Source organism: Elephantulus edwardii, unplaced genomic scaffold, assembly GCF_000299155.1.
Source record: "Elephantulus edwardii isolate Elephantulus edwardi_28Jun2011 unplaced genomic scaffold, EleEdw1.0 scaffold00061, whole genome shotgun sequence".
Lineage (NCBI taxonomy): Eukaryota > Metazoa > Chordata > Mammalia > Macroscelidea > Macroscelididae > Elephantulus > Elephantulus edwardii.
Genome location: NW_006399811.1, coordinates 9,720,449 through 9,791,337, shown reverse-complemented (window position 1 = coordinate 9,791,337; position 70,889 = coordinate 9,720,449). Strand labels below are relative to the sequence as shown.

Sequence of the window (70,889 nt, the reverse complement as noted above, 5' to 3'; positions counted from 1 at the left end):
GGCAGTGTAGTAGGATTTGAAATCAGGGAGTGAGATACCTCCTACCGTTCTTCTAACAATGGGCTTTTGTGTGTCAGGAAGTGTGAGGATGGCATAGGATAGAACAGGGTTCAGATCTTTTGTTCATAAGGTCATTGAGTCATACTTGACTGGACAGCACCTAACAACAACTTTTTTTTTCCTTGTTGTGTACCGTCGAGTTGGATCCAACTGGCAGAGGAGAAGATTGCCCCTCCTTCTCCAGCAGAGCATCTGGTAGATTTGGAACATCTGGTAGATTTGAACCCACATGCCTTTGGGATTGCAGCACAGGTTCTTGCCACTAGGCCACCAGAGCTCCCAACAACAACTTCTGGAACCTGTAAAAATTACCTTAGATAGCATCCTAAAGTGATTACATGAATGGTTTTGACACAGAAAGAGTACCCTGAATTATCCAAGACTGTCCTAGATGGAACCACAGACATCCTTATGAGAAAAAGAGGGCTTTGTAACTCAGGCACACAGAGGAAAATGCCAGGAGAACACAGACCCACGGAGCAGGGATGCAACCACAAGCCAGGCCATGCTGAGCATTAAAAACAGAAAGAACAGATTTCTCTCCTAGAGTTTCCAGAAGGAGTGTGGCCTTGAGGACTCCTTGATTTCAGACTCCATCCAGCACTGTGATAGAACAAATTGCTGTTGTGTTAAGCCCTCAAAGATGTGGTACTTAGACACTTCAGCCACAGAAAGTCAGGTTAAGGGGACTTCTCTGTGAGGGACCTCAAGGAAGAACTGCCTTAGTCAAGCCCTTCCCAATTTCACACCTACAAAATCAGGAACAAAGCAAAATGGTGGCTTTAACTTGCTAAGTATGTGTTGGATAATTTTTTTAAGCATCAACCATACCATTCATTACCACTGACTCTCCCTTGGGTTTCAGAGGCTGTGATTTACACTTGAGAAGACTCCCCATTTCTCTACCGAGGAGCTGTGGGTGCAGAGAGGTGCTGCCCCAGATGTACAGCCTTTGGGTTAACAGCACAATTCCCTAAGCATTACACCAATAGAGTCATTAAAATACTCCTAAAAGAAAATCATGAAGCCAGAATAGAGACCAAGACTGACTAGAGAGTAGAGAGGCAGGAGCGCCCTCCCAGGCTCCTCATATCTCACTTCACCCTCCTACTGACTCCTGTCCCACCATCCCAGACAGGAAGTAGCACCCCATCTGTTGCTGCTGCCCCCTTTGCCTCTGGGTGACTTAGCATCCCCCCGGCCCACAGTACTCCCACACAAATACCTCCATCATTTTAGTCACAGAAACAGGACATTGGTGAAGCGAGAAGTATTGCACAAGCCACAGGCAGGACACAGAATGGAATTCTTCCAGAGAGAAATAGAATTACTCTTCGCTCTCTCCCTCAGGCCTGGAGGTGACAGCTTCCTTTAGGCTGGTAATCCACCATGAAGGCCGAATTTCACACTTGCTGCTCTGGAATAGGCCTGCAGGGAATTGCTCCCAGAGAGTGAAAATTGGAACTCTTCAGGGTAATTTGTCCATTTTACCACACACGTTTCAGGACTGACACTGAGGGTCTGAGCTGCCGCTGGCCATGACTGGAAGTGGCCTCAGACAGACCCAGTGCTAAGCCCGGGCCCATGTTTGGGCAGTGGACTAGCAAGCCTGTTGTGCCATCGTGTGCCACCTCAGCACCCTGCCCCTTCCTGACCAGGGGTGTGGAGAATTTCCTGCCAGGCCTACTTACACGGTTGTTGAATCTACATAGACCAACGGAAGGGACAGTTTTAGACATTACAAATGTTTTCTCCTAGCCTATTATCACACTGTTAACTTGACACCTTATTTGGAATAGAAATTCCATATTGTGATATTATTAAGAAACCCATATACTTCACCTTATGGTTTGTATCAGTGTTTTGTTTGTTTGTTTTGGGGTTTTTTTTTATGGTTTGTATCTTTTAGGTCTTATTGAAGAAATGCTTTCCCACATCTTTGTTACCAAGATAGTCTCTTATTTCTTTTTTTCCCTTTTAACCTGACAGTCTTATCTTTCCATGTTTAGGTTGTGAACGCATATGAGATTCTCATTGACAATAAAGCAGGGGTCTGTGAGTCAATTTGTCACAATCAATTGTCCCCATCAGTTTATGACTGCTGAATATCTCCTCCATAGATTCTTGGTTCTGCTTGTGCTCTTTTCCTTGTGATCCAGTAATCCACTGGTTGGTTCTTAGAGTAAAATCACAGGCTTTTGTGGAGGTGGTTGGTTTTGTTTCGGTGACGTTTTGTGGATGTATTGTTAGATGTCGTGGAGTTAGCTCTGACTCACAGCGACCCTACACACGAGAGAATGAATCCCTGCCCTGTTTCATGCCATCTCCACATTCTCTGCCCTGGTTCCATCCATTGTTGTCGTGTCCATTTGGCTCCTTGAGAGAGTTTTCTTCTCCTTTGCTGATCCTTCCCCAAACACTGGCTTCTCTAGATAACACATCCAAAGTACATGAGACAGAGTCTCACTATTCTTGTCTGTAAGCAGCACCCTGGCTGCACCTCTTCTAAGACAGATTTGTTTGTTCTTTGGGCAGTCTGTAAGATATCCAGTACTCTTCACCAACACCACAGTGCAAAGATCTAAGTTCTTCTTTGAACTCCCTTATGCATTGCCCAACTTTCACATGCATGTGAAGCAATTGAAAATTGTTGTTAGGTGCCATTGGGCTAGCTGTGATTCATAGCAACCCTGTAAAGAATAGATCTGAAGCTTGTCCTATTCTGAGCAATCCCCTCCATCTCTGATATGTTCCAGCCCATTGTTACAGTCGATCACTGTGTCAGCCCATCCTGTTGAGGGTCTTCCTCATTTTCTCTGACCCTCCACCTTTCCCAGTATGATGTCTTTCCCAAGGATTGACCCCTCCTTATAACATGTGCAAAGTGGGAAATGAAGTTTCACTGTCGTCTCAGGAGCACTCTGTTTGCACTTCTAAGGCAGATTGCTTGTTCTTTCAGCAATCCATGGGATAGTCAGTGCTCTTTGCCATCCTCACAGTTGAAAGGCATCTAGTCTTCTTTGTTGTTGTTATGTGCTGTTGAGCCACTTGCAACTCATAGAGACCCTATGTACAACAGCTCTGAACCCTACACTATCCTGAGCCAACCTCACAGTCTCTGACATGCTATTCCCACTGTGCCAGTCACTGTGTCAATTCATCTCATCCAGGGTCTTCCTCTCCCACACTGTCCCTCCACCCTCCAAAGCATGATGTCCACCTCCAAGGACTTGTCTCTCCTTGCAACATACCTAAAGTATGTCAGACAGAGCTTCAGAATCCTTGCCTCTAAGGAGAAGCCTGGTTTCATCTTCTGTAGGATGACTTGTTTGTTCTCCTAGCAGTCCATGGTATATTCAATACTCTTCTCCAGCATCACAGCTCAAAGGCATCAATTCTCCTTTTATCATCCCTAGTCATTGTACAGCTCTCTGATACATAGCAAGTGATTGAGAAGACCATGGCCTGGATCAGGCGCACTTTAGTCTCCCGACTGACACTGCTGCTCTTCAGTACTCTGGAGAGGTCCCTGACAGCACACTTTCCTAGTGCAATTCTTCTTTGGATTTCCTGGCTGCTGGTATCAAGAGTATTGATTATGGAGCCAAGCAAACTGAAACTGTTAACAATCTCAATCTCTTCACCATGTATAATGATGCTGCAAATTGCCAGATTTGCCAAATTGGTGAGAATTTTCTTGATGTTGCGCGCTTCAATCCAAATTTAAGACTGCAGTCTTTGACCTTCTGCAGCAAATATCTTAGGCTCTCCTCAGATTCAGCAAGCAATGTTGTGTCATCAGCATAGTGTAGGTTTATTGATAAGGTTTCCTCCAATCCTGATGCCACATTCCTCCTCATAGAGCCCGGCCTCCCAGATGATTTGTTCAACATATAGATTGAAACGGTATGGAGATAGGATGCGTCCCTGGCATACATCAATTCTTCTTTGGTTTTTCTTATTCATTGCACAACTTTCAGATGGATATAAAGCAATTGAAAATATCATGACTTGGATCTGCCACACCTTAGCCTTCAAACCAAAATTCTTGCTCTTTTGTATTTTGGAGAGGTCTTTGACAGAAAATGTTCCTAATCCAGTTGCAATTCTAAAGGCTCACAGTTCAAATATATCAGCTGTTCTGCTGGAGAAAGACGGGCAGCCTCCTCCCATATCATTTACTGCCTCTGAAAATGTGCTGGAGGGTCAGCACTGGTTTGGTTCCAACTCAGTGGCACACAACAAAAATAACAACAGCAAACTAGCATGGGCGTTACACTACCAAGGGAGTTGATTGTGGATCCAAGTAAAATAAAGTCACTGTAAATTTCTTACTGGGCAAGTTCCTTCCTTTGCTTACCCCCCTAAAAAGGACTTGGCAATAAATATACCTTTAATCATTCATATAAAATTTAGAAAAAGTCCATTTAAAAACACCATCTGGACTTCCCCTCTCCTAATTTTTCATTGTTATTCAATTGAATTTTATATTGATTTGAGAAGAAATTTCATCTGGATTTAATGAGATCTCTATGGGCTTCCTAAGAACTTCCATTTTATTTTCACTAGCATTTATCCTTATTGTGAGATCCTTGTTCACTTCTTTACCTGATGATAGTCAGTCTCCTGTTACCAGTTCACCAGAAAGCAGTAATTGAAGTAGCCACTCTTACTTACCCCATAGAGACAATGCCTGGGTGTTATTGACCCTACTCTGCTGACAAAAAAAAGTGAAGGTTCAGAAAATTTGAATAATTTCCCAAAGTCACATGAGTAGTCAGCCACAAGGCCCTAGTTCATAAACAAGAAAGCCTGTTGGGCTTAGACGGTTGATCATGGTGCTAAGGTAAGGGATTTGGCCTTTATCTCTGTAGATAAAGGGAAATTCAGAAAGATTAAGAGCAAGGGCCACACAACAGCAAAGAGAAGACTTCGGAGGATCCAACAGGCAGTGAGCAGAGGGGTGTCTGGAAGACAGGGCAGAGCTGTAGTGATAGGGGAATGATGAAACAGTGATCAGAGAACACACATTGTTCCACAGAATGGGAAAGAGGAGGCTTCTTCTAGTCCTGAGGAGAGAGAAGGGGACTCTGACAGAACGTGGTGTCGTCACTTAAAAATACTTGGTCTTTAGCTTCAAGAGGGTTACTCAGATTAGGGGATCAGGAGAGCATCCCAGAGGGGTTTTCTAGAAACGTTTGAAACAAGGGAACGACTCAAATGCTTATGGGGCCAGACCGGCAGCTGAGTGAATGAGCGAGGTCCATTCTTACACATACATGTGCTCAGACTGAATACATAGGAGCATTCTCTCACACAGATAGTGATCTCTTCTGTGCTATGAGTTGGGTTGTTTGTTTGGGTTTTTTCCTAGAAAGATGACCCATGTGGTTAGAGAAAAGAAGAATAAGTGTAGGAAAATAATTTCCTCTTCTAAACCAACAGTGTGACATACATGATCACTGATGCTTGCCTCCATATTGGGAAGGTAAAGAAAAAGAAGGGGAAAAAAGAAAAGAGGTAGAGACTATGGCCCAGTGAGTGGGGGGCCCTGGCTGGTGTCATCATGTGGAAATGGGACCCCAGATGGACAGGTTTTCTGACTGGAGTACACGTAGGCTGTTCTGAGTTTTAGGTCAGTATCTTGGATCTTTTCCATAGGTATTGAGGCTTAGCAGTGAAATAACTGATTCAAAGGGTATAAACGTTTTTTAAGATTGTCAAATTACTTTTGGGGCCACTATGCCTGTTTACATCACTATATTCTTGACATCGAATTGTCTTGTTAAAAATATAAAATACGATAATGTATTAATTAATTTTCACTTCCTTGATTACTGAAGCGGAATACTGTTTCATGTATTTACTGGTCTTTTATTTCTTCTTTTATAAATTATCGGCTCATATTCTTTGCCTATTAAGATTATTTTTCTCTGTGCAAGAAACAAACTAAAGAAAAAGGAAGAAATACAAATAAGGAAAACAAACTCCTGTCATTCCACCACTGACAATTACTATAGCTAACATTTTGTATCTGCCACAGATTTTCACTCATGAATTTAATACACATCAAAACAAATATAATTTCTTTTTCAAAAATAGAATCATACTATACAGAACAGTTCTTACAATGTGATGTTTTTATTTAACAATATGATGTGAAAATATTTTCCGATTATAAAAACTATAGGGTCAAATAATTTTTAGTGACTGCACTGCATTCTCATGTATGGTGAACCAAAATCTAATCAATCTCCTATTTTTGGACCCCAGTTTAATTTTATTTTTATTTTATACATATTCATGTGGTAAATTTTTAGTATACTTCCCCAGGAGAAGTTTCAAAAATAGAATTGTCAGATCAAAGGTTATATATTTTCTTAAGACTTTTAAAACCTGACCAGTCCAAAGGCTGCAGTCCAAAGGCTGATGCAGTCCAAAGGCTGCATCCGTCAGTACTCCCACTAACAGTGCCTGAAGGCACCCTGCTGGTGAAACCATTATGTGCTCAGCAGCTAATGGAAAGACTGGGGTTCAGTCCCACAGAGTGACTCTGCACAAGAAAGACAGGGCAATCTGAAATCCAGAAGACTATGGAGCAGTTCAACTGTGTCACATGAGTCAGAATCAACTCAACAGTGCTTAACGAGATGCAGCATTACATAGTCCAGTAGACTGTGGATCCAAAGATGGCCGCAGCAATATCCTCTCAGACAGTGTCCAGAATTTTGCTCTACCTCCATCAAAGATGGAGACTGTGACTCTGCCTCTTGACTCCAGACAGGCTGGGCTTTCATATCTGTTTCAAACACCACATTTTGCCAATGTCAGATGGATCCAGAGGAATGTCTGTGTTTCATTGACTATGCAAAGGCATTTGACTGTGTAGATCACAACAAACTGTGGCTAACCTTGAGGAAAATGGAAATCTAAAGAAACTTGATTGTGCTTATGTGAAACCTGTATTTGGACCAGGAAGCAGTCCTCAGAACAGAGCAGGGAAACTGCATGGTTTAAAATCAGGAAAGGAGTGCGTCAGGGATGCATCCTGTCTCCATCTTTGCAATCTATATGCAAAACAGATCATTTGGCAAGCAGGGCTCTATGAAGAAGAATGTGGCATCAGGGTTGGAGGAAGATACATTAACAACCTATGTTATGCAGATGACAAAGCCCTGCTTGCTGAAACTGAAAAGGACCTGAAGCACTTGCTGCAGAAGGTCAAGAACTGCAACCTTCAATATGGATTGAAGCTCAGCATCAAGACAAATCCAGACCATGGCCTTCACAATTACTTGTTATGTGTCAATGACTAAGGACGACAGAAGAAGAATCTAAGTCTTCAAATTGTGGTGCTGGAGAAAAGTCTTAAACATACCAAAGACTGCCAAGAAAATAAATAGGTCTTGTCTTGGAGAGGGTGAAACCAAGTCTTTCCTTGGAGGCTGGGATTTTGAAGCTTTGTCTCACATGCTTTGGGCACATGGCCAGAAGGGACTGGTCCTTGGAGAAGGACATCATGCTCAGAAGGGTGGAGGGGCAGCATAGGAGAGGAAGACCCCGGATGAGATGGACTGATACAGTAACTGGGGCGATGGGAGTTGGTGTGTCAGAGCTAAGTGAGACTGGCTCAGGACAGAGCATAAGGTCGCTATGAGTCACAGATGACTTAATGGTACATAACAACAACAATAACAACAATAATAATATCAAGCTATCTTCAACTCACTGTTGACTCTCCCTCAAGTTTCCAAGGCTGTAAATTCGATGAGGTGAATGGCTTTCTTTCTCCCATGGAGCAGCAGGTGGATGTGAACAAATGGAGACCCGAATTCTTTGAATTAGCGGTACAGCTTGCTATGGACTATGCCACCAGAGCACCCTTCTCAAACATCTGTTGTTGGTAGGTGCTGTTTAGTTGACCACAACTCATAGTGACCCTACAAACAATGAATCTGAACCCTGTCCTGTCTTGTGCCATCCTTATCATCTTTGATACACTTGAGCCTATTGTTATAGTCACTGTGTTAACCCATCTAGCTGAGGGTCTTTTTCTCTTTCGCTGACCCTCCACCTTCCCAAATCCTTTTCCAAGGACTGGCCCCTCCCAAAAACATACCTGAGGGAGCTTTGGTGGCCTAGTGGCAAGAAGCTGTACTGCAATACTGAAGGTGTGTGGTTTGAACCCACCAGATACTCCACTGGAGAAGGAGGAACAACTTCCTCCTGTGCCAGGTGGATCTGATTCAAAGGTACATAACAGGAAAATAAATAGATACTTTTTAAAAAACAAAAACAAAAACCAAAACATGCCCAAAGTATGCGAAACAAAGTTTCTCTTTGTCTCTGAGGTGCACTCTGGTTGCACTTTCTCCAAGACATATTTGTTTATTCTTTTGGCAAGTATCAATTCCACTTCTGTCACCCTTATTTATTGTCCAACTTTCAGATACACAACAAGTAATTGAAAAGACCATGGCTTGACTCAGATGCACCTTAGTCTTTAAAAGGACATCGTTGCTCTTCAGCACTTTGGAGAAGTCCTTAACAGCAAATTTTATTAATGCAACACATCTTTTGATTTTGTGACTAAAGGTATACTAAAGGTATTGATTTTAAGTAAGAGTGCAGCAAAAGTAAGGATATATGAATTCTAAGGTTTAGAGCCTAAAATGGCAGGCACTTCCATCTTTTTCTTTCTGGATGCTTTGCTTTTGGAGATGAGCCAAGATGAGGAAGTCCAAGTCGTCCATAGAGTAAACAGGCAGGAAAGAACCTCAACTTAGTTCTTGTCTATTAGCCCCAGTTTCTAGTTGACAATCTGTTAGGTAAACTGCACCCAGATACACTCTGTGGAATAACCCATCTTCCTCTGAGTTCTGCTCAAAGAGGGCTTCATGAGCAAAACAAAGTATTTTTGTTGTTTCAAACATCTACATTTTGAGATTAGTTGTACATCAGTAGACAACTGGTATACCTCATCCCTCCTTACCAGTTAACAGCAGATATGATTATTCTTTATTTTTTAAAAAAATCTTTGATTGATTGTATGATAGGTAGAAAGGTGGTATCTCCTATTTGGTTTTAATACCATTGCTCATTTTTAACAGCGTTTAGAGGTATACATCTGAAAGCTGGACGATGAACAGGGATGACAGAAGAAGAGCTGATGCCTTTGAGCTGTGGTGTTGGAGAAGAGCGTTGAATATCTTGTGGACGGCCAAAAGAACCAACAAATATGTCTTGGAGGGGGTTGGAGCACTCTTTGGTAACTGCTGCATTGGGCTCTAGTGTGTCCGGAAGTGTGAAGATGGCACAGGATAGGACGGGGTTCTGACCCGCTATTCACAGGGTCGACAGGAGTCATACTTGACTTGGCCACACCTAACAACAACAGCAGCAGCAGCAGCAGCAGCATAACTTTAACATTCCTTAGCTCTATTTATTTTCCTTGGATTTGTTTTTGCTTTTAAGAGAAACATGTTTTATGGGAAAGATCCAGTGTGAAAAACAATGTATAAGAACTTTGTAAATAAACCAGTATAAAAAAATTTTTTGGGGCACAGCTAGAGTGCTCTTTGGAAACAAAGATGATGACGAGGCTTCACCTCACATACTTCGTGCATGTTGCTAGGAAAGGTTATTCCTTGGAGAGAGACATGATGCTCTGAAATGTGGACCATCGACAAAGGAGAGGAAGACCCTCAACCAGGTGAATTGCCACAGTGACTGCTATAATGGACTCTAGTTTGTCAGGAGGTGTGAGGAAGGCACAAGATAGGGCGGGTTTCAGATCTGTTGTTCAGGGTTGCTAGGGGATGCATTTGACTCAACAACACCTAACAACTACTAACTCCAGAATACTTCTCTGTGCCTTCTAATTTCCTGTAAATTTATCTTCACCTTTATAGATAGTCCCTGTACTAAACTGTTGGCAAATTTTAGGCTTCCAATTGATAGATGACATAATTTTCAATCATGAAGAATATGCTTATATTATTGTCCCAGTAGTTGATGGCATTCTTTAGGCAGACACAGGCTATGAGGTACTGGTGACTCCATGTTTGCAAGATACACCAGAAACTTTATTTTTGTTTTGGAATTAGGGGAGAAAAGCAAACAATTGTTCTTGTGAGTAATTTAGACATCATTTTACAACTAAATTAAGATTTTCAATAAAAATTATCATCAAAGATTTTTTTAAAAAAATTGTTTTAAAAGAAATATGTATTTAATGCTAGAACTGAAAAACAACAAAACCAACTAACCCAAAACTTAAGTCAGGTCCAGGACTGGGATGAAACAACTGAAGTATAATTGATAAGACCTTGGCTGCAGAAGGGTGAGGCTTTCAAACCCATCCATCAGTCACCTCTCAGAAGAGATGGTAATCTACTCCTGTAAATATTACAGCCAAGACAATCCCACGGTGCTATTCTACTCAGTCATGTGGGGTTGCTGTGAATTGAAATTGACTTGACAGCACCTAACAACAACCTAATACCGGACAAAATAGGCAGAGCTGACCTGCATTAGCCCAACTAAAATGTGCCTTTGTGCCTGAGGTACTTCGTTTGGTTTACCTTAGTCCCAGCCCCGAGTTAAGTGCTCCCCAATCGCACATCCTAAGGCGTCCTGCTGGTGTAGTTGGTTAGATGTTGCCAGGATAACAAAAGGTCAATGGTTTGGATCTTCCAGCTGCTCTTCAGGAGAGATGGCAGTTTCCTCCTGTCAAGACGTTACGGCCTCGCAGCCAACACCAGGTCCATGAGCCAGAATCGACTCGATGACAGTGAGTGTTTGCCAAATTTATGGCATCGATTTCCCCAGCTTGACTTTGTTATTTTTAACTTTTTTTTTTTTAGTACTGGTTTCTTACAAAATTCTAATATATTGTTTTTCACACCAGATCTTTCCCATTTCCTTCACCTCCCATCAAATTGTGTGACCCCATGATTTATGCCCCCTACAACTCCATCCCCCCCCCCCCCCCCCCCCGGATCCTCATACACATTCTACAATAATGGTTTTATACAGTATTTGTCCTTATGGGACTGAGTTAGTTCACTCAGCATAATACTCTCCAGTCCCTCCCAAGTTAGGTAGTCAATTACAAAATAATTTCTCCTGTGTGCTGCATAGTATTCCACTGTGTAACTGTACCATATTATCTCAATCTATTCTATTGTGGTAGAACATTCGGGCTGTTTTCATGTTCTTGCAATGGTGAATAAAACTACTATGAACATTGGTGTCTGTGCCTCAGTTCTCATTTTCTCATTCCAAGCTGGGAATAGTTGGGTCATATGGAATTTCTATGTTCAGCTTTTTGAGAAAATACCAAACTGCCTTCCAGAGTGATTGTACCGTTTTACAATCCCATCAACAATGCATAAAATTACCGATCTCTTCACATCCTCTCCAACATTTATTACTTTCTGTCCTGTTAAATTTTGTCACTGTTACTGGAGTGAGGTGGTATCTCATTGTGGTTTTGATTTGCATCTCTTTTATTACCAGTGATTTGGAGCATTTCTGAATGTGTTTGTTGGCCATTCAAGTATCTTCCTCTGTGAAAATTCTTTCCATGTCTTTTACCCATTGATGCTGTCAAGTAGATCAAATTCTCAACTATGAGGTATTCAGTTCTCTTTTCCTCTTCCTTATTTTACATCGGTTTTGTTAACCTATTGAAATTTATTTCAGTATATGATGTAAAGGTAGCTGAATTTTCCTCCAAATAATCAGTGTTCTCAGCTTCATTTGCTGAACAATCCCCTACCTCCCTAGAGCACAGCTCTGAGCCTTGGAACCACTGAGATGGTCAGAAACCAGGTGGGGAAATTGTGGAGCTGATTCAAGCTAGATGAGGTTTTTAATTCCAGCGATAGTTACTGCTTTTCTATTGTGGGCAAAGGTTTTCAGACAGGTGAGGCAAACCTTGCCACTGCGGTGGGATGGGTAAAGGTTAACAGGCTATGTGTGAAGCCCACCTTCCCTAAGAGCCTCAGCCCAGGGAAAAACTTTTTGTTCTGTCAGTGCAGTGAGAGGTAAAGGCTCTCACTTAGAATCCAGGTCTTCTTCACGGCCCTGTCCTCAGTCATTTTAGCTACAAAATCTTTTTTCTATGTAGTTTTTAATGGATAGTTTAATGAAAGTTTATAAACTTGGATTTCCATTCATTCATCGTTGCACATTTCCCTCCCCGTCCTCCCTCTCACCCAGTTTGCTTTTTTCTTTGGAAAAAAAAGTTCATTGTTATACAGTACCCTCACCCCCAGACCACTTTCCTGTATAGTTCTTATTCCTTAGTAACACACAAAAAAACAGGTGTCCTCTACTCTCTGGATACTGCCTGCAGCTGACATGACACTATCCGAGGGGAAGAGGGATGGATGCATGTCGCCACTGTCATGTCAACGCCACCCAATAAAGTCTCACAGGGACAAATGCTGTAATTGTTCTAGATGAATAAGAACCTATGAGAGGGAAGGCATAGAAACTGTGACTCCACAAAGAGGGTGTGGCACCCAGGTTTCAAGTCCTGGATTTTTATTATGAGATCCCTTCGGCAAATTTATTTTAGTTAGGAGTAATGTGAATGGAATATTTCTTTTTTTTAATTTTTGTTATTTTTGTGTGAGTGTACCGTCAAATCAGATCTGACTGGTACAGGAGATTGTCCCTCCTTCCCCGGCAGAGCATCTGGTGGATTCGAACCGTGCGCCTCTGGGATTGTAGTTGCTGCTCCATACCACTAGGCCACCAGAGCTCCCCTTGAATGGAATATTTCTTAATTTTAAGACTCTTCATCTCTGAAATTGATATTCAGTTGATAATAATACCCAATTGTTGCTGATGGTGTCAATGGGAGTTAAATGGGAGTACAGATCAGTAAGTGGGAAATTATGTAAAAGGAGAAACATTTTCTATGATGGAAACATTTTCTAAGGAGCCATGGTAGATTGGGGATGAGAAAGGCATTCTTTTCACTCAACACCCCAGTTAAACTTAGGAATTCTACGGGCACCACTGGCACCCGCTGAGGAGGTGCAGGGGTTATCATCTGAGGCACACCTCAGCGGCATTCTTCAGAGAGCCCAGAGTTCCCCTAGTTTGTGTGTAGTAAGGTGACTTACACAATTAGCAACCAGTGTGCGACACAGCAGGAAAATCCAATGAGGTAGGTGGTTTATCTCTACTGACACAGGAAGGCATCAGCCTGGACTCACACCTAACCAGTGGCCGTATTCTTAGAGGCTGAACTTGACCTCTCCCACCAAGAGGCCAGATGTAGGGGCTCCCTAATGCCCTTCTCAGTCTTTGCTGAAAGACTAAGTCTATTTTGGACTCTGAGAGCCCAGTCCTCCCAACACATGTCCTGAGGATGAGGTGCACAGGGCAGGGTGGGGGAATCCCCACCTGGGTGCTGTTCTGGGGAGAAGCTAGGCCAGACGTGAGGCGGTCCATCTTTCTTGGATCTCCTCAGGCCAGAGGTGACTTCTGAAGGATGAGGCCCCGCCACACCAGCCAGGCCACTTCTCCTGCCTCAGCATCCCACTCTCACTTCCAGTTTTTCATCCCGAGTCTGAGAGGCATGGTGACAATGCTTAATGTCCCCAGTCCTTCAAGACACTTAGCACAATCTAGAATGTCTCCCCTTTGTCTGCCTTTCCCCCACCTCAAACGTAAACCCCACAAAGCAGGGAGCATGGCTCTCTTCTGTTTTACTTTCACTTCTAGCACACTACAGCGCTGAGAAAACCCTTACACTGTTAAGTCTTTGCTTAGAATTTTGCATACCAAAACCCAAACTCATTTTTATCCAGTTAATTCGGAGTCTAAATCTCAACGATGAGCACCACCTTTCTCCATCAGAGCAACTGGTAGATCTGAACTGCTGACCTTTCAATTAGCAGCTCGATGTTCTAATTTACTGTACCACAGGGTTCCTTAGAATTTTGTGTATTCCCCATTTTTCTTCGTTGGGTCTCACACGTGCTCTCATCTCTCTCTGGAATACCTTTGCCTCATCGTCCTCATTAACCCATACTCATCTTTCAGACCTAGCTCGGGATCTCTTGGTAGCACCCCAGACAAAGGCCAGTGACTCTGTTCAGGCCCTGAACCAGAAGCCTCTGTTTTTTCAGGGCTCCTCTGAGGATGTGCTCCTGCCACAGATCCTCCCCAGGGTGCAGAGAAAGGACCTGTAACAGCAGAACAGCACTTGGAGCCAGCAAAGGGCTCCCAGGCTGGCAGCCTGGGTGGGGGAGGGGAGCAGCTGGTGGGAGGCCGGTTTATCAATGCTGCTGCCCAGAGCCCTAGGGAAATCAAGGTGAAAGGCAGCAGGCCTGCTGAGGAGGCGCCGCCCATCCCGTTTATCAATCAGTGGGGCTGGGACAGGGCAAAAGGGGGCAGCTGGGAGGAGACTCACACCCAGAGGCGGTGCCCAAGTGGACCCCAAATCTACTCACCTCTTTTCACAGGCCCCAGGGGATGACTAAGGAAAGGGGCTGCCCATTGCAGCTGTTTCAGCATGGTCTTGGCTCTAGAAAATAGGGTCACTAGAGCTCTAGTGCTTGCTAACAGAAATGCTTTGCACTTAACCATGGTGCAGGCAGGGCAGTGGGGAGGAGGGTTCTCAGCGGACTTGGCCTGTGGATGCTCCTGGACACATTTTTTTTCACCCTCATCCCAATCAGGGTTGCCTCTAAAATGCCCAGTTGGGGTGGGTGGTGCTGTCACCCAGTCCTTCAGAGAAGGGGAAGTGGGCAGAGCAGGCCCAGGAGGATAAGGGACAACTGGAAAAGGGACACAGGGAGAGAAGCTGGGACAGAGAGGGCTGCAGAGAGCTGGGTAGGAACACACCCAGAAAAGCCATGTGGCTAAAGAGGTCAAATGGGGCAGAAACAAGCAGGGGAGGGTGTGTGTTTTCTGACCTGAGCACCCCCTATCCGCACCCCAGCTGCCCCAGCAGAGTGCCCCACCTGTTCCACCCAGTGCCAAGGCCATCTGAGCACAGTGAAGATGTCAGAGAGAAAACCCCAAATCGGATTGTGGCTCCAGCTCCTCCTTAATGAGGTTCATTATCAGCTGCTCTGATCCTCCCAAAGCCCAGGCTGGCAGGCAGATTAAGAGCAGCTCACTAATCCGCCTGACTCCTCCTGCTGGGCAGCCCAGGCCCCTCTCAGACAAGCCCTTTCCTTCCTTGACTAGCCCAGTGGAGGTGCCAGGCCCTAGAAGTGGGAACAGAGGTAGGTGTTTCCTGGAAGAGTGAAATAAAGAACGTGGGGGTCATTGCTGAGTCTTACTGGGGTGCAGCTGAGGACAGAAGGGGCCTGTGGTCCAAAGCTCTGTGGTAGTGGGCAAGGGCCGCATTCAGGAGAAAGTTGGGCACTTTCCACAGAGAGGCTCCCATGTGGGCCAGGAGCTGTGTGCTGGGAAAACCAAGCCTGGCTCTGCACGTTCTGAGCAGCTGGACCCGAGGTCTCCAAGCAACAAGTGAGGGAAGACACTGATGTTTGCCTTAATAAAAATAATTTATTCCCGCGCCCCAGCAGTGGGGGAGAGTGGGGAAAAAATGTGTTTACAGCATTACCCTCCCCTCAGACCTTTCACAACACCGCACACTGGGAGGTGGAACTTAGAGGACACCTCCTCCTCCTTACCCCGGTGCAGCTACCATCAGTGTCAAAGATTAGCATCTACTTTGGAAAACAAAATAATATTAATAAAAAAAGACTCGGCTCAGAGAAGGGTAGAGCCCAACGGGGAGAAGCCAAGCACTGTTGAAGCAGCCATCTTTCCTCACAGCTTTGCTCTACCTCCCGGTTAAGCCAGAGCCAAGGCACTATCAAGCCCCACATCCTCCTCTATGTCTCAGGCTGCCACCTCATCAGGTCCTGCCAAGCAAGCCACTCCTCACAGTCCAGCCACCAACACCCACCAGCTGAAGGTTCCAGACCTCACACAAAGCCAAATCTCATGCTGCAAGTCTGAGGGGCGGAGGACAGGGAGGCTACAGAGGGCCCAAAGTGGATCTTCCTCTTTGCTGCAGAGACCTCTTTGCTCAAAGAGAGCCCTGGATGCCCACCCAGCCCAAAAAAGACCCTCCCCTGGATGGGAAACTATGACCTCACACATCCCAGTTTAGGGCCAAATTCAAGTGGGAGACAATGAGGCTTCAACAAGAACTGAGTAGAACTGCAAATGAGCTGAAGAAACAGAAACTGGGTGTTGAGGCCAGGGACTGAACCATTCAAACACACTGCCTTCCTTTTTGCTACTGGATAGACCTGGACTCTCCTTGTGTCTCTGGAACACTTTCCAAGAAGGTACAAGGAGGGTCACTAGAACAGCTGGCTTCCAGGGAGTCACCGTTCTCTAGGCTAAGCAGGGAGGTGTGGGAGGCCGGGGGAAGGAGGTGGTGACTGGAATTGACCCGTGGAGGGCAGCTCCCTGCCTGCCTCCCCCAAGCTGTAGGGTTCATGCTGTGGGGTAGCTGGCACGGCCCTTCAGAGCCCTCATCCGGGCCCGGAAGTATGTGTACACGGCCAGCAGGCCCATGAAGGACAAGGAGTAGAGCGCCACACAGAGGCTGACATCCAGGTGAGAGAAGCCCCCTTCTAGCACCTGTAGCCACTGGCGTCGGCCCCGCCCAGCTCCAGGCTCAGCCTCCCCCTCAGAGATGCTGGCCAGCTGCTTGGAACTGCGGCCCACTCTCCTCAACTCCCAAGTGCCCCTGATGGGGTCCTTATCAGCCCGCAACCTGGGCAGCAGCACTGCCCCTGTGTCTCGCTTGGTCAGGCGCCAGCGCCCATGGGGCTGCTCCTCCTTGTCTTCAGGCAGCTCCTCTGCACGGCCAGGTGCAGCGCTCATCACATCCAGGCCAGGGTCCTCAGCTGGAACATCTGGAATGGTGTTTCTGGGGGACTCTGTCCCTGGGCCCATCGTGGCTGCAGCCTCTTCAGGGCTCAGAGTGGCATTTCCAGCGGCCAGCTCCAGCACTTCAGGCACCTGCTCCCTAATCACTCGGAGGCCCGGCCCAGCCCGAGGAAGGCCCAGGACCACATTTTGTGGGGAGAAGTGGGCCTTGAGGAAGCTCAGGGTGGCACCCAGGTCCCACACTGGCTCCCCCCGGAGCTCATTGTGACAGGCAGGGCAGAGTTCACGTGTTGGCCACGGCACCTTGGGGAACTGGGGGTCCTCACTGGGGGAACCTGGGGAGAGAAGCACACACAGCTGAGTATGACACGAGTTCCACCTGCAAGTGTAGACCTTGCTCCTCTCCTCACAGTGCCAGCTTCCTCTTCTGCACAGAGGGCTTCCTATGCCTTTCAAGGACAGCAGCTGAAGGGCCAGCATAGGGTAGCAGAGGGGGTGGGGTGCATGTGCCAGGAAACTCCTTCCCCCTCTCATCCCAGCCTCCACAGTGTCCCGGGGAAAGAACAGCTCCATCCCAGCCACCCTGGTATCTATCACCCAGACTCCTTCTCCCTCCATGATTTCACTGCCAGTGTGTCCCCCTGGGTCAGACACAGGAATGGGCTGGCAGACTGGATGGTCTGCTTTGCAGGTTGGTCTGCTGCTGGGGTTTATTTTCATTCTTTGAGGAGCAGGTTATCTTTCAAAATTCTCACGAACATTTCAAGTTTACCCCATGAATATAGATTATTTTTGTAATTCAAGGAAAATGCTTTTTTTGTAATAAGAGTTGTCACTATTGGTGATTCTGTAAGAGCCCTGTGCAGCAGCCCCTGTGATAAGGGGGAGGTGGCATCATTTCCCCCTCCAGAAGTGGGTTTCTGAGGTATACATGGAGCCTAGGGTCTGGACAGAGAAAGAGGGCACTGGGGAGGGTCAGAGAGTGACTGCCAGGCTGATAGGGGCTCAAGTCGGGGCCAGTTCTTTAGGAAGAAGTCTGTCTCTGCTCTAACCTTAGTGCCTAGAGATGCTAAGGAACCCATATCTCGTGCAGAAAGCCTGGCTGGAAGTTTTAGCACGAAACCAGAAGCTGCTAACTATAATGAAGCTGTAGCAGCAAATCATATCAAAGTCAGAATGGCTGTTTTAGGAAGGGGTAACACGGAGACTCCAGGGGTTGGGTCCCAGTGAGGACTAACAGTACCCAGCTGGTGCAAAGTTAAGCACTCACTATGGATCTGCTAAACTCTGGTGGTCTACTGTGTACGGAGCTGTGCTGCCAACCAAAAGGCAGGTAGATCAAATCTACCAGTTGTTCCAAGGGAAAGATGGGCAAAGATGCTTTACTGCCTCTGAAAACTTACTAGAGGGTCAGCTGGATTAGTTCTGACTCGATAGCACACAAAACAACAACAAATATGATCAGTTAGAGTGGAAAAGACCACGTAAGAGATCTGGCTTCCTTTTAGTCCCTCGGGGAGAGATCCCAGCTCTCAGCCCCTCCAGTGGCAGGTGGGTTACTCAGCACTTGTGCAGCTGAGCCCATGGGAAGCTAGGAGCCCAGGGAGGTCACAGGGCTGCAGGGTTAAATGAAGCATTTTGTGGTGAGGGGTGGGGCGAGGGCGGAGCCAGAGGAGAAGGCAGGCACGTGTCTTCTTTTCAAAGTCTACCCCTGAGGTCCCGGGAGACAGGGACCAAGTGCAGGCACTGCGCACCCACCACCTGCTCTGTTCAGCTCCTTTAACCTCGGCTCCGCCTCCAGGCCTTATCAAAACCCCCTCCCCAAGCCTGCTGCACCCCTCGGTCTAGCCCACCCCTGTCCACAGATGGCGCCCCACCAGCCTCTGATTACCCCCTGGAGTCTAATGCTTTTACCTATTGACACATTAGCCCCCTGAGTGGGGAAAACACTGCAAAGAAGAGAATCTCAGAGAAGATGGGTGGCCCAGTGGTAAGAAGCTGTGCTGCCAGACCAAAGGCTCATGGTTTGAATACATCATCAGCTCCCTGGGAGAAAGATGGGCAATCAACTCCCCAGTTATTTACAGCCTCTGAAAACCTGCTGGCGGCTCAGCTATGAGTTGGTTCTGATTCACAGCACATAACAACAACAAAAGAGAATTAGCCCCTAATGTTTCCAGGAACGGCCTAGTCAGTTTCCTCCCAGGCAGGGAATAGAAAAGTCCAGCTTTATTCCCCCATTCTCAGACTGAGGAATGGAGCAAGAGCCAGGAATGCCAGGGACCCCAAAGGACCAGAAAGGGAGCCTGGAGCAGCAATGGTGTCAGAAAACCAAGGTCCTTCAAGTCTCAGCACCTCAGTTTCCTTCTGTAGAAAAGGGGCCTAACGGTACCGCTAAGCATCAGCATGCAAAGGGCTCTGTGAGCTGTGAGGCACTGTGAAGCATCGGGTGGTCCCTCGGGGACGATCCACAGGACTCCACAGTTCCCCTGCACTGACTCTGTCAGAGATGGAGGTGGCCCTGTCCTTACCTGCTAGGCGAGCATTGACCTTGTTGTGGCCCTTCCAGAGCCAGAGTACAGCACCATCCAGGCTATCCACCCGGTTCATGGAGGCAGCGGCCATCTGCTCAAAGTGACGTGAACAGTCTTGACAGCCAAAGTACCACCGAACGTAGCCCCGGATAGCTTGGAGGACTTCTTGGGGATTGGCTACAGAGAGAAGAGAAGAGACAAGAAGCTCACCGAGGGAGCCCCTCCTGCTGCTGTTACCTGCTGGTCCCACTATTCTCTCCACAGGCCACCTTGTCCCCAGTGCCACCATGGTTAGCCCTTCACAGGTCACCTCACAGCCCATACATAGAGGGGCCCCAGTGTCTCCCTGCTCCCTTCCTCATCTCTCAGGGATCACGTTAGAGTGGACCCCATCTCCTCTCAAACCCCTAAATCCAAGTTTTCCTTTTCTGTCATTTATTCATTCAAATTCTTATCACTTATGTGTATCCAGGATAAAGTCCAAACTCTTCCACAGGGCACACAGGTTCATGATGATGTGTGTGAAGAGGCATGCAGGTCAGAGTGTCCACCCCTCCAGCCCCCTGCACCTGTTGGTATTGGCCTCCTTGCTCTCACCCTCCTTGAGCCCTCTGGCACCATCAGAAGTCTGTCCTGACCCAGCTCTGCACACACCCCAGCTTGTGTTCACCTCCTCTTTCACCCACCTTTGCCCTTCAACTTGACTGGCTCAGCAAAGACTCTGACTACTCTCACTACACTTTTATTCTAACAGAAACCGGGCTCCTTCCTGAAGATCCTACTACTCCTGCATACATAGCACTTTTTAAACCTGCTGTCTCCCCTCACCAATGCACCTCCGGGCTGGGGGCAGAGTAAGTGCACACCCCCACATCTGTCAATTCAGAGTCTCTCAAAGGCATCAGCCCGTTAAAAGCCAATCTCCTGGTCTTTCACTCTCTCTTCTACCATAAACCCCAGCATCATGGCAACTCAGGCATCCACACTCATTCATACCTTGCCTCACCATCTCTTGGCCCCCTTAGCTCCAAACACCTTTTCCTACATCCAGTTCAGCTGTCCCCTGTGACTACATCCACCTCAACATCCACCTCCTGACCCTGAGCTAAATCACATCCTCCCCTTCTACCCTCCGCCAGGAGTTTACACCTGTCAACATCGTCTTTATTTACTGTATCATCAAGTTCTCCCTTAATAACGGATCATTCCAACTGGTAAAAAGAATTACAACAAAGAGAGTCTTTTTCTGTCCCAGAGCCCTTGGAGTAACAGCAGTTGTTGTTAGTTGCCGTCCAGTTGGTCCTGACTTACAGTGATTCATGTGTAACAGAAGGAAAAGCTGCTCCGCCTGCACCCTCCTTGTGAGTATTAGCATGTCTGTGTCCACTGTTGCGCCTACTGTGTCAATCGTGTTGACGGCTCCCATCATTTTCACTGAACATGATGTCTTGCTCTGTCCTCTAGGGTTTTCAGTCTATGGTTTTCATGGAGCCCACTGCTCCACTAAAGTGGCTCTTGCTAGAGAGGTCTCTATCTTACGCCACCTCTCAGCCCTATTGACTTGACTGGCTACACGATCCTTCTTGAAATACCTTATTTAGGGGCACTTTTGCAACCTCAGTGGCTGCTCCTTCTCAAGACTCCTCTTCTGGCGCCTCTGCCGGTGGCTGAGGTCTGGAGGCTGCGGTGCCCGGAGCTCACCCTTCAGCCCTCTTTTCCACCTACCCCTCAGTGAGCTCATGCAGTTGCTGGCTTTAAATATCAATATGCTAATACACATAAAACTAGCATCTTCATTTTGGACTTCTCCCCAGAGCTCCAGACTCCACTGTCTACATCTCCATTTGGTTGTCTAATGGACATAAAATTTATCCCCCTCTCCTCCATAATGGATTCTCTCCCACCTTTAAACCATTTCATTTCTTAGTGCATGAGACTAACACCTAAAAGATGCTTGGGCCAAACAACTCTCACACCAACCATGAGTTCCCACTTCCACAAGCTCTTCATCCAAACTGTCAGTCCTATCAGCTCTACTTCTACCGTATTCCTAAACCTGAGCCTTCTCCCAACTGCACACCGACACCTCTAGTTGAGGCCATCACCATCTCTCTTGGATACTGCCACCATTTCCCAACTGGTTGTCTGCCTCCACCAGGCCGCATTCTCCACCCAGTCATCTTTCTAAAGCACAAATCGCTCACGACCCTCCCCTGCTGAAACTCCCCAATACTTTCGCAGAAGTGGAAAGGAAAATCCAACCTGCATGTGCTCACGTCCTCTCCCCACTGCCCTCCACCGCCTCATCTCTTTTATTGGCCTTTTGTGTGTAAACCCCTCAGACATGTTCTAGGCATCAGCTGCTCCTTGACCTGGAAGGCTCCCTTCCTAGGTGTCCTCCCAGCTGTTTCCTTCTCAAAATTCAGATCTCAACATAAGGTTACCTTCTCAGAAAGGCCTTCTTCAGCCACATTTTAAAAAAGCATCCTCTTTCTTAGCCCCCTCTTCTAGGCTGTTTTGCTTTGTCTTTGTAGCACTCATCATCACCCTTGAAGTAACCTGTTACTCCCACCATTAGAATATTGGCCCCTTTGGAGCAGAGCTTTTCTATGCCTGGCTGTACCCCAGCAACTCACATGGGGCCTGGCCTGTTTGAGATTCTACATAAATAGCGGTCTGTACACTGACTGACTCAGCATTCTACACACCGACAGTCCTCTAAGTCACTCTTTGCAAAGGCTATTCCTTCTGTCTGGGCTGCTCTTCTTTCTCAGCAGAACTCATAAAAATATATATAAATATATATATATATGTATTTCAGAACTTATATATCTATATATCTCCCAACAACTCTCAGACTGCTTGCCTCCTCTGTGAAGCTTGGCCCTCCAGAATTGTGCATTTCCTCTGCTCTACTCTCATATTTCTGTGCTTTCCTTCAGCTCAATGCAGGGCAGCTCTCTGTCCACATCACCTCAAACAGCCCATGGAGCAAGGCTGGCCTCTTTCACAGTCGGCAGATGAGCCAGAACCTGTATACCTGGAAACTTGATAAGTGTGCGTTCAGCCAGACGTCAATCCTTTTGGCCATTAGAAGCAGGTGTGAGACTATGCAGGCCTACAACAGGGCAGGGGGGAAGTGTGCTCACTTCCCCTAGAAACTGTTGTCAGTGGAAAATGGAATGGTCAAAGTACATGGTACCAGCTATGAAAATTATGACAGGACCTTGTTCTCTTTATGAGAGCAATAAAAACAAGAGGATCAGAAATTTTTCATTAAGACTGAAAATCAAGTAAGTTCAAGGCCTTGAGAATGACAGAGAGGTGCTTCAGTGGCCCAGAGTTTGGAAAACATCGCTCTACCACCATCCAGAGGTCAGCGACAGGATTGGTTGACTTCCCAAGACTGTCCCGGTCCTGGATTAGCTCTGTGCTGGATGTGTGTCCAGCTGCATGGAAAGAATTCCCACTGGAGCGTTGAATTGTGTGTCTCCTCCACTAAGTATCAACCAGCAGCAGGGAGCAGGTAGGAGAATCCTAGACCCACCCTGCTCCTCAGGCCCGCTGAGGGACATGCGAGGGCCATGTGTGGGCACAGGGCATGGCAGTCCTTGGGCTTACCTGTTTCTTCTGGGTGGTAGAGATTCTTTCGAGTTGCCTGTACAGTCAGGAAGTGAAAGAGGATCCAGAGAGAGCAGGGAAAACCCCGGAAATGTGGCTCGCTTCCTTGGCAGCCAACCCAGTTCACCTTCTGGGCAATAACAGCACCCTGAGAGACAATAACGCATATATATATATATATATGAGAAAACGGATCAGATGGGAGGTGAGAAGAGAAGCTTCCAGGAGACACACCCCTAAGACAAATGAAGTTTCCCTCTCGGTCTAGCACCCTGAAGGTGGTGCTTCCCTTCTACCACATCTACTGACAGAAGCAGCAGGTAAGAAAACCTGGAACTTAGATCAGGTTAAGTCCATACAAATTGCATTAGCAAATCTGTTGTCAGGGACTTCTCCAGAGTGCTAATGAGCACTCTTAAGTCTAGGGACTAAAGTGCATATGATCCAGGCCATGGTCTTTGCATTACTTGCTATGGATCAGAGAGCCGGACAAAGAGGACAGAAGAAGAACTGAAGCCTTTGAGTTGTAGTGCTAGAGAGGAATACTGAACATACCATGACTGAGAACTAACAGGCCTGTCCTGGAGAGGGTGAAGCCAAACTGTTCCTTGGAGGCAAGGATTTTGAGGCTCCATCTCACATAATATGGGCAAGAAGCCAGGAGGGACTAGTCCTTCGAGAAAGACATCATGCTTGGAACAGTGGAGAGTCAGTGAGGAAAGGAAGACCCCAGATATGATGGATTGACAGAGAAACTGGGATAGTGAGAGTAGGTGTGTCGGAGACAGTGAGACTGGCACAAGACACAGCAGGGTTCAGAGATACTGTACACAGAGTTGCTATGAGTCACAGTCAACTATACGGCACATAACAACAATAGCAACAACAACAACTACTGTTATGAGACTTAAGCAAGGCAGATAGAGCCTAGCACAGTACCTGATATCAAAGGGGAGGCCAATAAATAGTGCAGTTTACTTATAAATAATGGGAGGAATTCAACTCTGAATGCATATTGGTAAGGAACCTCAGAGACTATATTAAAGTGTTAATATCAGAGATGGAAAGAGTTCAGACTTACCTCCCTTCTGTTGTCCAGGGCACTTTTGAAAGAACGGTAGAGAATTTTCTCTCTTTTTTGCCTCTTGAGCCAGTCATTGGTGGAGTGCAGAAAATTCTGGACTAAGGGCTGACCAGGGAAATACTATGGAGAGAAAAGAGGTGGAAGACGAAGGTTTAAAAACAATCTCCCCAGTTCCACAGCCCTGAAAAGGGAAAGGCGTTCTAGAGAACTGGGCCAAGCTTTTTTTTTTTTTTTAGTATGTTCTTAAGCCCCCAGGGAAACATTCTTTCTGAGGTACAAATATAGATTCCTCAGTACCTGTGCTTTTGGGCTATCTGGAGTACCAGGGGCAAGGAAAGGAGCGACGCTGTAAATGGGGCTAGGACTTGAATGGTTCCCCTGTTTCAGGTACCCGTGGTGACCTCTGACCCATTCCACCCTGTGAGGAATGCCGGGGAGCATGTGCCATTTCCCAGGGAACACTGGGAACCAGTCATCTCTTCAGGTGGCTTTTGGATAGAGCAGCTGACTTGCTGACTAACTGATGGGCTGGACTAGGCTGGCAAAGGGCCTTTCATTTGTATTCCATGGGCGGCCAAGCGGGACAAGTCAGCTCAGGGGCCCATAGCCAAGATCTGAATCTTGATGGGAACTCCCAGTAGTCTCTGAGGAATATGAAAGGCTACTCTGACAATAAGTCAACTCAAATCTGATTAGTATCAGCACTTTAAACCCACAAGGACTCCAGGGAGGAGGCTATATTTGTGTGTGCACGTGGGGGTGGGAGGGATTTGGCTGTAGGACGGAGGCGTGCAGCTGAGAGTGGGTCAGGTAAACCCAGGAGGACACCAAGGCTGAGGAGAAGACACTGGGAAACTTGTGGAGGAAGGAAAACATTTGGGAGAAGAGGGTTTCTGGGGATAGATTTCTTTTTATCAGCCTCTGGGGCAAGACACCTTCCTCCAGATCAAGAAGTGACCAAAAAGAATCTTCTGTTTTGACACGCTCCCTCCCTCCCCTGTTAGCTCACACAAACCTCTGGGGCTCACACCACCAATTTACAGCTTAAAGTCAGCGTTTCTCACTGACTTCTCCTGTCATCTTGACTTAGAACTCTCCACTTTGCAGGGTCAGGGTGTCAGGCCAAGGATGAGTTAAGCACAGAGGCTACAGAAGTCTCGCTGGCTGTATCAGGGAAAGCCTGGTGATTGCACGCCACCCAGTGGCCAGTCCCCGCTCAGCCACTCTGCGGGAAGACTGCAAGCCGGCAGGGGCATAAGGGCACCCACTGGCCTTCTGAGGGTGCTTTTGGCTCATCAAACCCAGAGATCATCTTTCTCAGAGGCTGAACAGAGCAGGGTAATCATGGTCCACTCTAGAATTTCAGTGCCTTTTGAGAGTGGAGCACACGGTGGTTAAGAGCCTGGGTTAGGTTAGAAATGGGTGTAGAGCCCAGGTTGGCTGGAGGGCTTTCAGCAAGGTGCTTTACCTCTCTGGGCCTTTATTTCCTTGCTGAGAAAACACAGATAATAACCGTACCCAGTTTGTTATGAGAACTAAAAATAGACTCATAAAAACAAGGAGCACTTGAAGACATCTTGTCAGAGATCAAGAACTAGAGAAGGTACTATTGTTATTATCGAAGCTATTCAAACAAGGGTTGGGCTCTTGTTTACTCTGGGGGGGTGGTGGTGTGTGACAAGACATACATATGTGGGTAGGGCTCAAACGGGGTGTGTGTGTGTGTGTGTGTGTGTGTGTGTGACACGACACACGCACGTAGGTAGAACTAAAACAGAGGGTCTCAGAGCCATGCCCTGTGGGCCCTCTGCTCATCCTCAGTGAAAGTGGGCTGGAGTGGGGTGCAGTGAGATGGCCTCCTCAGCCCTGACAGGCTCTGAAAGCACTCTAGGGTTCTCACTCAGCACACAGAACTACTGGAGGCCCTTTTCCTCTCAGATTTTCTATGAGTCACAGGCCTCAGTGACTTGGGGACCAAGCAGCTCACATGGCCTCTGAGGAAAGGTGTCCAGTGCCACAGTGGGCAAAAGAACAGGGGTTATTCTGCTTGGGGTCTTTATGAGGGGTCAGAAGCTGCCTTGCCTTAGATTCTAGCAGTGCTCTGTGATGAGCACCCACTACTTCACAGGGTCTTCTCAATGTGATTAGACCACAGTGACAGACAAGCGGGCCAGGAAGGCCAGGGCTGGTGAGGTGGGGAGGAGGGGCAAGGGTGGCAGGAAGTTCCCTGGATGGAAAGTCACAAATCACCCCAGAGGTAGCTCCAGCTGCCTGCAAACCTGCAGAGAAGACAGCTCAGATCCGGCCTCTGGGCTGAGAACAGCCATGTCAGCAGACAGCCTCTGAGGGGCCCCGAGCCCGAACCTGACTCAGCAGTACCCAGCCGCAGCTCCTCGGCTTTTAAGTAGGGCAGCACTGGCAGTGGATCAGGAAGAAGCGAGGAGGCTGCAGGGAGGATGTGGGGAGGGAGAAGCAGAGGGAAGAGGTTGCTCTCATCCTGCCTTCAGAGAAGGTACACAGCAGAGAAAAGACACAAGAGAAAGGGGAGCCCAGGTTATGACTAGGACACCTCACAACTGGGAGGCCTAAGGTCACCTATCTCCTTGGCCCCCTCAAGTCAAGGGGGAATAACACTGCCCACCTTGCAGAGAAGAGTGTTAAATTAAATGCTTGCCACACACCAAATCCTCACTACCCTGGCAGACATCACAGTTGGCAGACCTCAAGCTACAGAGGAACAAGGAAGGCCTGGCAAGGGCCAGGGAGCCAGCTCAGACTCTAGACCATGACTGAGAAAGAAGAAAGGAGATTCTGAAAGGCCGCACAGGACTCCCTCCCCTCCTGCACTGCAAGTCCCAGGGACCACATTAGGAGAATCCACATCCAGGGATCTGACTGAGGTGGAGGGAGGGGCAGGCGGTCACAGTCACTGGATCATTCAGGAGGGCTCTGGACCCCAATGTGGGAGGCCCTGGAGTGGCTCAGACAGTGAATGGGGTGAGGTATGGGTCCAGATGTCCAGTTAGACTCTCCTGAGGGAGAGACAGCCCTTTCAGGCCAGCAAGGGCCTGTCCCACAGGGATGCACACTAACCCTGTGTGAGACTGCAAAAAGGAGGGGGCCATATCCTGCTCACCTTGGCCAGCACTGCCACAAACTTTTTCAGGGCTATCAGGCGCTGTCCCTCCAGGACCGCGAACTTGCCCACTTCTACCCGCAGGATGTAGTGTAGAGCAGATTCCAGGTCAGCCATGTAGATCTTGGAGCTGAAAGCCCGGAGAGAGAGGAGCATTAACCACAGGAGGAGCACCAGGGCATAAGAGAAGGAGCACTGCCAATGGTCTGCGTCCCACAGTGAGGACTCAACTCAGCCAGTGGTGAGCTGTGTGACCTTGGGTAGATGATTTCACTTCTCTGGGAGGACTCAGTCCCTCACTCATAAGTTGGAGATAATAATACATTCCTTATTGATACCTTCCTGCAACGATTAAATGAAAATGTGAATACAAAATCCTCAGGCCTTCCTGGTACAGAGCAAGGGTGCCCCTCTCCAGGTCAACTTCCTTCCTATGATTCACCAAAGTGTTCTAAGCAGTCCACAAGTAGAAAGCCAAGAATGCTCTGTACTGGGAAAAGACCTCTAGTGACAAACCGAAAGAACAGCAGGCATGTGTAGGAACAGCAGACATTGAGAGAGAGAGAGAGCACTGTTTAAAAGGGACATTTGATTAGGTATTATTATCATGACAGGAGTCCAGAACAAAGGCTGCATAGTGGAGTGGACAATGAAAGAATTTTCCTTTTACTTTTCAAAGATGGTAGTGTACTAGTGAGGAGGGTTAGGAGAGGAGAAAAGTGCAACAATGAATGAATGGAAATCCAAAGTCTCTGTAAATTTTCATTAATAATAATGATAACATTAAAAAAAGAACAGCAGACATGTGTATGTGTACACACACACACACACTCTCTCTCTCTGGGTCTCTTTCATGGGTTTGGCTGCCCGCAGGGCTGAGAGGGCAGGAACAAAGGCGATGTACGGTTTTATTTCAGAGCTGGTGCGCTTGCAGGTGCCAGGCCCAGGAGCACAGACCTGGCTCCATGTCAGCCCTGGGGAAAGAGGTCTCTGCTCACCTCTCTATCTTTCTCTCCTGCTCACTCAGTTCTTGGTTCAGAGCTCTGATAGAAAGAGACCCTAGAGGCTGTCTCTCTATCCCAGCGTCCTAATACTGAGCCCCTGGCCTCAGTTCTGTAATCAGCTGGCTGTGAGTCTGAACAGCTGTGAGAGATAACTCAATTTACCTTCTGGGCTTCCGTGACCTAATTTGTAAGATAAACTAAGGTCCCTGCCCCACTTACCTCCTATGATTGTGGAGAGCTAACTAATAGGATGAACACACTGACTGACTTCCTGTGCATTACCCTTGTGGTAAAGTTCTTCCCTGTCCTTCATTCTGGCGTCCTTGAGTGTCACTTTCCCTCATCCGTCTTGGGTTTTGCCTTAAAAAAAATTGCCACTCAACTGAAAGACATACTACAAGGAAGCTGCCCAGCACAGAGCCTGGGTCATGAGGTCTATAAAGACCAGCCATTATTATGACTACTCCACCTCTCAGTCTTTCTTTCCTTCTACTTTGATTTACTAAGGATCTGTTAACACTTTCCACCTTTAAAGTCCTTCATATGAGGTTGTAAAATTCCTCTTGAGATTATATGTCATGTGGATGTCCCTCAGAAGTGCTTTGACTGGTCATTTGTGTGCAGCTGGGAGTCAGAGCAAGAGGTCTCCAGACAGTCAATAGGCAGAAAGTCTACAAGTGCAAAAGCACCACTTTCTTGCATTTATAGTTATTCACAAGATACAGACTATCTCAGAAAGTAGTGAGCTCCCTGACTGAAGAGGCATTCAAGCAAGTCTGGACACCTTCCTAGAAGGGATGCCGTGAAGGAGACTGCAAACTTGGGTAAGCAGGACGCACCAGTCCTGTATGTATCTGTGCCCACAGTGCCTAGCACAAAGCATGCACTCAAACGTATTTGGCGAAGAAATAAATGCTTGAGTGAGAAGTTGACCTGCAGGCCTCAGAGGATCCTTCTGAATGGATTCTGCTTATTCTTGAAGAGAGCAAAGCTTAAGCAACGTTGAGTACCAGCAAGTACTGATTCCATCATGGAGGAGAAAATTAAATGCATGGGCACTCCTTGCAGTCAGCACTGGCCCTGCTGGCAGAGACGACAGAGCCCTGCCTGCCAACCACGCCTCCTCACCCTCAAATGAAGGCCTTGTGTGCACAGCTGACATCAGAGGCACCAAAGGCCAAGGCCCGCCTTAGCAGAGGTGGGGTGGGGAGGAAGTTCAGGCTCAGGACATGTGATAAACCCACGACAAGGAACAGGACTGAGTGATAGAGAGAGAGTGTGTGTATGTGTATGTATGTATGTATATATATATATATATGTGTGTGTGTGTGTGTTCGTTCATGTGCATGCATTGTAAAGGCAGGATTGTCAGTGATCAGAAGAAGGCTGAGAAGGGAGGGAGGGGTAAGGAGAGCAAGTCTCAGCCTTACTGATCTGCCACCTTCCAAACGGTGGGGGCAATCTTGTGCGCTGTAGTTGGGGCAACTGTGGTCTGGGCCTCCTCTCTGGTGATCCCTGAGAGCCTCCGCAGGTAAGCTGTGTAGAAGGACCTGGATTCCACAAGCCTGTGAGGGATGAGAACCACAGAGAAGAGTGACTGAGCGCAGGAGAACAACATCAATCTACTAACCTCATTAGAGGAAGCAGAGGGTTCCTCAAACAGAAACGTTTATGGAGAAATTTGAACTTGATGGTCTGTCTTGTCCTCAGTGAGATCAAACTCGGGAACCCACCTCATTTCAGCCTTTCAATCTACTGTCTATGCTGTGCATAGACTCTCTGATAGCAGCTATAGTTGCACCTCGTGTAGATTAACTTTACCGTCTCTGCCCTCAGCAAGCAGGAGCCAACCCCTCGGCCCCTGGGCTGAGTCTGACTCCCAACAGACCAGGAGTTTCCAAATGGCCGCTGACCTCCAGAGATCGCCCGCTCACGAGCCAGCTCCAAGGCACATCTAGGTGACCCAACTCCCCAGGAAGTCAAGGGATGTAGACACCGGATTAAAAATAGTGTAGCAACAACAACAAATGTCACCACAATTCTCTAAACCTTGCTTGCTTTCTCTCTACTGACAGAGGGGTGTCTTGAAGGGAAGGACATATCTCCTGTGGACAGACTCTCCCCACAGCCCACTAATGTCTAGGCCACCTGGAGGGAGGCGTGCAGAACCCCACAGCAGTGATGGAGACCCAGGGGAGCCCGCATCAGAGAGCACTGCTTTCCGCTCCGCTGTCCCAGCCCAATGTTTAAAGATGAGCAGATGGCTCACAAGTGGCATCGTCACAAATAATTTTCCCCTCCACCAGCTCCAAAGAGGAAACAATGCCTCCTCTCCTCACCAGCACTGGCCCTCTGTCCCTCTGTGGCCATCAAGCTTCCCGTCTCTGGCAGAACTCTCTGACAAGGCCGGCCAATGCTGCTTGGCTGGGGCTGGGGCAGGTTGAGGGCAAGTGGCCACCCGGCCCAGCCTCAGCGTAGGATGGCACTAATGGCCTGGTGGGGCAGCTCACTGGGCACATCATGCAAGCCTTTGGCACCCTGGTCCACAAGCCGCTGCCTAGAGGGCCAGGTTGACATCAATCGTCTGCCCAGGGAGGGCACCAAGGCACCATCTGGCGCCATTTAGCAGGCCATTCAGCAGCGGGAGCCTGACAGAGCAGCTGAGACTGGCCTGATTGTTTTCTCTTGGCATTCTGGAACTGGCTATTGTCTGGCTCCTAATGAACTTTTCTGCAATTAGAAAACCAAAGGGAGGGAAGGAGGGTCAGGCATATCTGAGTCCATGCCAGGCCAGCAGCCTGCCAGCAAGTCCGTCTGTGAGCACTGCAGGCTGTGGTGGGGCTGGTGCAGTGGCAGTGGGGGTGGGCACCAGCACAGCGTGTGCCAGGGGCCTGCGGCAGGACTCCTGGGCTGCAGCGGTACTGTTCCCACCACACAGGCCTGTGCTGCTCCCACAGGGGACGCCTCAACAGAATCAATGCAGAAGATAGGACCTGTCAGCCCCATGCCAACTTGGCTGTCCCTCTGAGCCCGAAGAAAGAACCACCTCAGGAAGGGAGTGCACATGGGGTGGGGACATCGCACTCACACAGGGACGCGGGTGACAGAGCCATTCCGAAACAGCAGGTAGCAAGATGGGAAGTCAGTGACGCCAAACTTGCTCACCACATCCTCCTCCGTGTTCAGGACCCTGCGCACCGCTAAGCCGTGGAGCTGGGACAGGTCTAGAATCACCTGCAAAGAAAGTAGGACATCTGTGGGGAAGGGACCAAGCCACTGGGCAGAGGGAGTCAGGGGGTTCAAGTCCTGACTAAACGCACAGGCCAAGGACCAAGGTGGGAGCTGTGCTCCACCTTGACTCAAAGCCTTTCAGAGTAGACCCCCATGAGGAGTGAAGAATTTGCGTGCCACCAAACCCAATTAACCCCCAGAAACAACTGCCAACCATCACCCTAAAGGAGGGGTCTGAGAACTGTGAAGACCTTGAATTCTCTAGACAGTTCAAATTTACCCTGTTCAAGAAAAGCTATTTAAAGGCATAGTTGAACGGGGCTTCACTTTAAATCATAAAGTTTTCATTCAGATCTTCTATGTACATTCATAGCCAGGAAAATATTTTCAGTCAGATGTGATTTTCATTTTAAAATAATTAAAAAGGAGAAAAGTGAGTATTTGTTGAGAATCTATCATATGCCATTTATAAAATACCTCATTTAATCTCTGAACTAATTTTCCATGAGATAAGAACTATTATTAGGAGACAAGCAGAGAAAACACAGTATATTATGCTCTGGAGCCCGGTGGGTCTTGAATCTTGGCTCCACCTGGATTAAACCTCTGCTGGCCTCAATTTTCTTACTTGCAAAATGAAGATAGGATTCAACCTCATTTTTCTATTACAAGGCCCAAATGGCCTAATTTTAGAAAAGTCCTTGTAACAAGGACTAACACAGAGTAGTTAGGCAAGCTTTCGTTGAAAACATTACCAGTTTTGAGGTGAAGAAACTGATGTTATAAGAGTGTGTGCCACACAGCTATCAAGGGTCTGAACTGGGCTCTCTATCCCCACTCAGTCTGGCCCTGAAGACCATGCCTGAGCCACTGCTCCTGCCTCGCCAATGACCCGCTCCTGAGGACTTTGCTTGGGCATGGGCTTGGAGACCTGACCTTGGCTACTCAAGGGACAGTGTGAGAAAGGAGAGGAGAAAAGTTGACTCCAGCCAGCAACTACTTAGCACCTCTTCCATGACAAGTGGCAAGGGTTTGGTATTAGTCTCAGTCCCCAGAAAGGTCAAGCACTCCTTCAGCAAAGCTCCCCTCTTCCTCTCCATGCTTCCCCTCTTGGGGCTCAGAGACCTGGTTCGAGCTGCCAAGCTCTGCTTTCACTTCAGTGCTCTCAACTGTGCTTGATGAATTTCAGCAGGAAAACCACTCAGAGCAAACAAGTGGTGTCCATTTCATCTTCACCCTCAAGCATCTTCTTTTCCCCTGCACTGTCTTGGAACATCTCCCACTGGCCCATCTACCTCTGCATCTGGGAAAAAGTCCTAAGTGGACTGTGGAGAAGTCTGTGAACCAGGGTACGAGGGAGAGCTCTGTGCATTAGGCGAGTGGATCTCAACAGAGCATCTACTACGTGCAGGTAAGTGCGTCTCAGTGGTTAAGCAGTTGGCTACTTCTGGAAATGCTGGGGGCTAGAATCCACTAGGTGCTCCACAGAAAAAAGACAGAGCAGTCTGCTCCCATTGTGATCACAGCCTTGGAAACTCTGTGGGGCAGTTCCACTCTGTCCTAAGCTACTTGCCTCACTCAAACTCACTGCCATCGAGTCGTTTCTGACCCTCCACTGAGTTTTTGAGGCTACAGAATTCAATGGAGGAAATGACCCAATGGAGGAAATGTCTCATCTTTTTTTCCCCTCAGAGCCAGAGATGAATTAAACTATCAGAGATGTGCAGCCTCTGGTTAGGAGCACAATTCTCTATAGACAACCACACCAGCACTCAGCTCTACCAGTCAGTATGAGAGAGAAAGACAGGCGATCTCCTCCTGTGAAGAGTCTCAGCCTTGGAAGCCTGATGAAGGGAAGCTGTAAGACAGACTCAGCTGAAGGCACTGTACATTACTAATCCAGGTCTTTTATTTAAATTGCCTCATTTGGCTTCTCAAAATATAATATAAAGCAAAGTAATTATCATTACTCTATAGAGAAAAGGGAGAGTTCTGATGGTCTAGTGGTAAGATGTTGCACCGCCAACTCAAAGGTATGTAGTTCAAATTCACCGTGGGAGAAAGATGGACAAGCTTTGCCTATGTGATTTACAGCCTCCAAAAACCCACTGGAGGGTCAGCTATGGGTTGGTTCAGACCCAAAAGTACACAACAGCAGCAACTAGAGACAGAAAAATGAGGTTCCGAACAGTAGAGGATCTTACCCAAAGACATACCACATATCCAATGGAGGAGAAACTCAAACCTGCCTGGTCGTGCTACTTGTCACCTCCACGGGACCCCATTTCCTCCTGTGAGGGACTGAACGATCTCTAACGTCCCCATCTCAGTTTTCTTTTTCACTCATTTGACGGGAGGCGGGGAAAACGTGTGTGGAAACATCATGACTTGGTTCAAAGCCCAATTTAACAGCTGTGTAATCCTGGAGGCACTGCTTGATCCTCCTTGTTAATTGTGAGGATTAACCACTATGTACGTCAGTGGTCTAACTCAATGCTCAGTAAACACCTAGTGTGGTCATACTCGGTCTTGATGAGATGAATCAAAGCAGGCAGGCATAATATAGGTTTCAGGAAGGTTCCAGCTCCTCCACTTCCCATCTCTCCCAGCAGGGGTCAGAACAGCACAAGACTAAGAAATGGACATTGGCAAGCCCCTCAGATTGGCAGGAAAAACCTTGCTCCTGAAGTAGGGTTTCCCCCAAAGGCTACCCGGAGTTGCAAAGAAGAGTAGCTTACCTCTCTACCAAGATAGGAGCCTTCCTTTTCAAAGATCAGGGCCAGGTACTCTTCGTTGTTTCTTGCAAAGAATCCATTGATCTCTTCCAGCCTGCAAGAGACACCTCGGGCGCTCACTCTCCACCCCCAATGGGAATAAGGCCTAAGTGCTGACTATGCCAGGCACAGGTGACACGGTTCTGTGAATACAGTCATGCAGGTTTCTTTGTTTCCACACAAAGCTTTGTGAAGTCTCCCACTGGCAGGCCTCCAGTGGGAGGAAGCCAAACCCACAGTCTCAAAGGATGTTGTCTTTGTTACCTAGCCTTGCTTCTTCAACTGACCCACCCTGCCGTTTTTCCCCCTTCTTCACCCTGTCTCTTTCAGGAGTCAGGAGTGAGTAAGAGGCAATGTGAGGAGGAAGGCTGGGGAAAGGAATGCTTTGAGATTAGTTATCTCAAAGCCCCAGGCTTACTGAATATGGCTGGTATCAGTCTCCTGAGAGACTGAAGATTAGATTCACCAGATATAAGTTTTGATACCTGGGAGGTAACCACCAAATGGGAGATCTGCTTTCTTCTCCTCTGGGACAGACAGGGAAAGAGGAAGGCAAGAATCAGAAGTCCTGAGTCCTGAAGCCCTCAGAAGCTATCTAATCCCATTTTAAGATAAAGACTCTAAAGCCCAGAATAAAGGTAGAAACAGAGAATACTAAGGCAAATTTGATGATGATGCTGCTCCCAAAATAAACTAGAAATTGTTGTTATGTGCCATCAAGAAGCCGGCAACTCATAGTGACCCTATGTACACTAGCTTTAAAACCTACTCTATCCTAAACCAATCTCATCATCTCCGACAGGCCTAATCCCATTGCTCCAGTCACTGAGTCTATCCATCCTGGGTCTTCCTCTCCTGTGCTGTCCCTCCACCCTTCCAAACATAATATCCTTCTTCAAGGACTGACGGGTCCCTCCTGGCCATATGCCCAAAGTATGTAAGGTGGAGCCTCAAAATCCTTGCCTCTCGAGAGCAGCCTGGTTTTACATTCTCCAGGCCAGACTTGTTCTCCTTACAGTCCACAGTATGTTCAACACTATTCTCTAGCACCACAACTCAAAGGCATTGATCCTTCTATAATTCTTAGTTATTGCCTAGCTCTCGGATGCATAGCAAGTAATTGCAAATACCATGGCTGGGATCAGGCACACCTTAGTCTCCAGACTGACACTGCTGCTTTTCAGTACTCTAGAGATGTCTCTGACAGAAGACTCCCAGTACAACTTGTCTTTGGATTTCTTAACTGCTGGTACCAAAAGTGTTGACTGTGAAACCAAGCAAGTGGAAGTTATCAACAACCTCACTTTCTTCGCAATCCATCATGAAGCTGCTGACAGGCCCAGTGATGAGAATCTTTTGTTTTTTTGAGCCGAACGTCAATCCATATTGAAGACTACAGTCCCTGACCTTCTGCAGCAAATGCCTCATGTCCTCTTCAGTTTTAGCAAGTAAGGTTGTGTCATATGCCTAACGTAGGTTGTTGATGAGTCTTCCTCCAATCCTGATGCCACATTCCTCTGATAGAGTCCAGCCTCACGGATGATCTGTTCTGCATAGATTGAAAAGGTATGGTGGTAAGATGCATCCTTGATGCATACATTTCTTGATCCTGAACCATGCAGTGTTTCCCTGCTCTGTTCTAACTACTCCTTTCCGGTCCGAGTATAAGTTTCACATGAGCCCAATTAAGTGTTCTGAGATTCACATTTTTCTCAAGGTTACCCACAATTTGTTGTGATCCACACAATCAAATGCCTTTGCACAGTCAGTGAAACACAGATAGACTATTTTCAGCCAAGACTTCTCAAACTAGAAACAGTATTTTAAAAATCAGAGTCTCAATGTAAGGGACTTGTATCATACAGAAATGACTTGTCTCCTTACTCCACTTAAAAGCAGAACACAGTTTAAGAGGCCAGCAGTAGTCAGATGGAAAAGGGAGGCTGCATCTTCTTTTTTATCATCTCCAGAGGTCAAGACGCCCATTCTGGAGACCTATTTCTTCTACTGGGTCCACTGATGAAGCAGTGACTACAAACCTGGGGCAATGCTGGAGTCCAGCCCAGCACGGTGATGGGACAGGTGGAAACATTAGGGAGGGGAGGGTCAGCGCTCACCCCAGGGGTGGATGGGATTATGTATGGTGGCTAATGACAGCCTCTGATGTGACATCAGGTGGCCTCTCAGACCGCTTCATAAGGCCTTTCCTAGGCTGGCAGAAAAGCAAGCTCTGTACAATGGTCTGTCCGTCCCCATCCCCGACTTACAGAAGGGGCAGCTCACTTTTTTCTTCACATATCTATCTCCACCCCCTTCTCAGGGAAGGAGGTAGAGATGTGTGATGAAAGGTGAGGAATCATTTGAGAGAGGTTGGCAAGCTTATCTGATGGGTTGTTTCTAAGATCTTTCAGGGATAAGAATGTGCTACAAAGAATATAAATGTAATACATATGTGTTAAAAAATAGAGTTATAAAAAGAGACACAATCATTGAGAGAAGGAAGAAGGATCAGACTACATGCTATCCTAGATGCTCAGAGAAATGAAACTCTAAACCACATCAAGACCATGTAGAGGGTCCAGGGTCTCTGTGAGGTCAGCTGGGAGGATGGAGAACTGAGGAAAATCATAAAAGAGTCTCCTAGGTTGGATTCAACCCCAACTGACACTTAGACACAAGCTTTCAGCAGGGCTATGACTCTGCAGAATAACCAGTACACACACTTGAGCCTTCAAGCCTCATGTGGCTTCATGGCACCTGGGACATGCACTGCGTTCTGAGGCTGGATGCCTCGAGCAGTTCCTACCTGTACAAAGGAGGATGTGGCCCTGCTTTGCAAGAGTCTCCTGAGGTAGGAATTGTCTTAATTTGAATTTTCATCCAGGAATAAAGGATATGTTTTTAGGTTGTTGTTAAACACTACTGAGTCTAGTACAACACTCTACAAAACAAAGGTCTGAATCTTGTGAAATTCTCACAATTTCTACAAATTTATACACACACACACACACACATATGTTCATAGAAGCTTTATTCACAACAGCTAAAAGTTAGAAATAATCAAGACATCTTCAAGGGGTTCATCAATACCATGAAATACTACTTAGCAAGAAAAAGAAATGGACTAGTGATACACATAATGTGGAACATCTTATTATTATGTGTGTGTGTGTGTGTGTGTGTGTGTGTGTGTGTGTACCGTCAAATTTGATCTGACAGGTACAGGAGGACATTGTCCCTCCCTTTCCAACAGAGCATCTGGTGGATTCGAACCACATGCCTCTGAGATTGCAGTGCAGCTTCTTGCCACTAGGCCACCAGAATTCCGTATTCTCACAATTCCTGACACACTCAAGCCTATTTCTGCCATCTGTGTGTCAATCCATCTAGCTGAAGGTCTTTCTTTCGCCAAACCTCCACCTTTCCAAGCACGATGGCTCTCCCCAAGGACAGCCTCTCCTAGAAAAAATATGTAAGACAAAGCTTCCCTATCCTTGCCCCCAAGGAACATCCTGGCTGCACTTTTCCCAGGACATAATGTGTTTGTTCTTTTGGCCTTCCATGGGATATTTGGTACTCTTCTCCAACACCACAGCTCAAAGGCACCAATTCTTCTTCTGTCATCCTTATTCATTGTACAGTTCTCAGATGCACAGCAAGTGAATGAAAAGACCATGACCTCAGTTGTTGGTGCCACTGAGTCAACTCATAGCGACTCTATGAATAAGAGATCTGAATCCTGTCCTATCCTGTGCCATCTCACACTTCCTGACACATTAAGCCTGTGTCAATCCACCTTGTCAAGTGTCTTCCTCTCCTTTGTCGACTCCTCCAAGCATCATGTCCTTCTCCAAAAAATTGCCCCTCTTAGCAACATGCCCAAAGTATGTGAAGTGAAGCCTTATCATCCTTGCTTCCAAAGAGCATTCTGGTGGTTGCATCCTTTCCAAGACATTATTTGCTTGTTCCTATGGCAGTTTATGGGACTTAGTCTTCAAACTGACATCACTGTTCCTCAGTAATTTGGAGAGGTCCCTGACTGCAGCCTTCCCCAGTGCAGTGTGTCTCCTGATCTCCCTACTGCAGGTACTGAGGACTCAAGAAAGATGAAGCTGTTGACCACTTTAATCTTTTCTCCATCTATCATGATTCTGCCTATTGGTCCAGTGATGAGAATTTTTTTTCCTTCATACTGAGATACAAGCCATATTGAAGAATGTATTCTTTGCTCTTCTGCAGCAAGTGCTTCAAGTCCTCCTCACTTTCAGTAAGCAAGGTCATGTTATCTGCATAATGCATGTTATTGATGAGTTTCTCCAATTCTAACACCACATGCTTCTTCAGACATTTCTCAGCATATAGATTGAATAGGTATTGAGAAAGGATACAGCCCTGACCCACACTTTCTTTAATTTTAAAACATGTAGAGTTTGCTTCTCTGCGCTCCAGTAATATTCAGGCTCTTCTGACATCTATTTTGGTCTTTTCTTCCTCCTCTGTCTTTGTAATGACCTTTTGAACTCTTTTTGAATGATGCTCTTGATATCCTCTCACAACTCATCTGGTCTTTGCTCACTGGTGTTCAAGGCCTCAAACCTGTTCCTGAGATAGTTCAGAAATTCAGGTGGGATAGACACAAGGTCATATTTTGGTTCCCATAGATTTAATTTTCCTTAGCTTCTGCTTGAACTTGCATATGAGTAGTTGGTGGTATATTCCACAATCAGCACCTGGCCTAGTTTTCACAGCTGATAATATCTCCAATAGTTCTTTCCACAGATGTAATCAATCTGATTCCTATATACCATCTGGTGAAATCCATGTGTATAACCTGTGTTTATGTTTCTTATAAAACGTATTTACAATGAATAAGTCATTGATTGTGCAAAATTCAATCATTCTATCTCCAGCTTCATTTCATCAGGATTGGTGGAAGATCCTTCAACAATCTGAGTTATGCAGATGACACAACCCTGATTGCTGAAACTGAGGAGGACCTGAAGCACTTGCTGCAGTGGGTCAAGGACTGCAGCCTTCAATATGGATTAAGGCTCAATATCAATAAGACAAAGATTCTCACCACTGGGCCAATTGGCAGCATGGATGGTGAAGAGATTGAGATTGTTCACAGCTTTAGTTTGCTTGGCTCCACAGTCAACACTCTTGGCACCAGCAACCAGGAAATTAAGACATATTGTGATGGGAAAGTCTGCCGTTAGGGACCTCTCCAAAGTACTCAAGAGCAATGACGTCACTCTGGAGACTAAGGTGTGCCTGTTATAGGCCATAGTCTTTGCAATCACTTGCTATGCATCAGAGAGCTGGACAATGACTAGGGAGGATAGAAGGAGAATTGATGCCTTTGAGCTGTGGTGCTGGAGAAGAGTACTGAATGTACAATGGACTGCTAAGAAAATGAACAGGTTAATCCTGGAGAGGGTTAAACTGGGCTGCTCCTTGGAATCAAGGATTCTGAGGCTTCATCTGACATACTCTGGACATGTTGCAAGGAGGGACCAGTACTTGGAGAGGGATGTCATGCTTGGGAGGGTGGAGGGACGGCGCAGGAGGGGAAGGCCCTCTATGAGGTGGATTGATTCAGTGACTGGGGTAATCAGGGTGTGTGTGTTGGAGACAGTGAGAGTGACACAGGACAGAGCAGGTCTTCCTCTTTAGTCTGTAGTAAACTGCACTAACTGAATGGCTGCACATCTCCAGTTTTAATTCACCAGCAGCTCCTATTAAGACTCCTCCCATTAAAATCTACAGTTTCAGAAACCTGATGGAGGGACATTGTCACTGTGAGTCAGAATCAACTCCTGACTCAATGACAGTAAGCTTTGAGTTTATCTCTATCTCTCTGAGAGTCAGGACAAGCACATGCACCTCACAATTCATTACAGAAAGGAGGAAACCTTTCTGGAAGTCTTGTAGAGGCCTCCAGCCACTGAACCTGACATCCCACAGCCTCAGCAGTCTCAGGCCCCTCCTCACCTTCCAGCCCCAAATCTGCTCAGACAAATGCCAATCTTCATTTTAGAGAAAGAGGATTATTCTTCTGAGTTTTTCCTCTCCCTACCATAACCACCACCCCCCATTTTTTTTTCTCTGAAGTATCTAACTTCCCTTTTCCTTCCACTCTGCCTCTCAGCAGCCCTCCCTAGATTTAGATCATGCAAAATCCTGCTGCATCCCCGAAATGTTCCTAAGGACAAGTTGTGGTGAGAAGGAGCAAATGATACCATGTGGAGAACCCTACCCAGCTTTCCCTCCCAGAGTGGACCCCTGGGTCTGTCAGGCAACCCTGTATTTAGGAAGATGGGATCTTCGGCTAGGACCTGGAGTAACAGGAGGCCCTTCACCAGCCCCAGCGTGGCTCTGTGTTCTGGCAGACTAAAGGGATCTGCCTCAGTGGTAAGGGAGGCAGGAAGGATCACCCTTGGCCCCCACCCTGCCATTCCTACTTCACCTCCTCCTCACTCGCAGGCTTGTGACAATGCACCACATCTGCCGCAGCCCCAAATTACCTAGCAGGTTCCAGTGGGGGACAAGCTGGGGGCCAAGTGTCACGATGTGTCTCCAGCGCATCAATAAGCCTCTCCCGTAGGACCTGCACATCTGCCCCAGCCACTGTAAACAGAAACAGACGGGGATGGCTTTGGGAGAAAAGCAGGCTTTGTTCCAGTGACCTGTCACCTGTTTACAGAACCTAACGGTCCAGAGCATGAGCTACTTGTGACAGAAAAACTATCTGGTAACAGTCCTCTGGGTTTGAGGAATAAAGGTAAGGGGCTCCTTCTGTGGTCCTAAGCAGTGCTAGGTGACCCACACTTGCCAGGGTGAGAAAAAAGCCCCTCAGAACCAAAACCTATTAGGTGCTGTCTGGTCCTATACAACGACTCACACTTTCCCTCACACATCTTTCATTGTTGGCAGACTTAGAAGGAAGCAAAGATGTGTGAAGAAAAGTGAGGGATCACTTTGAAAGAGGTGTACCTGATTTGTTGCTTTTGAGATCTGGATGAGAAAGTGCCACAAGGGTTATAGTTGTGTCTGTGTGAGAAAAAGGGACACAAACACCAAAAAACATGGTGCATCCCTTTGTATGTCAACACCACACTGACACAAAAGGCCACTCTGGAAACGGGGCACCTCACTCTCATTCCAGGATCGTGAGCCAAAAAAAGAAGCCTTTTCAGCCTCGCTTTTCCTAGAACTCTTTTAGACTGAGTACGAAGATGGTTTTCTTTCAGGAAAACTGAAGTCAGATTTTCACATGAAGAACCTCTCACCTTTACAGACCTTGCCGATTGCAAGTCCCGTCCACCCCAAAAGGAACCAAGGTGAGGCGGAAAGCAGGGAGAGGAAGACTATGCTCACAGGACAAGCAAAGCCGGAGCACCTACCTGACAGAGGTGTTCCCACGTCATCCTTGGAAAAGGCCTTAAAGAACTGCAGGGTGAGAACACAGGTGAGAGTCAGTTAAGAGCACACACTGGTATCAGACGGATGAATTTAAAATTTGATGACTTGTGAGGTGGAGCCCCTTGGACAAATTAACTTTCTGAGCTGGTTTCTTACCTATAACATAAAAAACCAAAATGCTTTTGCTCCTGGAGTAGGACATGGACTCCCTCTCCTATTTTGCTCACATGCAACCTCAACCCTCTCATCTCTGACGCATTCAGGGTGTGCTATAGCCAGCAGTGCATACATTCCACCAAAGGTAGGCTCTTTCTGTAAAGTATTAAGAATTCCTCACAGGGTTCCCAAGGTTGTAAATCTTTATAGAAACAGCCAGCCACATCTTTTCTTCTACAGAGCAACTGGTGGGCTTGAACCATCAACCTTTCAATTAGCTTAGCCACAGTGCCACCACGGCTCCTTAAGGGCATCAGCACATAATTTCTGACCAATATTTATCATATAATGAATTTTGAAGGACAACTGCTATTTTTCCTTGCACAGCAAATAAAGCAAAGTCACCTCCTACATCTCTGGGAAACATGGCAGATACTGTGTGTGAAAATTTGTCCTTGTTCCTTATCTTGGAAAAAAAGGGCTTTGAGGCTGATGTTTATACTTAAAGAGAATTTGCATTCTGAGGCCTAGCACAGCAGACACTTAACTGAGGGAAGAGTCTCCAGCAGAGGTTCTCAGGGTGGGCCTGAGCCCCTGAAGAAAGAAGTCATATTTCCAACAGGCCAACTGAATTCATCACTTCATCGTCTTTTCCCACTTAAAGGACTCTTGTTCCAGTCCCTCACCCTCTTGGGACAGGAGGACAGAGAAAAGATGAAAATCTCTTACAATTTTACAATCTTATGTCTTGCTAAACGACAAGAGCACTAATGCTTCTGTCTGTGCTCCCCTGGGTTCAGGAGGGGGACAGAGTCGAACAGTCTCATTAGAAATGAAGACAGCCACTACTGCCTGAGAAAGAGCTGCAGGCTGGGATGGGTCTTTTCCTGGGGCATCCAATCTTGGGGTAATTTTTAGTACTGTGGCGCCTCCAACCTCCAGCTACAGTGTAATTTTTTTTATTCTTTTTTTTAATTTATTAATTTCAATGAGCCTCTACAGAGATTTTGGATTTCCATTCATTCATTGTTGCACTTTTCTCCCCACCCACCCCACACTCCCGCCCCCAGTTCACTCTTCTTGAAAAGCAAAAGAAAAACTCCTTCAATGGTATACAATCCCCCTGCACCCCCCACCTCCACCCCCACCCCGAGTATACTCCACTCTGCAACCCTCATTCCGGACTCTTATGATAATCATAATGCCCTAAAATACATTACTTTTAAACTATTCTCTCCCTTATCGACTTCAATGCAGTAAACATAATTTATCCAGTTTTTCCTCAGTCTTACCCGCACCCTGATGTCAGCCTCATTCTACAACAGTGGCACCATATAGTATTTGTCCTTTTGTGACTGAGATGTTTCACTCAGCATAATGTCCTCCAGGGTCACCCATTTTGCTACAGTGCGATTTTAATCCAAGCTGATGGTTTATGAGTGCAGCCGTCATAATCATGGGGTGTGGCAGATCTGGGAGCCAAGCCTGGTTCTGTTATACTCTTGCTGTGTGACCTTGGATGATCCATAAACTTCTCTGAGCCTTAGATGCCTCATTTTAAACATGATGAATTTATCTACCCTGAAAAAGTGCTGTGAGGATTTAATAACAATATACTCAAAGGGCCAGCAGAGTGGACATACAGTAAGTAATCAATAAACATTGACTGTAGTATTATTCATTAAAGGTAAGATATTACCTTTGCCCTATCTTTTAAACACTAGTGTGTGTTCATCAGCTAGGAGTCAGTTTGCTGGGAGCCATCTGGGGCAGAATCCAGAACTGGAGGGCTAACCCTGCCCATGTCTCCCAGAGAAGGAACAAAGCCCCCACCAAGTCACACATCTTTCCCCACTTGTAGCCTTTAACTGCTTCCTCTGAGCACACCTGGACCTCTATTCTGCTCACTTTGTTTTTACTTTCCTTATAAACACAAATATAAACTTGTATTCTGCATGAAAAGCATCTATTTATACTTGCCACACGTACTTACAATTGTGTTCTTTATACTAACTGAATAAATCTTGCATTAATATAATAATGTCCTGAAACATACAAAAAGGATAAAGGGCTTCTTGGATTGTGACTTGAGATCAAGGTGCTGAAGCACTGAGACTGACATTGTCTCTCAGAAACAAAAACAGGAAATTCAACTATTTGGGATTTTATTTGTTTCATAAACCACAGTGCAATCTTTGCCGATACAGTCATTCTGAGTGATGATGTACTTACTTATAAATAGCAAAGAGGAAATTCAACTTGTTTCTGTGATCGTGCACACATTAAAAAAACATTTTAAAAACCCAACTATTGACATCATGCAGCCTTAACCTGTGTGGCTTTCCAACAGCTACAGCTGTTATTTTCATCTGGAAGAAATGTTATTGAAAAGGAACACAATACTTAGGTTTGACAGGTGGTATTTCTACTTTCATTCATATTAGTATATGCTGTTAACACATCCAAGTATACAGCAGAGCCAACAGGAGGCAGAAGTTACATAAGCTTATTAATCATAATCTATCACCCTGAGAAATGCTGGTCCTAGAGCTTCAGTTCCACAGTCTCCATGGCTATCAAAGTCAAGTAGCACAAAGTGGTCCACAGAAACGGTGTTCTGTGTCCTACTTTGGTGAATAGCGACTGAGGTCTTACAAGCTTGGGAGTAGCCATCTATTTAAAGTACCACGATTGGCCTCTCCCTGTCTGGAACAAAGAGTGAAGAAAAACAAAGACATGTCAGACAAGTAACCGAAGAGGAGCTAATGAACCACTTGAACCTCAACCTTCTCAACCTGAATACCAGAAGATGGTGCTTTAAAAGGAAGCAGAGTAGAAGGCCCCGGATGGAAAATGTGGAACAAAACTCAAAAACATAAAACTGACCAGGCTTACTGGTGTGACAGAGACCGATAAACCCTTCAAAGACTAAACCTTTAGTCAGTCTTCGAAGGTGAACAGAACTCAGTCAAACACCAGAGAAGTCTATAAAATGAACAATGGGGGGGAGAGCAGTCACTCCTGAGAACAATCAACCACATAAACTCAAAAGGGTAGCATGTGCCCAGGGATAAAGCTCAGAAGGCAGCCAAATATAGGACAGGATTAAAGGAAGTAAAAAAAAATCACAGGAAGAAAGCAGGAGTGTAGTTCTGAGTGGATTGTAATTAGTGTCACCACTCTGTGTACGAACAACTGCATGACAAACCAAGTGCTTTGTAAACTTTCACTCAAATCACACTAAAGAGAGGAAGAAAGGAGAAAGGGAAAATGTTCATTCTTTCTTCTCCATCAACCAGCAGGCTGTGACAATTTCTTTTAACACCAGTTTGTATTAAAAAGGGGCTGGCCTTACCTCTATCATAAGGCAGCTTCCTTTGACAGGTTTAGGTAAACCCTGTCAAGGTCCCAGCTGTGGGCAAGCTTGGAGAGGGACAAGGAGCCTCAGCACTAGTGACCCTGCGGGATACAGGGACTCCAAGAGACACTCCCACAAGACGCACAGCTAAAGGGGAGGCCTCCCACTTCCACCTCCATTCTCTCTGTGCTGGTCACTCTTTGCTTCTGTCTCCAGAAGCCTCTCTCTTGTTTTCCAGAACAATCTCAGCTTCTGAGCTTTAGTTTCCAAACTAGACTCTCTTAGGTGATTTTTGCTGTCAATTAATTTTCCACCTTCCTTCTTTTCTACTAGCTCCTTCTTTAGGCCTACAAACAGATTCAAACCTAACTAATTTAAAAATGAGAGAGATTATATATATATATATATAATGAACTAGGGAACTAGGGGTGGGGTAGGAAGGGAAATGTGCAACAATAAATGAATGAATGAATGAATGAATAATCCAACTTTTCTGTAAACTTTCGTTAAAACCACAATAAAAAAATTAAATTTAAAAAAAATGAGAGAGAATGAGCATAGGACAGACGATGATAATAGAGAGGACCTCTACTCTAGTTCCTCTATTTCCTGTCTCTGTACTGCCCAAATTTTAAAAAACAGTACTCTGCTCTCAGTCCGATTTCCTTTCTCCTTGCCCAAGCTGGCTCTGGCTCCTACTACCCTGTTGAAACTGCTCTAGGAAAGCTCAGGGGTGACCTTCTTTTTGGCTAGTCCAATGACCTCTTCCAGATCCTTCCTGATCTCTCTGCAGCACCTAATATAATTATCATCTGGTTGTTGGTTTTTTCCCTTCCGTGGCCAACATTTGCCATTTTTGTGCCACATTTTCCAAACACTCTTCTCATTTCCTTTCACCAGTTTGCTCAGCTCTTTTCCCCCTACCTTTGCCCCTGACCTGTCTCCTGTGCCGGCTGCCCTTGGTATCTCTTACCAAGACTCCTCCCTCTTTCCCAACCTCTCTCTCCTCTAGCCATTCAGCTGATCATGATGCTGTTTAAAAAATACTTGAAAGGCCCGTGACAAAGAGGTCAATCTATGCTTCTGAATGAACAGATGATGAAGTGTATGCAAGGAAAAAATATACATTTTTTCCCCCTGCCTGGCCAATGACATTTATTTTGTCTAAATGTTTTGAAGTCTGATTGCTGTCTCTGGTACTCGCTTGCCTAGACTTACTTCTGTCTCCAACACACTCCAACACTGAGTCACTCATCCCTCAACCTGTTTCTCCACCTATGTTCCCTATCTCAACCAGTGATCTGTCAACCTCTTTGTCACCCAGACCAACAACTCCCACTCCCACACCCCAATCAGACAGTCAATGGACAAATTCGCTGAATTTGACCTTGATGATACCTCTCCAACAACTCAACAACCTCTCTAAGAGCCTTCTCCTTTCCCATCTGCTGCCTTGTCAAGTCTAGGGGCTGATCCTGGACTAGTTTCCACCTGCTCCCCCTTCATATGTTCAGACACTTTAATACGATCAATCTTTTCATTCTGTGACCATCTTCCTTACTGCCACTATGGCTAGCTTTCAAAGGTACAATTCTTATCCGAACATGTTACTCCTTTTCAAATCTCTCCCACGACTACTGTTTATGAATAGTGTCCAAAATCAAGGTCTTCAAGGACCTGAATCAAATTCATCTTCGGCAACAATGGACTTTGCTCTCAACGGTTCTCCTCCCTACCCCAAGCCCATCTCTACAGCCTGGAGGGCAGGCCCCTACTGTGTTCATCTCTGGATGTTCCATAGTAACTGGCACAATGCTTAACACACTGAGACACTCAGTAGACATCTGTGGAGCTGAATACAGAATGTTGTCCTCTGGTTGTTTTGAGAGCTCATGAGCAAATCACATTAAAATCTAGCCGGGGCACATTTTTGTCCACTTATTTAAATACATCGTTATTAAGTCAGTTGTTGGAGGCGTGTGCCCTACTCAAGGGAAACCACCACAACTCCTTGGAAACAGGCAATTAAGGCTTCAGGAGAAGGCAGCACCTCTGTTGTATCTCTCTGTCACTTCTCACAGGCAGCTTCTGCCTTTTCCAGTCTTGGAGCCCCTGAAGGATCTCCAGCATCTCCGCAAAGGCAGAAGACCAAGTGTTAGTGGGCAGGTCCTTACAGACCAACGACCAACTACCTTCTTGGGATTCAATAAACTTAAACAGAAAGGATACTTTCCATTGGCGGTCAAAGGTGGCATGGAATTAAAACTCAGTAACAAATTATAAGGGAAATGACATTTTACAGTAATTATACTTTATGGTACTCATACACTTCATGGTAAGCCACCTGCAGGACATGCTCACAAGGAACCACAATACTGGGCAATTCTTACATCTGTGCAATGTGAGTAAGGGAGACAGCTGGGAAGAGGAACATTTCTTTTCAAAAAGGGGCAAGAGATTGCTTTCTGAAGTCCTGCCCTCCCCTCTGACATCTCACTCTTTCATAAGATTAATATAAGGAAATGGTCCACACTCTATGCACTCAGACTTCCAGCCTTGAATCCAAGGTCCTGCCTTATATGTGAGCCTCTTCTTCAACCAGACTGCCACACAGTTCTGCCCATGCTAAACCTTTGCGTTCACCTTCTCTCCCATCTCTAATGCCCTGCCCAAGCTCCTCTCTCCCAGACAAACCTCACCCATCCTTCAGCCAGAAATCCCCTCCTACATGAAATTCGGCAGGATTAGTGAGAGGAGGGGCTCACTGTACCCAGGTCAACTCCTTCCAGTGTCCGGGTCCCTCAGTCTCTTGACCAGCTGGGGAGCCCTCTGTGTCGCTGTGGACAAGAACTATGTGTTCAGTTTTTGGCCTCTCCCACAATGGAGAGGGCAGTCTTGCATACCCAGTGGGCACAGGAGCTGCTGACAGTTGGTCTGTCTTAAAATGCAGCAACCAGAGAGGAGATGATCCTAAGTGATAGACAATGGGGAAGGAAGAAAATGAACATGTACTGAAGCCCCATTAAAAGCTCACAGTGTCTCCACACTTAACAAAACTAAGACCGCATTGACATTTGCAACAACTTTATTAGGCAGATATTATCTTCCCACTTTTATAGACAAGGAAACTGAGGCCCACTGCTAGAGAGGGTTATAAGCCTCCTTATGACCACACAGTAAGCACCAGAGCTAGGATTTGAACTCATCTCTTATCGCCTCCAATTCTGTGAAGGGAAGACTTCTGACCTCTCCTACTTCACTGCTGCTGCTGCTCTGTATAATACTGACCCCAGGAAGACCTTTGGCCACAGAGGGTCCCCCATCTCCAGGACCCACTGTGAGGTAGTCCTGCCATCAATGGTGAAACTTGACGAGACAGAAGTCACGTCCTTTCCCCCAGAAATTCCAGCCTTCAGGTCTCCCAACACCAGCCAGAACCTGTTTCAAAATAGCCTTTCCCTCCCCTGCACCTTTGTTTTCTTCCACCTGGGCTCCAGCTCCAGTGTGATGTGGACCTGAGCTGGCTGGGCCCGCCCTACAGGGCCAAGTATTTGCTAAACAGGCTGGGCTGGTGGCAGCTCCCTGTTTTCTCATGGTGACCAGGGCAGGAGGTAGAGGAAACAGACAGTGACCCATGTCACTGGGCAGCCAGGCTCTTATGTGAGCCTGTCCCATCATATCAGCAAAACCCTTTCTACCCCCTGCTCAGTACATGTCCTCCCATCAGGTCCTGATGGCCTTAAGGGCTGAGTCCAGTTCCCAAGAGGCAGCAGACAGGGCAACAGGGGTAGCTCTCTGGCCTGCTCACAGCCAGACCGAGGGCGAGCTCTGCTTTCCAGAGTGTAGCCACAATGCCTGCAAACACACTGGGTTGTCTGTGGGCCAGAATCTCTGCAGATATAAAATCTGTTTGAGGAGTGTTTCCCAAACTCTGGAGTAATCTATTAGTAAACTATAAAATCAATTTAGTGACTCATAGCTGGCACTTAAAAAAAAAAGGAATATAAAAAACAGGAAATGTCAACATGTATTACACTTACTAAGTGATTTTGTATGCAATTGGTTTCACTGATAATATACAGATTTTGAATACACAGATAATATGCAATTTCTAGATCACAATGTAGAATGTGTATTTCTTACTGTGGGTTTGTCATAATAACATGTGAAAGCCACTGCTTTAGGGCCTCAGAACACTGACTGGCCAATAGCCTAACCAGCCACTGTCTACGGCTGGCAGGCTTTGGATAGGCCTCTGAATGTCCTTCTTTGGTCCCAACTGAATGGCAGCTTCCTCAGGAGAGGAAGGGAAGGTTCCACAAAGGGAGGACACATGGAGATTTTATGAATGAGACAGAGGACTACTAGACTGGCCCAGCCAGCTGCTGTCTATCTGGAGGCAGGGGAAGGTCCAGGAGACCAGTGAAGGGCCCTCCCAGGGCTCGGATTTGTAAACCAGCGCTCCTCCCTCAGCCAGCTGGGTGGTTACTGAGATGATTCATTATGTAAGGTATTCATGCTGCGTGTGCTGCGTGACTTGGACAGGTGCTGAGGAACCTCTGGATATCCCAACTGACTGGCTGCCTCCTTCACACCCATGGGGCCTCAGCCTCTCCCAAGCAGAAACCAAAAGACCCAGGTGTCAGACCCCACAGAGTACGCACAGGAAGACCTGGTCTGGCCATGGCACCAATGACAGTCCTTCCTAGGGGCTGGACTCCTGTGCTTCATTCTCACTAGAATACCAGCCTGTGAATGAGGGTTTCCTGCTGCCATATTGGATTTTCCCCCAGTTTCACACTCAGGGTTGCTCCAGTAGAGGAATGGAGTGCCCTGTAACTGAGTCACTTTAGTCATATATTGCGGGCTTTGGGGGCTGCATGTAAAGATATAGGACAATGGAAATGCCTAGGGGAGGACTTACACTTTAAAATAAAGATGAATGACACACAAAGCTCTCTGCTGCCACCTCTAAGGAACAGCTTACTGGCTTGCCATACTGTTGCCTAGACCAGCCTGGTCTCAGCTAAACCTGGGGCCTGCCCCTTAAGTGGTTACAGCAGCCTAGGAGCGGAGCTCTACTGAGCTATGGAAACCCTGAAGGTAGCAGGGTTTCACTAGACGTGAGGAACAGAAAGGTCACATGGAATTGGAGCTGAACATTCTTGGAGAAGCCAGGGGCCTTGCTTTCCAGATGAATTCTCTCAGGTTAATCAGGCTGAGTTGCAGCTCATGTTTCTGCTTAGACCTTGAGGCCCGAGTTCAGAGAGATCCTGTTCCGGGGACAATACTTGGCATTTCAGCTTTCAAAGGCATTTCCTGACTAGTGTTACTGGCTGTGGAGGAAACTGCTATTCCTAGATATCATTCTGGAGGGAAAAGACTTTCTTATTTATAGTTGGAGATAAAGGTATTACTTCTGTCCCTGTCACTCTCTCAAGAAAGGCTGAGGAAATCAACCTCTTTGATTCTCTAATACAGAATTTTAGTATAGACAGGCTTGAGTCCTGGAGAGCACTGGGCCCAGATTCCCGCTCCAGCAGCTTCGCTGCTCCGGGCTTCCCAGTACCTTCCATTTCAAGGTGTTGGAGGTTGTTCAGATAGTAATTAAGCCACCAATGGGCAGGGGGCAGGGCAAAAGCATTGTCAGAGCTTGAGCCACTTTCTGCCCAGGCCGGGTGACGGAGCTCTCATGCCTCGGGAGTGATGCCGCCCATGCCGGAGATCTCTGCTGCCTGAGGCACAGGCATCTATCTGGACCCGGGGCGAGGCTGCTCTGACAGATCACCTCTGAGCTACCAGTGGCTGTCAGTTTTAAGACACTTACCTGATGAGGATGAAGCTTGCTGGTGTTTCTGAGGTCTCTTTCTGAGGGTCTGGTAGGCCCTTTGAATCTGGTCCTGCCCACAGATGGTTACAGCCTGAGTCTTGGTTTTACAGGGTTAGACCAGACCTCTAAGGCTAGGAGGTCAGGAGGGAGAGGAATTGGAAAGGGTCCTAGAAACGGGAGCTCTCACCAGCCCAAGAGGAAAACCACCTCCTAGCTCATATCTGGGCAGCTAGAGTCCACCCATAACAACACACACACACACACACTCACTCTCTGGGCAGCTAGAGTACACCTATAACGCGCGCGCGCGCGCACACACACACACACACACTCTGGGCAGCTAGAGTCCACCCATAACACACACACACACACACACACACACACACTCACTCACTCTCTCTCTCTCTCTTCCCACACCTAATGAACCTTTCTTTTCTGTCTCTTAACTCACATCCCTTCCTACCTCGAAATCAGGTGCTTCACCAAGCAGAAGCAGCCAGCGGCTGAGAATTAAACTAGCCGAGCCCAATAGCAGAGGCCCGGGAAGCACAGCGCAGCTGAGAACACACTCTACCAGAACCATCCCGGCCCTACTTCCCCTCTTTGCCACACACCCGCACGGTCGGGAAGCCAAGGATGTTGAAGTCTCTGCAGACTGCGTTGTTGGTCTCGTCAGCACAGTCCAGGGCAGCGAGATTCAGTGCCGGCCTCCAGTCTGAAAGGACAAACAAGCCTGGGGTAACCTCTGGCTGCTTCCCTCCGTCGTGCTCTACCCCATTCCTACCTGTCCCACAGCACCTGACCCAAATGATCCTAAGGCAAAGTCAGACTTTCCTTGGAGAAGAAGCAAAGAGATATTCCAGTTATTCTGTGTGTAGCCACAGCCTTCTAAGAAGGGGCCTGTACTTTGTTATTGCTGCTGCTGTCAGCTCCAACTCTTAGCAACCCCTTTGCACGGAATAAAACGCCTCCCAGTCTCGCACCTTCCTCACAATCACGGCTGTGTTTGAGCCCACTGTTGCAACCACTGGGCTAACCCATCCCATTACGAGCCTTCCTATTTTTCACTGATATTCTACTTTACCAAGTATGTTGTGTTCCTCTAATGACTGGTCCTTCCTCATTCAAAGTATATGAGATGAAAATCTCATCATCTTTGCCTTTGACAACATTCCAGCTGTGCCCACTCCCAGACAGATTTGTTCATTTTTATGGCCGGGCCCATCCTTAGGACACATTTAAATAGTACAAGTCATGCTGTGTACGTTCCTCCATTACTCTGACACTATATAAATATAAAATCTTATTTCTCTCCTAACAAAAACTCTAATGTGTGCCTTGCCCCTCATGGGTCTATCCAGTCACCAAATGACATCTTCCATCTGTGGAATGGATTCTCCCACTGTCTACTCAATATTCTTTGAATAACAGAAATAGCTGAAGAGGGAGATGAGCTGTAGTCTGGCCTCCCTGGGGGAAAGCTGAGGTACTGTCCCTGTTGTCTTCTCTAGACCAGAAGGGTACAGAAAGAAGCTGCACTGCAATCCCAAAGGCTCGAGGTTCGAATCCACCAGATGCTCTGCTGGAGAAGGAGGGGCAATCTCCTCCTGTGCTAGCTGGATCTGATTCAACGGTACACAAGAAAAAAAAATATTTAAAAACCAGAAGGGTAGAGAACATGCCTCAGTGGTTTGGAATTCCCCTACTAAACCTTCAGTAACACATTCTGGGACCAGGGGACCTTACAGCCCAGGTTGGGTGGGTCACTGGGTATTGGGCAACGAGTCCTCAGCCAAAAATGGAGGTGGGAGACCTAGAAGAGGAAGGGGCAAGGGCTCATACTCCAGAATCGACAGAGAAGGAGTCAAAGCCAGAGTGAATGCCTCTGAAAAGAGCTTCTAGCTGCCCTTGGCCGACTGCCTGCTCACCCTGCTCCTTCATCAGGCCTCAGGCTGTAAGTCCTCTGCGTGTGGACATTTACTGGCAGAGAGAATAATAGCACTATCTGGGCCCCAACCCAGGATCTAGGCAAGAGGGAAAAAACCTCATCTACAAAGCAAGTCTCCTGGGCTCTAATTCTGGGCCAGGTGCCCCTTGAGCACCAGTCAAACTTCTACCCCACCCTACGAGCAGTCTGTTTTAGTTGGAAGAGAACACACACACACACACACATTTTCTCAAATGGCAATGGATCGGTGCCCAAGCATGTGGCACAGCCCTCTAAAGGCATCGGCTTTGCCATGGGGTAAAGGAATGGGCCTCCCAGGAGAGGGGGATCTTGAGCTGAGCTTTGACAGTCAGTAGAGTTGGTAGGGAACTGCATGAACAAAAGTAAAGGGGAGAGAACTGGCAGAGTATGACGGACGCATACCAGGCTGCTTAGTGGGGACAGGAAGGCTCTGTAAGTGCTTGCCTAGAGGGGTCTGAGTTTACTCCCATAGCAGAGAAGAAATTAAGTGAAGGGAGACGCCTCCCTGAGGGCAGTGACTGCTCTGCACAAGACCTGAGCACAGAACACATGGCCGCACACCTTCCCTCTGGGGCATACAGCCCCCTGTAAGGAAGGAGGCATGAGATTGGCACAGATTGCCCACCTAACTCCTTCAATACTAGTATCTGAGTAACAACCCTGAGAAGCACAATTTTCCTAAGAGCTCTTACTCCATCCCACAATTTGTTCCTGCGATGTCTGAAAAAGGCTACTTAAGAAAGCAACAGAGTCCCACAGGAGGAGTGGTACCCGTCCCCCTTCCACAGGAGAGAGCAAGCATACCTCCCAGACAGCATCGGGCCCTCTCCTCAAAGGAAAGGCACTGAAAGGCACAGGGGAGCTAAGTTTATTCCCCAGGGGCTGTGAGGAAGGCCTGGCCCAAAGCAACACCTCGTCAGCCACCTGCCTCTGCTCCTTGTCCTTCCTACTAGCGTCCTTTTCTGGCTGATAGTTTACTCTTGGCACTGAAGTGTCTAGAATACTGGCAGGAGGGAGAGAGTATGTGGGTGTTTGCTGGGGATGAGGAGAGACAGTTTGAAGTGTTCAGCAGAGACACACTTGAAAACATGTTTAGGAGAATAAGGTATAACGCATCAAACCATTTTCCTTAACTACCTCCCCCCATCAGATTATTTTTTTTTTTTAGGCACTCTCTTGACACTCCTGGCACATAAAGGCTGGAGATTAAGTTTAGATAAATAATCAAACCAGTCCGGTCCTTTGGCTTTCAATCTCATTTGCAGAGTAACCTTCACAAATGGTAGGTGTTGGGCCACAAGCTGCTACGTGCCGAGCTTAGAACAGGCTCTTCCCTCTTGTCCTGACACTCCTCTTATCTCTTCCCACTCCACTCCTTCACTGCTCACACCTTTGGTAGAGGCAGAGTCTGCCCCTATGAAATCCCAGCTAGACTCTCAAGTCTTTCCCCAACTACCCTCTTCCCCCCAGCGCAGGTTGGTGTGGACGCTAGATTTGATTTCTGTATTAATCTCACCTCCAACCTATCCTCCACGTCCAATGAGCCTAAGGATTTCTTATGGCTAATATTCTTCAGATAAAATATAAAATCTTAGGTCCCTCCTGGCCGAAGCTCTAATGTGCTCCAGCCATCCCTCGCTGGTCTCAGTCACCAGACGACCTTTTTTCCACATAGATCTGATTATATTACTCTTTACTCAACATTGTTTGGTAGCTCTTATTGCCTTTATTAGAAAACCTACATCTAGGAGGTCTGTCTTGATCTGACTGCTGCCCACTTCTCTTACCAATTCAACAACACTCAACTCTTAGCCACAGAGTCAGAACTGACTCAAAGCTGATCTTCTGGTGGGAGGCCATAAACTGCATGAGAGATGACTGCCCATCTTTCTCCCATGCAGAAGCTGGTGGATTTAACTGCCTGCTTTTATACTCCAAGTGCAATTCCTTAACCAAATTATCCTCCAGAGATGCTGAAGGATTTCTCCTAGCCTGAAAGCAGAGACTCTCTCTCGTCCATCTTCACCCTGCTAATAATTCCTACTTGTTAACCATAGTACCCTCCTTACCAAGAATCACCTCAGAAGCCCAAGGCACAGGGCTTCTCCATCTGTTTCTACTGTTATTGAGAACTGTCAAGTCAGAACCAACTCATAGCTGACCCTCCAGTGGATTTTCAGGGCAGTAAATTCCACGGGAGGAGTTTGCCCATCTTTCTTCCACAGCTAGTGGATTCGAACCACATAACTTTGTGTTGGCAATGCAATTCCTTACCACTAAGCCACCAGTGCTCCCTTCCTATTTCTACTACAAAGTCACATGTCTGTTTCTAAATATCGTTTTGTTTTACATCCCCACTGCCTAGCATCCTCAGCATCTGCCTCACAACAGATGTTCTGTGAATATTTACTAAATTATACAATTCACCCAACCCAGAGGCCCTTCTCTCAGCAGCCCTAATGCGGGAGCATGTTCTCTTCTGCTCGCTCTCAGCTTCAGTCTATCTTCTGGTCCAGGTGAGAATGACGTTAAAGTCCTCACTTAGCAAGCAGGGATAAATAAGGGCAAAGCAAGGCTTTAGCTGAGAACAGCACCTCATCACTTCTAGAACGCTTTTCTTCTTCTTCTATGTTCAAGTTGCCTCAATTCCGCAACAGCCAGGAGAAAGGGAGAGAGAAATAAAGGACTCTTTGCTTAGGTACCTGGATAATGTAGGTGGAGGAAGACCCAAGACGGCGGGGAGAGCACCCTGGAACTTCTTTCTGTGACTGTCCTCCTAGAGGAGGGCAGGAAGCACAAGTCTCCTCCTAGAGTCACATGGGACACTCTAACCTTGGTTCCTGACATTCTGCACCTGGGGTTTAGTTATGTCATTCTGGGGAGACCCACAGGAAAGGCCCCACTGAGGGAGTAAAGCACAGGGAGCAGTTACAGCCAGTACCAGTAAGAGGAGGGGAGATGTTAAATTGTACAGGGCATGGTTTGGCATGGGTTGTTGTTGTTAGGTACCATCAAGCTGGTTAAGATTCACAGTGGCCCTATGACCAATGGACCTGAACCTGGCCCTCTCTGGTGCCATCTTCATCATCTCTGCTATACTTGAGCCCACTGTTACAGCCATTGTGTCAAATCTATCTCACTGAGGTTTTCCCTTCCTTCGCTGACCCTCCACCTTTCCAAGTGTGATGTCCCTTCCCAATGACTGGATCCTCCCCAATAATATGCCCAAAGTATGTGTGACGAAGTTTCACTAGCCTTGTTTCCAAGGAACATCCCAGTTGCACCTTATCCAAGTTATTGTTATTATGTGCCATCGAGTCACTTGTGACTCATAGCGACCCTATGTACAATAGCCCTGAAACCTGCTCTATACTGTGCCAATTTCATTGTCTCTGACACACCTACCCTCATTACCCCAGTCACTGTATCAATCCATCTTATCGACGCTTTCCCTCTCTTTCTCCATCCCTCCACCCTTCCAAGCATGATGTCCTTCTCCAAGGACTGGTTCCTATTTGCAACATGCCCAAAGTATGTCAGATGAAGCCTCAGAATCCTTGCCTTCAAGGAGCAGCCAGGCTTCACCCTCTCTAAGATGAACCTGTTTGTTCTTTTGGCAGTCCATGGTATATTCAACACTTTCCTCCAGTACCACAGCTCAAAGGCATACATTCTCTTTCTATCATCGCTAGTCATTGTCCGGCTCTCTGACATAGAGCAAGCAATTTGAAGACTATGGCCTGGATCAGGTGGACCTTAGTCTCCAGACTGATATTGTTCTCTTCAGTACTCAGGAGAGGTCCTTAACAGCAGACTTTCCCAATGCAATTTGTCTCCTGATTCCCTGGCTGCTGGTACCAAGAGTGTTGATTGTAAAAAAAAAAAAAAAAGGGTGTTGATTGTGGAGCCAAGCAAACTAAGCTGCTAACAATCTCAATCTCTTCACCATCTATCATGATGCTATCAATTGGCCCACTGGTGAGAATCTTAGTTTTCTTGATGTTGAGCTTCAGTCCATATTGAAGGCTGAAGTCCTTGATCTTCTGCAACAAGTGCTTCAGATCCTCCTCAGTGTCAGCAAGACATTTATTTATTCTTTTGGCAGTCCATGGGATATTAGTACTCTTCTCTAACACCCCAACACAAAAGCATCGATTCTTCTTCTATCATCCGTATTCCATGTTCAACTTTCAGATGCACAGCAAGTAAACGGAAAGACCATGGTTTGGAACAAGTGCACCTTATATAGTCTTTAAACAGACAGCACGGGAGGATTACTTTATTCCCTGGAATAGGAGTGGTAAGGAGTTTTGCTGCTAACCCAAAAGCAGGTTGTTTGAACCCACCAGCTGCTACATGGGAGAAAGATGAGCAGTCTCCCCTCATGTGATTTACAACCTCTGAAAATCTGCTAGAGGGTAAGCTATGAGTCAATTCTGACTCCATGGCACACAGAGATAGTACAATAGTAAAAAGGGAACAGGTAACACTGAAATAGAGCAGCAAGGTATTTAAGCTGCAGGATGGGTTAGAAAAAAAGCTATCCCTGGGTGGTGCAAATGGTCAAGTACTCGACTACCAGCTAAAAGGTTCAAGCTCGTTCAGAGGTGCCTTGGAAGGCAGGCCTGCTGATCTGCTTCTGAAAGGTCCCAGCCTTGCAAACCCTACAGAGCAGTCCCACTCTGCACACACAGGGCCAACAAGGAATCAACCTGATGGCAGCAATAACAAGTGGAAAAGTACTATCGGATTTTAGGAGCACTGATTACTAGAAAGGGTAAGTGATTTAATATGACCTGGAAAGCTTTCTCTTTCTATAAGCAGAACACTTGAATTCTGGAAGGGCCAGGGGACAGGGAGAAAGAGGACTCCCTGGATAGTACCGGGCCAGAAGAAGAGGCAGGGAGAAGGGGCAGGAAGAGATCTGGCTACATTTCAGTCAAGCTGAGGAAACATGAAGGCTGTCTTGGTCAGTCATCTTTGAGATACATGCTTGTGGGAAAGGGAGAAAAGAAAGGAGACATAGCCCTCAGACCCACATGGTGACAATTGGAGATCCTTTCTTATTCACAAACATCTATGGACAGGCACAGAATCAGGGGTAGGGGCTGGGGAAGACAGAAAAGTAAAGGCACATGCAACATGCAGTCTTTTCCTTAAAACGTGTGATCTGAGGCAGTAAGTCAATTAAATATAAGTATCCAGAAAAAAGGCAGGTCCATGCCTTGACCACAGATAATAAGAGTAGGAGGTCAGCAGGGTGACCAAAAGCAGGTTCTCGGTGCTCATTATCCACTGCACTATGAAGCCTTTGAAAATGTGGGGGAAAGAAGCTGCTAACCAATGAGTCCACGCAGCACACCCCAGTTTGATTTTATGCAACATCCACTTCAGAAATAAGAAAACACGTCCAAGAGCTACCAGACTCCAAAGCCCACTCTTTCCTTTACCCCACCTGGGACAGGACACTTACTCCTTTTATCTGTTGGCTGTCTGTCTCCAATCATTGCCCTCCTCAGAAGAGAGAGAAGGGCAGAAGCAATCTGTCTTCAGTTAAATGTCATTCTCTGTAACCCCCATCACCAGCCCTAATCAACCAGGTGCCACTGGGTGGATTTTCAGCTCATAGCAACCCCAAGTGACAGGGCAGAACTGCCACGTGGCATTTTCCAATGATACTCTTTCTGGAAGCAGATTTCCAGGTTTTCTCCTGGTGAGTTACTGGGTAAATTCAAACTGCCAACCTTTGGGTTAGCAGATGAGTACTTAAACTTGACACCACCAGGGCTCCTTTCATCAGCTCTTAGAGACCAACAGTAGTAAACACCCTAAAAGTTTACTGTGTGACTAGTCTATGCTCACAACAAAATGAGGGCAAGAAGAGAGCATTTATCTGTAAAGTGGCTTGCCTTGTTTGTAAAATAGATTCAGTAACCATGACTGAGAGGTCACAGAGCTACATGTGGGGAATCTCAATCTGTCCTCAAGGATTCAAGTCTCACTGCCAGCCTCAGGATAGAATGAACAGTTGCTCTGTTAGCTTCTTAAGAAAGCCCAGATTGGCGAGCTCTGGTGGCCTAGTGGCAGGAAACTGCACTGCAATCCCAGAGGTACGCGGTTCAAATCCACCAGATGCTCTGCTGAAGAAGGAGGAACAATCACCTCCTGTACCAGTCAGATCCAATTTGACGGTACACACACACACACACACACACACAAAAAAAAAAAAAAAATTAAAAAAAAAAAAAAAGAAAGCCCAGGGAAGGGGCAACTAAAGAGCTCCTGGAGATGTGGGGCAGGAAGAAAGGGTATACCTGGGAGCTGCAGCACCATACTTGTCTCAGCCAGATTTTCTGTATACCTTGATTCTCTGTCCCCCATGAAATGAAGCCAATACCTCTGCTACCTGTGCCAGCCCCAAGGGGAGGTGGAGGCCAAGACCAGTCAGGTGCTGGGAGAGTCCTGGCTGAGGAATGTTTCTCAGGAATATCAATGTCAATACGTTAATGAGCCATAATGACATAGAAAAGTCCAGTTTAACACTAATCATTGTGGACCTGACTATTCATCACTCTAGTAACAGTTCTAAGAATACAGAGGACCCTTATCTGGGTGCACTGGTTAAACAAACCTGCATTTTAGTAAAGTGCACTGCTGTCAAAGAAAAACGGACCTGCAAGAAAGGGGCCTTTTTTAAAGTGTCAGGTGACTTATACACCATGATCCTGAAGGTCCAAACATAAAAATGATCAGCAGGGTCAGTGCAGTCCTACTATTAAGTAAAGATAACGAATAAAGATAAGAATGGTCTGTAAGAGCCCTTGCCAACATGTCTGACATACAGCAAGTATTAAATAATTGCTGGAGTGAAGGCCTTTGATGATCAACTTAACTCTCTATGATTTTTCTCTTTCCCAAGTTCCTGTAACAAGTAAATGGCTGATGAAACTATTGGTCCTCCCTCTCTGCCCAGGGCAAAAAAGAGTGAAGAAAATCAAGGGCTCAAGGAAATAATTAGTACAAAGGCCCAAAAAATTACAGCCTCCACTATCCTGAGACCACAAGAACTAGAATAAAATTCAAAATCGTAAAAAAGACCAAACTTATTGGTCAAAGACAGATGAAACCCCCAAGCCCATAACACTTAGATATAGACCCTTTAAGCCTAGACCTGAATCTACCCCCAAAGATGACCTTTCAAACAGCAGACAAATCAATAAAGCAAACAGCAACACCACAGAAGAATACAGCCCTAAGAATAGTCAACCATGTAAGACAAAAGAGGCAGCATTTGCCCTCAAACAAAGCTCAAGATGGCAAGAAGGTGCCTAAAAGAAAGGCAAATGGAAAGAGGGAACCCAGGGAGGCAGTGGGAAGAGGGCTCCTATGAGTAATTCAACCAATGTCACAGAACAAAGCATGTATAAACTGTTGAATGGAAAAGAAATTTGGTCTTTCAATCTTTACTCCAAATATGAGAAAAACAAGAGGAGGGGGAAGTAGTTGCACCACACCTTTGGCTCTGTGCAAATGTAACTTTTTTCTGTTGCCAATGCTCCTGCTGTTTGTAGCTCCTTTCTCCAACTGCAATGTAAACAATACACTGCACACAGAGGTCACTCAACAAACATTTGCTGATTGATTAACTAGTGATGAGAATCTAAGCCAAACCCAATGAATAGTGATGAAGATCTAAACCAAACACACAGAATTTCCCAACATAGAATAAGAACAATAGACCTTCTCTGGAATAACAAGCACCCTGCCTCAGAGTGACAACCACCCAGAGGATCTATCCCACAACGCACTAAAGTAATGAACTCTATCCAAAGCCAGCTCCCAGCTAGCTGGACAGGGTTACAAAAGTCTTCTCCCTCTTAATCTTAACCTTACACACTTCTGTTGTTTCTACCCCAAGGTGTTTGCTACCAGCAGCACAGTAAATGCGTCTTATTCTCACAAACCCTGGGTGGGATAGAAGCAGCTCTCTGCCATCCCATAAAAAATTTTCTCAAGGAACCTCAGAAAACTTAGATGAGAGGAAAGCCACATTCTGGAGGACAGCCCCTACGTTCTAAGCAAGTCTTCACCATGAAACCTCACTACAGACTGGGTTTGGAGGCTGCACTATTACTTGTAAGCCCCAGCACCAGATCCTATCATAGTACTCTCCCTGACACAATCCTGCTCATGCTTCATGCAAGACTCCCAGTTTCCACCTGAATCCCAAGGGGATGATTGCTTCCATTTTCCTTTAAGAGGTTTTGGTTTTGTATTGTTTAGGAAAAGACTATGACTTCATGAGCTAGAGAAAGACCCCCTCAGGAAGTGGCAAGCCTCCCGCTGGAACATGCTGGATCAATATCTGAGTGTATATTTCATAAGAAAACTCTAGGGTGCATGAGGTCAAATAAGTGTGTCAACTAGAAGTCAACCTTTCCCTCTAGCACTCTCAAAGACAAAAGAGGAACTGTTCTAGAATGAGCCCACCTTTGGCCATTTAAGACCCCTTATAACCTCAAAGTAGAAAATGACCTAAGAATATGTATGAAGTTCAGGTCTATAAGGTTCCTGGAGATGATTTACTTTAGATGCTCCAGTTCCATGTCTGACATTCTTCTTCCCTTCCTGCCCTGAACCATCATGTGTTGTCATCACCGAAACAGCGTGAAAAGTTGCACCGAGATGGCACATTCAGGTGAGCCACACGTATACACAGGGATTGGAAGGAAGATGATTTATAGATTTTGTTTAAAAATAAGTTTTCAGGAACATATGGCAGCCAAAAGATATCTAGCCACGTCAGCACTTTGCAGAGGGAGGTTAGGCTTGAAAACCAACATCTAAAAATGAGTTATTTCACTACAAACAGTTGTGTTTATAAAGAAATACCAGTATCACAGCAAAGGGCTAGTGATTCCAGTTTTCCATTCTCCAGAAAAAGAATCCTATTCCCTCAGATACTTAAAGCCCTCACCCAATGACTGTTTCAGGTCCATAAGCATCATAAGGAGAAAGTGGTTCCATCCTGAAGAAAAGCATTAACCCAGCCTACCACTCCTCGGAGAAGGATATCATGCTTGGAAGAGTGGAGGGACAGAGCAGGAGAGGAAGACCCCGATGAGATGGATTGACTCAGTGACTGAAGTAATGAGGGTAGGTGTGTCAGAGTCAGTGAGACTGGTTCAGGACAGCGGAGGCTTCAGAGCTGTTGTACATAGGGTCACTATGAGTCCCAAGCAACTCGACAGCACATACAACAACTACCACTCCTGCCCCCAAATACTTGCTGCCTAGGTTAGGCAAATGTTTAACACCACAGGAATATTTACACTGTGGAAGAAAACTCTGAGATGATATATGCTAAGCAACTATTCAGTGTGGTGTCAAACACATAGAAAGCACTCAATAATACTAAGTTCTTAATAGTACAATTACCATAATAGAACATCTTTTACTATCCTTATATTTTCAAAGAATTACCATGTTATCATGGGGTACATCTTCACACACATCTAGTGGTTTCTGCCTTCCTTTGAAGGAGCCCTGGTTGCACAGTGGTTAAGCACTCACCTGATAACCAAAAAAATCTATGGATGGAATCCACCACCTGCTTCTGTAAAAAGCAAAAAGTCTAGGAAACCCTATGGGGCAGTGCTACTGTGTCCTATAGGGTCACTGAGTTAATTCCACTTCCACTAGAGAGGAGAACTGAATTTGGGAATTTTGGGGGCATGTGGGGTTCTTATCCTCTGTCTGGGTTATCGGGTATGAGACTTGGAGATCAGGCAAAGAAATGAAAGTGGTCCAGACCCTAAGGGAGAAAGCTAGGTCTGAAGAGGCCTGGAAAGGAAATAGGAAACCTTGGTCAGAAGAGTGTGGAAACATCTGTCAGATAAGGTGACAAAGGAAGTCTATGTACCAGATGTGTCACTAACCAAGGGGGTGGGAAAAGGTAATGGTGGAGGTGGCAGAACGAGTGTGTCAGTTCCCTTTGTCTCCCCAGCACTGAACCTATATCATTAGGGGAACTTGAGAAGGTGAAATGGGTCCCCGGCATTAGGAAGGGGACTGCCACTTAAGCTGAACTAGAAGATGCCCGTTAGTGTCAGCGGGGCTTGAGGGGGAACAAAGGAGAGCCCCACCCCCACACTCGGCGACCAGGTTGTAACCGGGTCTAAAATGGGTCGAGGTTACGGAGAGACAGAGCCAAGAGGGAAAGCAGAGCTCGGGGTCCAGGGTGGAGGTGGGGGGATGGCCATTAGGAGGGGACAGAAGCTCCAGATGCCGGCCAGCCAAGAAGAAAGAGTCAAGGGACAGAGTAAAAAAAAAAAAATGGAGCTGAGGATGTGAAACTGGGAGTAGTGGAGTGGGCAGAGAGGAAGAGCGAGTTAATCGAGAGAGGATGGAAGGGGAGCAGCGTGCCCTCGGCTTCTCACCTTTGACGTCGTTGGCCAGCGCCTTCCACGTCGGGGCGAAGGCGATGCAGTGGCCGCACCAGGAGGCGAAGAACTCCACCGCCCAGGCGCTGCGGGAGCCTAGCACGGCGCCGCGCACCGTGTCCGCCTGCAGCAGCGTCACCGGGTCGGATGGCGAGTACAGCGCAGACCGCTGGGCCGCGCCCGAGCCGGGCACCGCCATCAGCAACAGAAACAGCAGCAGCAGCGGCGGCGGCAACGGCGGCGGTGGCTCGGAGCTCCGGCCCGCGGCTGCCGAGCGGCGGCCCCGCATCCCCATCCTCGGCGATGTGCCCTACGCCGACCAAGTGTACAAGTTTCCGAAGAGCCGAAGCCTCCGCGGCCCCGCGGCGCCTCCAGCCTCCGCCCGCGAGGTGGAGCCACGTGGTCACGCCCCTAGGCCCGCCCCCCGCCGCGGGGTCCGCCCCTTTTCGCCTCGGCTGCTCTGCGAGAGAGCATGTGGGCGGGGGGCGGGAGCGGTGCGTCGAAACCCGGCCCGCGTGGCATGTCCGCCCTTGCGGGGTTCGCAGACTTCAGAGCGGAGGTCCCTGATCCGGCCTCAGATCCCTGAAGGCCCTTACCTCAAGAAAATAGCTGAGAATCCTCAGAGCAGCGGCCTCAGAGCAGCGGCCTAGACAGTGGTTCTGGTAGCAGGATATAACCTGAGGTTATTTGGGGTCTCACAGCCACCTCGTATCCAATGAAGAGGAACTATATCTATACTATTTTAGGCAAGTTTTAGGGAACTCTGGTTGCCTCCTGTTAAGAAGCTGCTCTGCAATCCCTAAGGCACGCAGTTCAAATCCACTAGCTGTTCGGTGGGAGAAGGATGGACAATCTTCTGTGCAATTTACTGTTTCTAAAAACACACTGAATCAGCTATGGCTCAGATCCAACTCAACGAAAAACAACAACACCAGGCAAGTTTTAAGGGTCTGAAAAAAAACCCAAAAAACCAGCAAGATTTGTCTCTTAGAAGCAGATGGTAGAAATGAGAGACTCTGCTAATGGTTCTCCAGCCTCCGCCAGTTAGGACACTGAATCTGTGATGCTCTGACTCCATAGAGATATGATCCATCCCGGGCTTGTGATCAGTGAACAAGGTAAACATTTCAGGGTAAGCAGCTTCTTTTTTTCTTAATTGCATTTAGAATTTTATTAATAAATTTTGCCGGTAAGCAACTTCTATCCCTGGTCTTTTCAGGCCATAGTTTTGGGGTTTTTTTTTCATAGTTTTCTTAATCACCTGCTATCCATCAGAGAGCTGGACAATGAATAAGGATGACAGAAGAATTGATGTTTTTGAGTTGTGCTGGAGAAGAGTACTGAAGATCCCATCGGCTAATGAAAGCCTTGGAAAAAAGTGCAGCCAGAATGCTCCTAGGGGACAAAGATGATGAAACTCTGCCTCTCATGCTTTGGACATTTTGCTGGGAGAGGCTGTTCCTTGAAAAGGGACATCATAGTGGACTGGTTAAACACTTGACTGCTAACTGAAGTCATCAGTTCAAATCTACCTGCTGTTTCTGAGGAACAAGATGGGACATTTTCTTCAGTAAAGAGTTCTAGCCTTTTAATTTCTATGGGGACACACACCTCCACTCTGTCCTATAAGGTGGCAAGGAGTTTGGTTTGAGTGATATTTTAACAAGAATCTCAAACCAAAAACCTTACTGTCAAGCCCAATTCACAGTGACCCAATAATAATCTGGAAAGGCATACTTGCATTTAGAAGCAATGGCCCTCAGCCCTCCTCCTTTCCCTTTGCACTCGAGCTCTCCCCACAAATATGTCTATACCTATGACACCTCTGTTAACACATTCACACTCCTGTAAATAGCCTCCTATTAGCCATTGCTTATCCCTAAAGAGAATAAACTCATAGAAGAGGCCAACATCGTATCTAGAATCTAGGCTGCTAATACTGAGACAGTGAGTTTGAGGGTTCCAGGCACCCAGAGGTTAGGTATATGATTTGGGAGGGACAGGTGCTCTGGGTGAACATGTCCAATTGGCTCTTGAACTCCTCCTTCCAGAGAAAAAGGGGGTGGCTGGAGGAGGGCCAGGGAGTTCAGGGCTCAAGGTAAGAGTATCTCTTACCTTACTCGTCTTGTGTTTGTTTAGTGCCATCAAGTTGACTACAACTTATAGTGACCCTAGTCTTAGTGAACTTCTAATGTAACATTTGCGCAAAGACTTGGATGAATTACAGGAGGCAGTCTTGTAGTTTAAGATTGCAGGATGATGTCTTGAGACTGGGGCTTTACTCCCTTAATGCACTCACATTCTCTTCATCTAGTGTCTTGAACTCATGAAGAAATTAGGCCGCCCTTACCTACTGATGTAGCACATAAATAGCTGTGTTCTAGTCCACCCGCAGTTCTGCAGTAGAAAGATGAGCAATCTTATCCCGTGTGATTCACAGTTTCAGAAATCCACTGGAGAGTCAGCTATGAATTAGTTCTAACTCAACGGCAAGGAGTTAAGAGTTTCTTGTACATAGAGTCGCATGATTTGATGGGTGAAGGGAGGGGTGAGTAAAGGAAATGCAAAAGACCCAGTGTGAAAAACAATGTATACAAATTTTGTATGTAAACCAGTAGAGAATAAAAATGTTATTTAAAAAAATTTATTGTATTATTAAGGAGCTCAGGTGTCCCATTGGGCTGCTAACTGAAAGGTTAATGCTTTGAATCTACTGGCTGCTCCAGAAAAGAAAGATAGGCAATCTCTTCCCGTAAAGCTGTGTTGGAACCCTGATAGAGGGTTCCTATGAGTTGGAACTGGCTCCATAGTGATGGATTTGTTTTTATTGTAGTATTGGTATCTTCTAGGATCAGGCAAGTTTTTGATGTGTTACACCTAGGGTCTCTCTAAGTTGGAATGACCCAAAGGCACATAACAACAACATTCCCTGCCCTGGCCAATTCCAATTGCTAAGTGCAGCTCCCTGGGAATCAATCCCTATACAGATTCTATTATCTCACTTCCTGCCTGTCTAGCAAACACTTGGATCAGGCCTGGCCAGGGATTATCAGGACAGATAGTCCCTTAGTAACCTTGGATTCTAGGAGCTTGGAAGTACTCCAGTGGCTAGATCTGGTGCCAATAAAAGGCAGTTGCCTTTGAATGTCTCTATAATGAAACTGTGTTATCCTTATCTTCTCCAGGGGCCTGAGAATTAAGGAGATAATGTCTACTGAATATGCTGGGCTTCTGGGAAAGACACCACAGATAAGAACAAGTGTTCTCTTGTTCATGTATCAGTTTCAGGGTATCAAAAATGAGCTACACTGTGCAGAGTGCTCAGCCCTGGGCCTGCCAGCTTTGTTCTCTCCTTCTAAGCTCAAGGCCTTTACCACAAACATGTACCTCTAATCCTCCATCAGGCCAAGAAGCCCTTCTCTTGATATTCATTAGAGTTGGAGGTGCCAGAACAGGACTATATGTCTTGTGTCTGGCATTGGTTAATCCAAATATCAGTTAGGATAGAGCAAATAAGGCAGGACAAATTAGATCCCAGTGGTAAATAAAAGTTCTATTCAGTGAATGCAGGTTGCAGCAAACTAAAAAAATAAGGCCTTGACCTCTAATTAAAATGCTTTCCTATAAAACTGCTAGGAATGAAGATTTTTCAAAAGCCATCCACACTAGTCCCCACTTAATTATGATCTCTTTCTTCCCTTAAGGTGTGAACTTACAGTGTGAAATCACGTTGGCATTCCATGCTGGTGTCTGCGCTGAGTAATAATTTTTTGAACCTTAAAAGTAAAATGGAAAAGAATGCAAACTTTTTGAGTGAAATAGTGTTTCTTGGCAAGGAGCCAAAACACCAGGACATAGTTGTAAAATCTGCATCTTAAAATGCCATAGAACAGGGATTTGCAACTTTAAATAGTTTTAGAAGACTTTATTAAAAAAGAATCTTGAAAGGAGCTTAAGCAAATAAAAGTAAGCAGGAAGATGTGACCTAGAATGACACTCAGTTGTGTGGCCAGTGAGTGCTTCTTGTGAACCCCAGGGTCCCTTAGACTATCATAAATAAATAAATCATTGGCTTAGAATGCAGGCAATTTAACAATGACAGCTTGCCCTGTTGGCCCTTCTTGAAGCTTCCTGTAATGAAAAGGTAGCAGAGAAGGAAATCTTCTTAGGAATGAGAAATAGAGAAGAGTCATGGAAGGAAGCATTGGAAGTGGGAAGATTTAGCGATGTCTATATAGGTGCCTTTTCTAGCCTTTCCACACACAAGTTACAGCAAAGTGGGTCATGATGAATCAAATGAAACAATAACAGTAGTAATAGCTAATAGTAATAGCCTCCCATTCTAAACACTTACAGATGTTACTCATTTAATTCTTACTTCAAGTCTATGAGGTTGGTGGTTATTATGTTTACAGATGGGGAGACTGAGGTAGAGGGAACCCGAATGACTTTCCCACTTGCAACTCATGCTTGTGTTATTAAGAGACGGAGAATTTGGAAGTCTGACAACCAGAAATGAGATAGATGGTGAGAGGAATGCAGCTTACACACAAGTGCAGATAATTACGGTGAGCAACAGAATAGTGCTTAATAAAATATGTCACCGGGTAGGAAAGCATTAGATGACGTGCCACTCACACATTGCACCAAGGATCAGAGAGGATGTGTGCAACAGGGAGGCAAGTGCCCAGGGGCCTGGGTGTGATGCAGGAACAACTGAAAAAGAATAAGCCTCTGTCTTGTCCCTTCAAAACTTGCCTCTTGATCTTTCAGGTGAATTTCTACATAAAACTGGCAGTAAGTGGGGACAAAGGTCTGTACCAATCAGATATAGCAGGAAAGAGACATTATGCTCAAGGAGTTTGCTGACAGGGACTTAATGGAAAGACTGGTGATTTGTGCAGGGTCAATGGGACAAATGACATCGTGAGGTGCTTTGGAAGTCCTTCTGCACCCCTAGATAGAGGAGTGACGACTGTGAGGAGAACTGAGGAGAGTTGGAGTTGAAAAAGAGAGGCGACCTAATTGGAGCCATTACCACAAACTACCACTGCCAGAAAATATCAGTTTGACCTTCTCATCCAATCCTCCGAATTCTTCCCACTGCAGAGGGTGAGGGGGCCCTGACCGTAAAAAGTCCCTGTCGCTGAGCTGCTGAGGGGTGCCCAATTTTCCCCTTGAAAAGACTTGCAAAGGTCTTGCTCACTTTGTGATACCATGAGAAAATTTCTTCTAGGGAAATTCTAATTTAAGTGGAGCAATTGTGACATAGTGCTTTTCATGTTCTGACTGCAAGGCCATTGGTTCAAATTCACCAGTGGCTCCATGGGAAAAAATAAATAGTCCTCTCCTGTAAGGATTTATGGTCTTGGAAACTCATTGGAGGGTTGCCAAGAGTTGGAACTGACGTGACGATAGTGTGTTGATTGGTTAGTTGGCCACTGCTGAAGGATCTATACTACAAATCTCATCAAGCAGATAAATACACATAACTATAAATAAAGTATGTTGTTGATTGCTCTCAAGTTGAGCACAACTCATAGTGACCCTATGAACAAAAGACCTGAAGTCTTTCTATAACTATAGTTGTTTCTCAAAGTTTCCAGAGGCATGTTGTTTAGGAAGTAGATGCCACTCCTGCTTCCAAACAGGTCTTAATATGGGAGCTCCACCAAACGCTGTCCACTGTGGGTAACCATTATGGTATTCAGCACCCCAATGGCACAGAGTTCAGCATCCCAGTCAGTCCAGGTTACTTCAGTACAGCAAATTGACAGTCCAGTGCTGCACACCATTGAGAAGGATGTTCCTCTAAATTATAATTACACTAGGGCCAAAACAACTTTTAAATACAAAGGCCCTCTAGGAGGTAGTGTTGACTCTAAACAAGAGGCTTAAATAAAAAAAAACAACCAAACATTCCACAGAACCCTTAACCAAAACAAGGGAGTCCACCTTTCAGAGTAGAATTGCTTCCCCCAGTCTCCCTTTCATCTATTGTTGTTAAGTGCCATCAAGTCCAGTATGACTCATAGAGACCATTTGAACAAAAGACCTGGACCCTGTTCTATAACTATCATCATTTTTCTATGTTCCAGAGGTATGTGGTTTTGGGAAGTGGATGCCACCCCTGCTTCGAAACCTGTATAACATCCTTTATATCCTATGAATGGATGGCATTTCAATACTTCCCTCTCTCCAAGTATTTCCCTTCCCCCCACCCCTTTATTTTTCTTACACCGGACAATTCTGCAGTTAGAACCTTATTTTTAAAAAATTGGGATTTTAGTGAAAGCTTTCAACTATTCTCCTTTATATTTTTTTCTTTTATTCAGGTCAAATTAATATAACATAAACATTTAAAGTGAACAGTTCAGTTGCATGATGTTGGACAACCACCACCTCTAACTCTCTTTTATAACAGGAGCATTCTTGAAATTTGCCTGAAAATAAGAAGTATAATGTTGAACTGTGCAACAATGAATAAATATTTTTTAAAAGTGAACTAGGGGAGAGGTTAGGGAGGAAAATGTCCAACAATGAATGAATGAAAATCCAACTTTTCACAATATAAAAATAAAAAAAATAAGTATGATGTTGGTGAAATTACTCAGCCTTAAAACTGAGGTACTAATAAAGTTACAACATTGTTGTAACCTCAAAAACATAATGATGAGTGAAATATCAGTCATGAAAAGGCAATTATTATATGGTCTCACTTATATAAAATAACAAGAATAGGTGATTATGTAGAGAACAGTAGTTACTAGTGGGTGCCAGGGATGAGAAAGAGGGAGGGAAAAAAGTTTTGTCCTTGGTGATGAAGGGCAATGGTTAGATAGCTAGATTAATGTAACTGTTACTCTTTACCTGTATAGTGGAGGAGCCAGAAAAGGTGAAAAGAAACACAAAATGTTCTGTATCATTTTACAACTACAGGAGCAGTCCCCTCATTTAAAAAACAAAACAAAACAAAAAAACGTCATCTATTGATACAAAGACAACAACAAAACCCACAAGCCCATTGCTGTAGCATCAATTCGGACTCACACTGTTGTCATTATGTGCTGTCAACTACAGCTCATAGAAACCCTTTGTACTTTGCCTTATACTGAGCCGGCATCACCGTCTCTGACACACTTGACCTCATTGCCAGAATTACTGAGTCAATCCATCTCACATAGGGTCTTCTTCTCTTGTGCTGACCCCCTACCCTTCTACGGTAATGTCCTTCTCCAAGGATTGGCCTCACCTAACAACATGCCTGAAGTATGTGAAAGAGTTGTTGTTGTTATGTGCCGTCGAGTCATTTGCGACTCATAGCGACCCTATGTACAACAGCCCTAAACCCTGCTCTATCCTGTGCCAATTGCACTGCCTC

General features: G+C 46.3%; 1 protein-coding gene across 1 annotated transcript; it reads right to left on the bottom strand.

Moving 5' to 3' along the window:
• Positions 1–16,545: 16,545 nt before the first annotated feature.
• On the bottom strand, positions 16,546–63,803 carry QSOX1 (quiescin Q6 sulfhydryl oxidase 1). The gene is made up of 12 exons (XM_006887774.1): positions 63,506–63,803; positions 51,712–51,812; positions 41,735–41,780; positions 40,856–40,958; positions 34,293–34,383; positions 31,412–31,557; positions 29,754–29,888; positions 27,320–27,449; positions 24,181–24,303; positions 23,100–23,247; positions 19,476–19,655; positions 16,546–17,279 (listed from the first exon to the last, which is right to left on the bottom strand). Exons 1-12 carry the CDS (start codon positions 63,801–63,803, stop codon positions 16,546–16,548), a joined length of 2,235 nt encoding a protein of 744 aa, XP_006887836.1.
• Positions 63,804–70,889: the final 7,086 nt, after the last annotated feature.

Coding starts and splice junctions, on each gene's coding strand:
- QSOX1 (XM_006887774.1), bottom strand. CDS start 63,803: ATGGGGATGCGGGGCCGCCGCTCGGCAGCCGCGGGCCGGAGCTCCGAG. Junction 29,889..31,411: donor TCTGTCACCCGCGTCCCTGT/GTGAGTGCGATG, acceptor CATCCCTCACAG/GCTTGTGGAATCCAGGTCCT. Junction 27,450..29,753: donor GTTTGGAAGGTGGCAGATCA/GTAAGGCTGAGA, acceptor CCGGGCTTTCAG/CTCCAAGATCTACATGGCTG.